General features: G+C 35.5%; 3 protein-coding genes across 3 annotated transcripts; all 3 read left to right on the forward strand.

Moving 5' to 3' along the window:
• Positions 1-236: 236 nt before the first annotated feature.
• On the forward strand, positions 237-4,231 carry LOC124820591 (ER lumen protein-retaining receptor). Its single transcript, XM_047292315.2, has 6 exons — positions 237-501; positions 1,705-1,970; positions 2,110-2,225; positions 2,815-2,888; positions 3,808-3,871; positions 3,960-4,231. The coding sequence occupies exons 1-6, from the start codon at positions 411-413 to the stop codon at positions 3,994-3,996; spliced, it is 648 nt and encodes a 215-aa protein (XP_047148271.1). The 5' UTR covers positions 237-410; the 3' UTR covers positions 3,997-4,231.
• An 18,598-nt stretch (positions 4,232-22,829) lies between these two features.
• LOC124833430 (F-box/FBD/LRR-repeat protein At5g56420-like) lies at positions 22,830-46,376 on the forward strand. The gene is made up of 4 exons (XM_088115460.1): positions 22,830-23,731; positions 34,634-34,777; positions 34,851-35,145; positions 45,854-46,376. The coding sequence occupies exons 1-3, from the start codon at positions 22,934-22,936 to the stop codon at positions 35,127-35,129; spliced, it is 1,221 nt and encodes a 406-aa protein (XP_087971586.1). The 5' UTR covers positions 22,830-22,933; the 3' UTR covers positions 35,130-35,145; positions 45,854-46,376.
• A 3,047-nt stretch (positions 46,377-49,423) lies between these two features.
• Positions 49,424-50,454, forward strand: LOC124842320 (uncharacterized). Its single transcript, XM_047318778.2, has 2 exons — positions 49,424-49,833; positions 49,941-50,454. Exons 1-2 carry the CDS (start codon positions 49,424-49,426, stop codon positions 50,452-50,454), a joined length of 924 nt encoding a protein of 307 aa, XP_047174734.2.
• The last annotated feature ends 3,877 nt before the right edge of the window (positions 50,455-54,331 follow it).

The raw sequence follows: 54,331 nt of genomic DNA on the forward strand, positions 1-54,331 counted from the left end.
TTTTTATATATATATTTTCATTTGAATGTAAAAATATAAAAGTTTAATAAAGTGAAAAGAAAATTGTTCTGCGTGAGAAAACTTGAAAGAAACAAATAAAAAGAAAAGGTGAATGATCTTAAAAGAAGCACCATTTTTCTTACATAGAGTAAAGCTAAATTAAGACATATTTAGTCATGAAGAGAGTTGAAAATATTATGAAATAAAGCTCCTGAAATAAAAATAATTAAATAAAAAGAGAGAAAGGAAGCAAGAGTAAAAGCGACTCTCACCCGAGCCATGTTCTGAAGTCTTCCCTGCTTGTATGCAACGGCCAGACACATTTTAGTCGCTCTGCGCTCCTCCGCCTGAAACCGATTGTTGCAGGACAAAGATCCGGGTCGACCCGCCGTAGATCCGATCCAACAAACATGAATATTTTCAGGTTAGCTGGGGACATGACCCATTTGGCCAGCGTCCTCGTCCTCCTCCTCAAGATCCACACCATCAAGTCCTGCGCCGGTCGGTACCCACCCTCTCTCCCATCTCAACATTCTCCCTCTCTTTGTTCTTCGCTTGATACCTAGTAGATTTGGAATAGAATAATAGCTGTTGGTCAAAGGTGCGAAATTTTTATATGGGGTTGTATGATTTTATGCTTTACTGTTATGTTTTTGTGGCATTGATTTTGGGGATGGGAATGTTCGGAATTCCTGTGGGTTGGCGAAGGAGTTTGGAGGTAAGGTTTTGAAGAGATGAGTGTAGGATTAGGAATGATGTGTGTGGAATTATGTGATTCTTGTTCTTCTCATTGTAATGCCAATTGAGGGTTATCGTTGTACCTTTGTCTTGTGGGACTTGGGCTGGTCTCTCATAATAGGCCGAATCCAGGTTCGAATCTCTCATTTGGTGTCTGATAGTATGTAGGATTGCCTTCAGAGAAGGATATCTACCTTGGGACTTGGGCTACTCCTCCCCAATGTGTGGAATTATGGTTCGAATCTTTGCCGAAAGAAATGTCGATGATTGTGTCTCGAATAGGATTGTTTCTAAAGAAATATATCCTTAGGGAAGCTAAGAAAAAAAGTCTGTGGACTTGGGCATTGCTTTCAAAGTCTCCTATTGGGATTGTTGTTGTGGTATGATAAATTTGATACAATAGTTTTCAGTTTACTGGTTCCCCTCATGTTGGGTTCTTTGGTGTTTTTTATGATTGGGGGAGTTTGTGGTGCCTTGTTTTTTGGACCATGTCTTTCTTCTCAATGTACAGAACTATTATACATATTTTATCGTGAGTAAGGAATCATCTTGCGTTTTGTCCCCCTTCTTTTAAGCTAAGTAAATGGTTGGGGATCAGTCTTAAGTATCTGTCTGTTTTCTTGCTGTTTGTGTTTCTGTTGTGCTAAATAGAAATTAATAGGCTAAACCAAAGCCTAACATGTATATAAATATCCTTTTGTGCTGCATCAATATGTGTTTTTCCCTCCTATGATTGTGTTTTGATGTAAGAGAAGATCAAAAACTAGTTTATCCATTACCAGTTGAAGGAGAAGGGAGTAAAAATGAGCAAAAGACCTATTCATTAAAGCAGTATAGACCTACATAAATGAACTGTATTTTCTCATTTTTCATATTCAGGCCATTGATTGACTGTGGTTTAGTTTTAAAAATACCTTTCATATATCTTTTTGACTCTGACTTCGAATGCATCTGATTTGTGTGCAGGTGTCTCATTGAAGACTCAAGAACTCTATGCACTTGTTTTTGCTTGTCGCTACTTAGATATCTTTACTAATTTTGTATCTCTCTATAATACTGTTATGAAGTTGATATTCTTGGGAAGCTCGTTTTCTATAGTATGGTACATGAGGTATCACAAGGTTGTTCGTAGATCGTATGACAAAGATCAAGATACCTTTCGCCATTACTTTCTTGTATTGCCCTGCTTAGTATTGGCCCTATTAATCAATGAGAAATTCACATTTAAGGAGGTTAGTATGCATCTTTCGGTATATGTTGTCTATACTATGGTAACTGTTGTGTTACTATTGACATGTTCTTAGACTGTTCTCAAGATCTGATTGTGCCACTTTTGCTTACTTTCTGAAACTACACTTAAATATGTTATAGGTGATGTGGACATTTTCCCTTTATTTGGAAGCTGTTGCTATACTTCCTCAACTAGTACTTTTACAGAGAACTAGAAATATTGACAATTTGACTGGACAATATGTGTTTCTTCTTGGGTAAGATATTGTGCTCTATCGAATTTTGAACATTATTATAAATTTCCATGAGTCCTTTGGTTCATGTTATTGCATTTGTGTTGGAAACGGAATAACAACTGTTATTTGCCTAAGGGATTTCAGCTTTTGATCATTAAAATCAACACTCTTAAATGTTGAGAGAATTGTGTAGTATTTCATCTGATGTGTGGTACAATTTCCAAAACGTGCTTCTAACTCATGTAGAGCTGATGCAGACAAAATGGAGTAACGAAAATTATGAGTTTGCAATAGTGTTCCCGGGCCAACTTTTCCATTGGCTTCTTTAGAAGCGTGCAATTAATTTTGTCTTCTACCATGACTATGAGTTAAGACTTAGAAGTTTTAATACCTGGGAGAACTAAGTTTTTACTGGTGAATGTGGTCCCACAAATCTTGTCATTTGTTTCAGTGGTTCATCTCAGCTTTATATATTTCCCTGTGATTTTCTCATGATTTGATATGTATTGAATCATTCTTTTGACTTGTTCAACTCATTTGCAATATTTATGTTTGAAGCCCTACAATCATAAGATTAATATTTATAATATTCATGTCTGGTTAAATGCAGTGCATACAGAGGACTATACATTCTCAACTGGATCTATCGCTACTTTACTGAGCCCCACTTTGTCCATTGGATAAGTATGACTCTTAATTTTGTTTTATGCTTACTACTGCTTTTTAAGTAACTACTCTTTGATATTCAGTACGGTACTATGTCCTGTGGTACCTTTTCATTGCCTAGTATTTGAAATTCTCAATACTTGAGATGCATTTGTAGCGGTGTTCTTTGATGTTCATTTCCTTGTTACAAAAAACTGTTAAACAATCTAGGTTGTGCAAGCCTTTTAAAATATTTATCAAACCATTGCTGCATGGAATCCATTACTGAAAAACTTTTACTTTGTTCATTTCTATCAAAATATTATTTCTTATGTGTGTGTGGTTTTATAAATAACAATTTTCATGAGGTAAGTTTCTGTTGCTCCACATCTTTGAAGCATTGATTTGTTGCATCCCCTTATTGCTTTTGATTTTCAAGCAGCATCTTCAATGTTTTAGATAATGTTCAATATTGATACTTCTGATTCATCATATAGGGGTATCAATCAGTACAAATTTTGGTACTGCTTATTTTTCTAAAAGGAATAGGAATTGGAAGCTTAGATTATTGGTCATTTATTTGTACCTGGGTTATAAACAAGAGGATGAAAAAGTTATGACATTTCTTTTTGCTTTTCCCCTTGTTGGACAAAAGTAATGATTGTCTTTACAAATATTAAATATTCATTACAAATAAACTTTTCGCCAGAAATTTAACATGTAAGCACAGCTATAGAAGTAGGTTTAATTGCTTGTCATGACTTGTTGCAACACAGAACATGAGAAAAACATTGTCCTAATAACACCCTATCAATTTTTAGACAAAGCAATAAGCAAGTTTCTCTCCCTCTTGCCAAACACTAAACTTTGCCCCCACAAAAGAAAGATAAAAGGGGTTACCAGAAAATTATTATATATTCTAAAAGTGTTCCTGAATCCTTTTAATGTCTTTTTGCAGCATGGATTTCTGGCCTTGTTCAAACACTGCTATATGCTGATTTCTTCTATTACTATTACCAAAGGTTAATTGACCTACTTTTCAGTTCCATTTGTTTATGTTAAATACCTTGTTTACCTGAGTTTAAAGCATTTTAAAATTGTGCCGTGCAGCTGGAAGAACAACCAAAAGCTTCATTTGCCAGCGTGAGTGTATTCTTCCGTTCTTGAAAAACAAGGGCCTATATGGACAATTAACAGTGAGAATCCACATATTTGTCTGGACAGTGGTTTCTGATTTACAATTCCCTATTTGTTCGTTCTTGCCACCTCAAAATACTTCTGTACTTATTACTAGGAAAATATTATATAGACAAAGGGCATCAAATTGTTGACTGTAATTTGCAATTTTAACTTGAAAAGGTATTTAGATCTAGATTGTGGCATATTGCATATTTTGATATTTTTCTCTTCCCTTTCTTCATTTAACTGGGTAGTAGTAATTAAGACAAATCTTTCTTGGATAAGCACTTTTCAATTTGCTTTCATGGTAGATATGGTATAGGTAATTGTGGTGGAAGCCTTGTGTTAATAATTATCTGAAATTATGGGAGAATTTGACAGTTATTTGAAACTTGGAAATCCATTATCCGGAACATTCTCTAGGGGCACACATAGAAAGACACCAGAAAAGATAGTTAAAATTGAAATGCCTCTCTTTCTTCCTTTGTACATGTCATTTAAGGATATTTTGTCAGAATAAAAGATACAGTAAATTTCTCTATTCTAATAAAATAGTTGTATAGTTATCTAATTTTTCTATTTAATGAAATACAAAGAAAAACATTAGAGGGTTGAATAGTGTTTTAAAATAGTTTTGCAGAGTAACGTCTAATAACTTGTAATAAGAATATATACAAGTGTACTTTGTTTCGACGTTGGTATTATAAGATAAATAAGAATATGTTCATACAATGACATTTTTGTAGCTTTAAGGACAAAATAATAAAGTATAATTTTTATATTGGTTAACTCAATTTGAATTACATACAGTTCTTAAGATGTTTTTATTAATCTTATTAAAGATTAAATGAGTTTAACTCATTCCTGATTCCAAATATTATTATCATTCTTGGTCTCTTAATCAACATACTAGTTTGAGTTTACTTACTCCTAGTTATAGGTATTATTGTTCCTAAGTTAACACAACTAGTTCGAGTTTAGTTCATTATAGATCTAACCTTAGACAACACATTTAGCCTAGTTTACTCATTTTTGGTAGTCATTCTTGAATCTATCCTTAGACAACATGTTTAAATCGAGTTTACACACTCCTGGTTGTAAGTATTATCTACCACTCTTAGCATCTGAGTATTCTAACCATTCCTACTTTACAAATGTTTGATTACAAGATGGAAATAACTCTTTTAGAGAAGATGTTTAATCAATACAAAACATTCCTAAATTCTTGTAATTTGCTCTTTCTCTTTCTTTTTGGTCGAAGACATCAGGTGATATATGTTTAGAGCAATACACTTGATTTTTGTTAACTCTCTAGTTTTCTCTCTTCTCTTCTTTGAGTATTTGCATTAGATGCTATAAGTACGGAGATAAACTTCATAGTAGATTTTCAACAAGGCTTTCTTTTCTTCTCGTTCGTTTTGAAAGCTTTAGACATTATGGACTTCGAGATGTTGTAGAAAGATGGATATGTGATTATGGCTCTTTTCTTCACTCTTTTCATTCTCTTCTGCCAAAGCATGCTTTCATTCACTCTTTCAAATCTTCATCATATTTCTTGTGTTGAAGAGCATCAAACAATAAGTGTACTAAGGTAAAGCAGAGTTGGTGTTTTAATGATAATTTTTGAACATACTCTTTTCTTTACTTATCCCTCTTCCTTTTTCACCTTGTCTCTCTTCTACATTTTTCAACAACAACAACTCTCTTATTCTCTTATGTTGTTCTTCTTTATATAGATTCTCTTTAGAGATGATTATTGGATGGTGAGTTGATTCCAGGAGAGCGGGTAGCCTTTAGGTGGGATATCAGTCTTTAGTCTTTTCTATAAAGGTACAGTGCTTTATTAGACCTTATAAAGGTAGAGCATAAGTCTTCAGGAGAATTTTTCTCATAATGTTCTTCACTTATTTTAACATCTTTGTCCAATGTGCGCAAATGTTTTGATTAATCTTTTTTGTATTTCTTGTTTGCATAGATAATAAGGACAAAGTATACAAGCAAAATAACACTTTACTGTACATGCATTAAATGACATTAAATGTTTTTTAACGTTTATAGATGTTAGATGCTTATGACTAAAAAGTTGTTTTAGATATAAATTTTAGTGCGCTTTTCATTAAACGATATTCTTCACAAGACACTTTCACTTATAACAATATTTTTAGATGTAAGACAATAAGCTCATTGTTTTAATGATTATCCAGAATAGATGTTTCAATCAATGAACTTGAGCACACATCTTATTGTTTTGCACATATCCCTTAAACGGTACCGTTGTAAACTGTTTTTCTTTTTAACATTTCATAAATAGAAATCCTTAAGCATATTCACATAAAGGGTTTACGTAGGCTTTTCTTATTGATTAGACGCTTTCTGTAAACTACACGTTAGGCGATATAGAATTCAGGGAAACATTATTTCATATGTTCTTATTTTGCAAGGACTTTGTATTAGTACTCTAACGATTTGCGTAGCTTCTCATATAAAACCCTAGGTTTTCATTTTGATTGAGAAAACACTAACATGCTTCAGGTCAAGTAGGCACTCTTCTTTCTGAGAAGATATTTAGTTTAATGCTTATTGTTAAATTTCAAAATCGGAGTTGCTAAATGTTAAAATAGAATGGCTCAATTTTTCACACCAAGAGGAGGTGAATTGGTGAAACTTAAAAATAAAGCCTTTTAAAATATTTTTCTTAAAAGGTGATGCCTTTAAAGCTTTCTTGAAACGCAAGGTAAAAGACTTTCTAATGCAGCGGAAACTTAATCGAATAAGTACAGAGTAAAGTTGATTAATTAGCCCTTTGAATACACAGTAAACTTGCTCTTCAAGAAATCACAAGGAGATGATCACCACGATCACTTCTTGATTCTTGGAGCTCTTTTTCTCTTTCTGCAAGATAGCACTTTCTTAAAAATATCACACAAACTGTTAGATTCACAAAAGTTATTACAGAAATCAAATTCGAGTCAATTTATAGTATAACACATTTCTGACGCATTTTAATCGACTAAGCTACTAATGCAGTCGAATATGACAATTCTCTTATAGCAGTTAGCAGTAGTCAAAGCAATTAATTGAATTTGCAATTAATGCAATCGAATGCCATTTAATGCTTGGTCAACATATTTAAAAATATGATCGTTAGACATTTATATCAAGCATTAACAAAATTTCAAAACAATAACAGACTTAGTCGAATGCAACACGCATATAATCGACTATGTAACAGTGTAAATCATAGTTTTGAAAAACTTTCTCTTTGGAAAATCTCACAACACACTTTGAAAAATGTTTGTGCAAAGATACGAGTTTTAATCGACTCACCCCATAATGAAATCGACTTAAAACTATTGTTTTGCCACACAATTAAAATTCAACATAAGTGCTTGTGGTTTTTCTCATCTAGAAACATGTGTCATGCATTCATGAATAAAATCACATATATAACAAAGTGAAATAGTGAAATGCAATGAACAACACATCAACAACACAATCATGTTCTCACATACGGATATAACATGTAAGCATAAAACATGTAACACATAATTCACATGTGTTATTAATTATGCGTTGTCATCATCAAAAACTCAGATATTACTAAGATTGTGGGTTCAGCTAAACCAGTGCCCCCCTATCAACAATCTCAACAATCTCCCCCTTTTTTTATGATGAACAACCATGATTAATTATCAACCATGTTGCACAACTCGATACAGATTATCAATCAATAACCAATCAACATAATTATCCCCCTTTGGGCATTAGCAAAAAAGGTAAGCACAATGGTATTAATATACAGATAATCAAGCATACAGAAATGCATCAGATAATCATCAAAAAACAAATAATGATGCTTCCCCTGTTAAAGATATTCACATGATATAATATATACTCTCCCCCTTAAATGTAGGCATGTGAAACATCTCAATATATATGCAATGCTCCCCTGTCATTATGCATGTTTTAATCTGAAAACACAGATGCACAATACAATATTCACAGTATATATTAGAGCATATATCAGCATATGTCAAAATTGTATCAGATCATAAACAGTACAAAAATATCAATGCAAAAATGATATAATATCATTCATCAAAAGCAATATAATCTCTTAATCATCTCAAGTCAACTATAGCAAAGAGATATATTGAAAGAAAATAGTTAATAACACATATATCAATAGTTAAAGATATCAGATATTCAAATATTGGAATCTTTAACCCCTGTTGATATACAGTCGATTTGCTCTCAGTCATAATCGACTTCATTGCTTTCCCATGAATTGATTTGCCACTTTTATCCATCCAATAAGCAACATTCCTGCAAAATCTTTCAAGATCTTTCTAGATCAAGCATTTTAGAATGAATATGATACAAGAATTAACACATGTATAAAATAAGTATGCAAATGTATGAATGTAACAGTAATCAACAGTTCATTCGCATACATGCATAGCATAATCGATTTTAATAACTTCTGATTTCATTAAAATCAACCATAGAGTACAATCAGATAAAACCAAGACAAAAATGGCATATAAAGCCATCTATTACAAAAGAAAACAAGCCAGCATAAAAACAACACATTCTAGATTGATTAAAATTTTAGATTTTCTTCTTATTTTTCTTCAAATAGGTTCTAAGAAGCATGTCACTGTTACTCTCTTCAACGACATCATCATCTTCACTTTCTTCCTCTTCCATAACAGAAGTTTCAACAGGTGGACTCCCTTCCTCACCTGAATCATCTTCATTTTCCTCTTCCTCATTTCGGTTTTGAAACAATAAATGTTCTTTCATTTCAGTCACATCATCCCTGGTCCCTTGACACATAATCTTGAGAGATCTTATTTCTTTCATAAGAGTTCTTTCAAATTCAGAACGAGCCCTATATGAAATTGAAGATGATTGTCATGCTTCTTCATCTTCTTCAGCAACTTCATTCTTGAACTACCAACCATTTGGAATATGTTGCATACCCATCTTGTGTAGAGCAGACTTGTTAATCATGCTTGTTCTGTTGTAGGAATCGCTTGACTCACCAATGCAGTCAACTCCAAAATGAACAAGAATCTTGGAAATGAACACACAATAAGGAAGCTTTGCTGATTCCAGTCTGGTTACTTTCATCATGTTGTCTGAAATAGCTGCAGGCCAGTCTACTTGGATATTTTCTTTGAGTGCTTTCAGTAGATACAAGTCTTTTGTAGTGGCTTGTGCATGGTTTCTTCCTCTAGGCATTAATATCCAGGAGATGACGAAAACAGTCAATCGGTCATCCTTTTTCATTCCACGAGTTTTGTAATGAGAGTAATCTTGAATATCCTCAGGATTTCTTAGGCTATCGTGATATATAGAGAACTTATGAAAGCCTTCTATACCCAGATGACATCTTTCTCCTCTCAGTTTGAGACTAGCTATCTTAGTCCAAATTTCATCTATGAGTTTGATGTCTATTCCTTTTAGCTTGGAGCACAGCGTTCCTTCACTAATCCTTAGATTGCAGTAAAACACTTTTACCAATTTTGGATACCAGGGATCTGCCATCTCAGCAAATTTCTTTAGCCCTTGACGTTTCAGCCAACTTTGAAATTGAAAACCTTCATTTCTAAAGAAACTGAGTTTCAGGAATTTATGCGTAGTAAGACTTCTCATTTTCTAGCTGTTTAGAAATTTTGATTGATCTTCATCATCGCTTATCCATCCTTCAAGTTGTGATGGTCGACTCATGTTTTTAGTACCCGAGGTTTTCACTCGTTTCCTTTAAGATGAATTGGACACCATTGCTATTCAGAAAAAAATATTGCTCCCAGAGTGCTAGAAGGGGAAGATTCAGATGTCTGCTGAGAAAGTGAATGACCTGATTCTGTGTTTTAGGTTTAAAAACTTAGCAAGATTAAATTTGGAGGGAACAATTAAAATCCATTTTCGCTCCAAAAAATCAACTTAATCGATTTAATCCAGAGTTTAAATTTTTCTAAAACACACGAAATATGAAACAAATATTAATAATCGGTTTTATTAAGTCAAGAGTCGTCTCATGTTTGAGAGTGTTTTTAGAAACAGAGGCATACATACTTCAAACATATTCAACTTTATACTTAATATAATCGGTTAAAACTCGAGCGAGTTGTTTGTCACAGAATACAATCACTCAATCAATCATTCAACAAACATGCATTCATCAATCAATCATACAAACAATTATTATGCATGATGCAATGAAAATACAGTAGTTACCACTTTCATGATCTCAAGAATTTTTTATTTTATCATGGTAGTTCATCCTTGAGTTGAATACTACTTCAGCAGCAACTACTACCCTACAAAACAGTTAAACATTTTTTACGCTGGTACCCATTTGAATTTGGGTCCTGTCTTATTAGTTTCAGAGAGTTGTTCCTTAGGGATCCACCTGTACTTTCCTTTTGGAACACCAACTTTTCTATAGTAATAATTTCTAACATTATGACCAATATTGTTACAATAAAAGCATGCATGAGTAACAGGTTTACTAAGATCAACAAATTTCTTTGAATTAGACCTATTACGTTGAGCCTTATAACCAATTCCTTGTCTGTAGACAGCTCTACCAGAAGCTCTTAGAACAACATCTAAATTTTATTTTCCCATTGTGAATTTTGCTAGAGTGCTAGTCAAGTAATCAATTTTTTCAATATGAACATGACATTTTTCACATTCTTTTTCAACTATCTTTGTTTCAGTTTTGACTATCTTGGCAGACTCTAAGGCATTTTTTAACTCCTTTTTCAATTTTATATTTTCCTCTACCAGATTATTTATTCTATGTTCATAATCCTTTCTGTCAAAGGTAAGTCGATTTACCTTATATTGGAGTCGCATAGCCTCTGCGTGTATTTCCTTAAACGCATCTAGCAGCATGTCATACTTTACTTCTATCGGCTCATTTTCAAATTCCTTATCACTGTCATAATCAATCCGTGCAGATCTAGCCATGAAACACATATTTGACTCTTCTTTAATGCTGTAGTCCTCATCGCTTGAAGAATCAATATCACTATTTTCCCAGGCAATGTATGCCCTCTTTTGCTTCCTTCCTTTGTCCTGTGGAAAATTTCTGCTTCCCTTTTGTTTGATCTTCAAGTCTGGACAATCTGGTTTGATGTGTCCTTCTCTTCCACACTCGTAGCATTGGACAACACTGTTTCTTGAACTTTTCTTTCCTTTTACAAGACCTGCATAGTCAGTGGTCAAATTTTTTTTTCATAAACCGATTAAACTTCCTTACCACCATGTTCATTATCTCTTTGTCATGTAGTTCTATTTCTGAGTCATCTTCAGATTCATGATTCTTCGCAACTTTTTTGCTTGTGGCTTATAGAGCAATTGATTTCTTTTCTTCAATTTCTTCTTCCTCCTTTAGCCTTCCAAGCTCCACTTCATGTTCTCTGAGTTTTCCAAATAAGGTGGCCATGTTCATGCTGGTGAAGTCTCTTGATTGAGATATGGCAGTGACTTTCGGCTATCAGCTTCTGTTGAGGCTTTTTAATATTTTGATGTTGATTTCCTCCTTGTCAATCACTTTTCCAAGAGCCATGAGGTGATTTACTATGTGTGTGAATCGCTTCTATACTTCATAGATAGTCTCTCCCACTTTCATTCTGAACAACTCATATTCCTGTATGAGAGAATTCTTTCTGCCTCTCTTCACTTCATCTGTTCCTTCATGTGACTTCAAGAACTTCCCACATCTCTTTGACCATCTTGTATTGTGATATCCTGAAAAATTCATCCATTGTTAGTGTTGATGCAATCATATTTCTAGCCTTAACATCATATTGAACTCTGTTGTTCTCATCTTGAGTCCACTCAGAAAAAATTTTCAAAACAACTTTTCCATTTAAAACATGAGTGGGCTCATATGGACCGTTTAGAGTTGCATCCCAAACTCCTTTATCCACCGATTCAAAAAAAGATTTGCATCCTTATTTTCCAAAAAGCATAATTTTCTCCAGCAAATAGTGGTGGTCTATTTGTCGAAGCACCTTCACCAAAGGTATGAGAATTGAAAGCCATTTTCCAAGATCAGTCGATTTAACAAAAATAGTAATCGCCTAGTTTTTCAAATATTTTATGAAAACCAGCTATGGTGCCAATTGTTAAAAGAGAATGGCTCAATTTCTCACACCAAGAGGGGGGATGAATTGGTGAAACTTAAAAACAAAGTCTTTTAAAATCTTTTTCTCAAAAGGTGATGCCTTTAAAGCTTTCTTGAAACGCAAGGTAAAAGACTTTCTAATGCAGTGGAAACTTAATCGAATAAGTATAGAGTAAAGTCAATTAAAAGTAAAAGAGTAGGGATCAGAAAATTCAAACACTGCTTTTTATACTGGTTCGGCCAACCTGCCTACATCCAGTGTCCTTCCAACCACGTGAAGCAAATGCACTATAATGATCTCACAGTTACACCGAGTGTGCATAATTGATCACAAGATTATAGACTCTGATCTCACAGTTACACCCAAGTGTGCAGAATTGATCAACCCTTTGAATACACAGTAAACTTGCTCTTCAAGAAATCACAAGGCGATGATCACCACGATCACTTCTTGATTCTTGGAGCTCTTTTTCTCTTTCTACAAGATAGCACTTTCTGAAAAATATCACATAAATTGTTAGATTCACAAAAGTTCTTACAGAAATCAAATTCGCATCAATTTATAGTATAACACATCTCTGACGCATTTTAATCGACTAAGCTACTAATGCAGTCAACTATAACAATTCTCTTATAGCAGTCAAAGCAATTAATTGAATTCATAATTAATGCAGTCGAATGACATTTAATGCTAGGTCAACATATTTAAAAATATGACCGTTAGACATTTATATCAAGCATTAACAGAATTTTAAAACAGTAACAGACTTATTCGAATGCAACATGCATATAATCGACTATGTAACAGTGGAAATCATAGTTTTGAAAACTTTCTCTTTGGAAAATTTCACAACACACTTTGAAAAAGGTTTGTGCAAAGACACGAGTTTTAATCGACTCACCCCATAATGAAATCAACTTAAAACTGTTGTTTTGCCACACAATTAATGTGTGATGCATTCATATATAAAATCACATATATAACACAGTAAAATAGTGAAATGCAATGAACAACACATCAAAAACACAATCATGTTCTCATATACGCATATATCATGTAAGCATAGAACATGTAACACATAATTCACATGTGTTATTAAGTATGCGTTGTCATCATCAAAAACTCAAATATTACTTAGATTGTGGGTTCAGCTAAACTAGTGCTCCCCCTATCAACAATCTCAACACTAAACAATCTAATATCTTTAGACGGTCTAAAGAAACAATAAATTTTTTATTCTAGTAAAATAGTTGTATAGTTATGTATTTTCTCTATTTAACACCATAAATGCATGTGGTAATTGAAATTTTAGAAATTTTTTGTCTCAAGATTTTTTTATTTTTGAAAACTTAACAAAACATTATCGTTTTCTTAAAATTATCTAATTCACTAATTTGTACCAAATAGCATAAGTATGTTTAATGAAACTTTAAGAGATAAATGTTTACAGAAATTGTAAACAAACTAGGAAAAAATATTACAAAAATATTTTGTAGTTGCTTACTTTCATATTGAAAATTAGGTTAAGTCTTTTACAAGCAACTATTGATTGAAAGACTCAACAAAATTACAAGATTTTATTACATATACGTTTTGATAAACTCGATATCAAATGACACTCTCAAATGATATCAGAGAAATTTAAATGCAAGAAGAGAAGGGAACACAAGAACTAACTTATTATTTTACATAAAATTATAAGAAAATGGCAAAGACTAAAGCTGTAGAAGCCTAAAACTCATATTAGATCCTTCATTGATAAGAGAAATGATGTTACGGTTGAAAAACGTTTTTTTAATCATAAAAAATTCTACCTCTAACATTCTTTCATGTAAACTTAAAATATTTCAATCTTTTTAGCATTTTGAAATCTAACATATTCTTTAATATTTGATTGTATTATAAATGATGTAAAAGACATTATATATATATATATATATATATATATATATATATATATATATAATGATGGGTGTTAGAGTTAACAATCTGGTATTCGCAAATGATAGACCACCTGGCCGATTTGACTAAGAACTTGAAATGGTCCAAAATATCGTTTTGCAAGTTTTTGTGGGGTCTTTCCGATAATTGAAGTTTGGTGATATGATTTAAGTTTGACATAAACCCACACACCCACCTTATATTGAACATCACGACGATGAGCGTTAGCCATTTATTTCATATGATCCCGAGCCTTCTATAAATTTCGACGTAAGTTAGATAAAATGGCATGCCATGAGCTAAGTAAATGACTAACAGCCTCCACTGAAGATTGAACCAATATATAACCCAACAAAGAAGGAGGAGATCGTCCACAGATAATTTCAAATGGGGTGTAACAAGTTGTCGAGTGAATAATAGTGAATAAAGTAGACAATTCTAGACTATTAGCTGGAATCACACAAAAGTATGCAGAAGAAACTAACATGGTCGACATCATAGTAACATGAAAACATTAAGCAATATGCTTCCACTTGGACAATTTTCACAAATGATGAACCGAAATTGGCAAAGAGTCATTATTAATGTCACTTATCAATTTGACCATCTGGCCTGACCAAGTAAACTACATGGTAAATTGTTCATAGTCGATTAAAACAGCATCCAAACTTTGAAGTCATTGCACTCACAACACGACCTCAGCTTCACATAGAAAATTAAATGAAAATCCACCAAAAATGGTTGATTTTGGATTAAGAGAGTAACTCGAGTGCAAACCTGAGAGCAAGTCAAGGTATGACCATTGCCAACCATTACCGATAGTGGTTTCAGAAGCTAAAAGGCAAACACAATTGTTGTGCTCGCTTATATTGAAGAAAATTATGAGAACTACCACTATTAATGAGAATGCAAACAAAATGCTCCCATATGTGTCTTGTAATGCGAAACATCTTCTAATTGAAAGGCCCTAATAATGCATTTAAATTCAACTGAGTAGAGTTAGGTAGAGTTGGAGCAATAAAATAATCTGGAGGAAGATCGAAAGATATGGTCTCCTCATCGTCATGCACGTGAAGCAAGAAAAGAGACTTGCAACGGTGACCTGGATTATATTTCTCATCAACGTTGTAACATAACCCACGGTCATGACGAGTTTGCATTTTTGAAGCTGATAGACGCTTAACTGGAATAGTTGGCGTAATTAGTGTGGGAAGGAGAGCTTGTCACTGTGTCGATGGTAGAAAACATGAAATAGCTACAGTGTGACTCCACTAAGGTTGTACCATGGAGTTAAATTTGTCCTCTTGCAGCTTGGCCAACGCTGCCACTTCCGAAAATGACCTGACTTTAAGGTAGACACCTCACGCCGAATGTCTAGACGAAAGCCAGAAATGAAACACTCAAGAAAAAACAAAGAAGGAATGTCAGTGACTCAGTTTGCAAGACCTTCAAACTCATTGAGATATTGCAAAATAGACTCAGTCTGATAAAGCTTGCATAGACGTCCCTTAACATTCTGAAAGCGAGATGGAGCAAAATGTGTTTCCAAAGACTGTAACAAGGAAGTGATTCCTCTCTAACCAATGAAACCAACTAAAAGAAAATGATCTGAAGACAATTGACTTTTAGGGTTTGGTGATAGTCGAAAAAACGACTGGTGGCAAAAATCTAGTATAACATTTTGGACCTATCAAAACAAGGACATGCCAACCGAATCCTGGGAGTTTGCTTCAGAAACGATGAGTGCGTTAAGGGTTTTTGCTTGATGGAAACAACCTTAGGAGAAAAATCACCAATGTGAGTTGTGAGACGTGACACCTGCTCTGTTAAAAGGTCTATAAAAGAAGGTTGAAAGGTCGTCATTAAAACCACCAAATGATAGGTGTTAGAGTTAACAATCTGGTATTTGAGGTACCAGGCCTCTAGGGAGAAAAGATAGAAATTTAGTGAATAATATTCTTATTTCCCAAAAGTTCATTACAATGCTTATATTCATTGCATGTACTAACGGTTTACCCATATATCACGGTAACCACGTAAAAATAATACGAAAAAAGTTTTAACAGAAAGATTTTCATAAAACAATCATAACTCTCTCTCTCTCAAAGCATGTAATCGTCCCAATTTGCGGGCCTCATAATATTTCTTTTGGGCCTAACATTAACACTTGGATTTTGTTAGCTTCAATTGACTCATTATCCTTCTGAATGCATGTTGTATCATATAAGAACTTTCTTTTTTTAAAAAAATAATAATAATTAGTTACCATTATCATTATCTTTTTGACAAGTGTATAGTTTCAGGTTGTAAAATGAAAGTTCAAGTATCATTTTCTTAGAGGATTTATGTTTGTTTGTCAAATTGTGATTATTTACTTATTTCAACGGTAATTATGATCATTGATTGATTTAATTCAAGATAAAAACATATAAATCTAGTAAATATTAAAGTTTGAAAGTGATTTGAGAAAAGCTTCATTATAGTTACATTTCATGAACCAAATTTATGTTATAATTTATAGAACATATCTCTATCTTACTCAAACATTCACCTCATAAGCATACCAGTCCCTAATTCCTTATAAGCAAGTTCTAAATCTCTAGGTCAAAACACTAATCCCTTAGCTATTTGAACATAATATTTGTATTAAGATAAGATGTCTAGATGACAAAAAGATTAAGTCTATTCCTAAAACCAATCTTCTTGGTTGTTCTATCTATGTCTAAGTTTCAACACATTTTTCAATGATTAGATACTATCAAATAGTATGATATTTCATCATACATATGAATAATAAAGATAGATCATATGAATAACGAAAGAGATTATATTGCATAAGAAAAACTACAAAGAGTATAAGTACATTGCATTCAATTCCAATGAAATGGGAGTATAGCTACTCATATGCATCTATAACACTAAAGTTGGATGGAATTGATGAAATGAATGAAGGAATTCAAAGTCTTTCTGCCCTAGAAGCGCCTTTGCTTGCATTTTGAGTCTTTTTCGCATTCCCACACCAAGAATTGCATTTTTCATTTAACTCTCCACATTTTATCCACTTCATATGATGTTGAAAATGTTTTTTCTATTGAAGTATAAAAACAAAAGTTTGAGTTTTTGCTTGATGAATGTGTGGTAGAGATACATGCTTTTGTCAAAAACTTGGATTATAAAGGGATCTTAAGTTCTTGTTTTCTTTTCTTGATTTCTTGCTTGTTTGAGTATAAATAGTAAGTAATGTTAATGGTGGTTGTTATATGTTATTGTGTTCATATTTGCCAATGTATATGTGTTCGTGTGTGTGAAGTATGATTATATGAATAATGTGTTGTAAGTGTGAACTTGGTTAAGAGTTGATCATATGATACTCTTTGGCTTCTTATGAACATTATTTGGGCTCTACTTAATGCAAGCTCCTCATGCAAGTGACCTTGAGAGGATCCCTCCTAAAGGGTAGCTCGACAAAATGAAAGGTTGTTAGGGTGTCAAAGTCAGATGATAGATGTCTCTAAACAAAAAACTCTATGAATTGTGTTGGATGTGCTTGTTTGTGAAAGGTCTTTGGAGTGTTAAAGTCAAAGGACAAATCTCTTTGGACATAGACTCTATTGATTGGTGTTTGATCTTTGGTTCACGAGTGTTAAGGTCAGAGAACAAATGTCTCTAGATTGAGACCTCTTTGGTCCAAGGCTTTGTTGTGTTTGTGAGGATTCTTAAAGTGATTGTCTTGAAGAACGAATGACTCTCTTCAAGCATGTAGCTATATATCTTGGTGTTTTATTTTGTGCGAGTGTGTAGCATGAATGTTATATATTTGATGTGTTTTAAAAATTATTGGTAGTTTCTTTTCATTATTTAAATTTTCGGACAACTATTGAGATTTGTGAAAGTGATATGTGAAAAACTTTTGCTAGAAAAGACATATTTTTTAAGTCTTCACCTCTTTTTCTTAGGAGTCTAACTTGGTGAGCTTTATGTATTTTACTTTTAACAAAGAAAATGAGTTTTGAAAAGTTATATTTTATTTTCAGCTGTCCCATTTTTTAAACATTAAATGAGTTTACTTTAAAAAATGAGATTTTTTCTGAGTGATGTTAGTTTATCTTTCCTTTTGTGTTCTGGGAGTATATGATAGTACATGAATTAAGAAAGATGTAAAATATTAAAGAAAAAATAAAGTATGAAAAATGTTTGTGCACTCTTATAATCTAATATACCATTTACTTTTCATTTTCATTATTGCTTTTGCTTACAAAATAATGATTTTCATCGAAATTCAAATAAAATAGTGGTAAAATTTATTTTTAAGGCTTAATACCCCCGATGGTCGCTATTTTGGTCAAGTGCGTTCGTTTTGGTCCCTGTTTATTTTTTTTGTTCAATGTGGTCCTAAAGAATGTAAAATCTATTCAATTTGGTCCTTTTTGCAAACACTGTTTAAATCGTTAACGACAAATAGTCCAGGTGTGCAAAACAGTGTTGAGATGGCATTTAACTGCCCACGTGGATTCCCTTCAGGCAGTGAGGTGGATTTAATCATTTTGAAATTGAAATTGTAGATATTAGGGTTTTTGTTTTCAAAATTAAATTAAGGGTGGTGAGAGTGAAAGTTCTTGCGTGGTTTGGTAGCGAAATCAGGAAGATTACGAAGAACATCAGTGACGTCCACTTGAAGCATTGATCTTTGGCAGTCAGGTATGTGTTCGTAATCTCGTAACTAAGCTTTGTGTTGCGACATTCCTCTGTAACATTTTATGCACATATCAAAATGTGAGTGTTAGATTTTTTCCGAAGTTAGAGTTTTTTGAAAAATTGTGCGAACTGTTTAGGGCATTGTTGTGTAACATATTATAATTGGTTATGTGTGGTTGATTGTTGATTGTTGGCTTATTGTTTATTGTTCCCATACGGTTTAGTAGTTATTTTAGCGTAAATAGCAGTTACTTTTTGCGTTTCCATAGTGGTCCCATGCCCATAAAGTTGATTTTGTAGGCTTGCATTTGGAATGTCTGAGGAGAGATTTAATGTTGTGGTCCACCATGGTGGGACCCTGGTAAAGGATATACCTTTTGGATATGTTGGTGGGGAAGTCACTTATTGGAGTGTGGCCCCTGACAAATGGAGTTATTTCGAAGTGGTAGATTCCATTAAGGAGTTGTGGTATATTAAAGTGTCTGAGTTATTTTATTGCATTCAAGATATTCTGTATAAGTTGAATGATGAAAGAGATGCAATGAACATGATTCACACCGCCAAGTATTTAGTGGAAGTTCACTTGTTTGTGGTCCACGGTGTGGATGACGAGCCAAAGATTATTGTTCAAAGTCAATTAAATGAAGAAGTTCATTTGTTGTGTCTTGCAAGTTTAGAGAGTGAATGTAGCCATGTAGGTGGGAATGGGGATGAGAAAGTGGAGGTGTAGGGGGAGGATGATGAAGTTGCTATGCATGTGGAGGATGAAGAAGTGGTTGTGTAGGATGATGAAGTGGCTGTGCAGGTGGAGGATGAAGTGGTTCTGCAGATGGAGGATGAAGTGGTTGTGGAGGTGGAGGATGAAGTGAATGTGGAGGTGGAGGATGAACAAGTGGCTGTGCAGGTGAAGGATGAAGTTAACGTGCAGGGGGATGATGAAGTGAACATGCAGGGGAAGGATATTGTTAAACAGAACGTTAGGGTGGAGGAGGAGGAAGTTGCTATTGAACAACACGAGCAGGCGGAGGAAGAAGTTGTGATTGAAGAATTTAGTTCAAGTGAGGATGATGATGTAGGAGTGGTGCATAGTGAAGTTCCTCATGGAGTAGTTGATGAAGAAGAAGTGGATGGGGAACAAATGAATGAAGGACTAGTTGATGTTGATGTTAATATTGATGAAGGACTAGTACATAACAACATAGAAGGCTCTGTCTCAGTAGAAGTTAGTGAAAATGAAATGAACTATGATTTAGACACACATGACAGTGCACATAAGCAGAGAAACTCAAATGACAAGGAGTTGTCTGATGATGAGTGGGACTCAGAATTATTAGACAGTCAACAAGAAAGTGGAAGTGAGGATGGAGTTGATTAAAGACAAAGTTGTGATCCATTTGGGACCTATGTTAAGCAAAAAAAATATATCAGAATACAAGTGGGAAGTGGGAACAAAGTTTAGTGATAAAAATGAGTTTATGGAGGCTGTTAGAAGTTATGCCGTCCATGCGAGGAGGAATTTGAAGTTTGTTAAGAATGACAATGGAAGGGTATGAGTGAGATGCTTGGGTGCACAAAAAAAATGTCCATGGATGACTTATTGTGGATATTTAGAAGGATGTAGAACATGTCAATTGAGAAAAATATTGGATACCCATACTTGCAGTAGGCAATTCAATATCAAAATGATGAATGCTAAGTGGTTGAGTGAGACATTGGATACCACAGTACTTGAAAATCCGAATTTGAAGGTAAATAAAATACGGTAAAAAGCTTCGAGGAAATGGAATACAAATGTCACTTGTAATGTTGCACTTGGCATAGTATCTGTTTTGAAAGACTTTGATAATTAAAAGCTGATGTCCTTTGTAATGTTTTGAAATACTTTATAATGTTTCACATATTTGGCACTGGATCTGTTATGATGTGCTCTTATGTAACTTGATGGTGTAATCATGAACTGACTTTTGATTGTGAAAATATATTGATGTACCCATGAACTTAATGTTTTCACGTACCCCTATTTTGATATTCATTTTTATCACTTCCATTTTATGCACACATCACTCATCATCATGAGGACCACATTCGTACATATTTAACTGAAATAAGGACTAATTTGAACAAATTATGTACTAAAAAACAATACATTCATTTAATACAAAACACAGTCGTCCAACCTTAACAATGGGACCACCTAACAACCTCAACCTTCAAAACACAAAAGTAAACCAGATTGGGACCACCTAAAAACACACAGAACACATCAACCTAAAAACACACACAACAAAGCTATGATCAGTACACTGAGAACACACACCACTACTACTAAGAATTGGATCCTTCTCTTCAAAGCTATCATTGTCTTCTCAATATCACAAATCTTCCTCCTTTGACTACCAATGATAACATCCCTTTCATCAACTTTTTCGTCATTGCACCACTTGAAATAGTTACAAGACATCACATTACCAGCTGCACTCTGTTATTCATCAAACTCATTGTTAATTACAAACACAAAGAAAATAGGCTTTAATTAAAAATGCTTTTATTCACATCCCCAAAAATTTCTCCCAGGATTCTTTGATGTTCTAACCATTTTTACTACTGTCAACTCACCACAATTGCAAATGAGGATCATTCCTACCCCCATTGAACCACCACCATGTGAGGAATTACAACTTTGGTGGCCGAAGCTATTGCAACAAGAAGAAGAAGATTGAGAACGAGACATTGCTCATCAACCACCAAGATTGGGAAAAAACCTTAACCCTAATTTCACTCTCCACCCTCGTCAAAATAGGGTTTCATTAAATAAATGACACTTCTTTAAGAATCCACCTCACTATGCTTGAAGGGAATCCACGTGGGCATGTTAAATGCTATCTCAACACTGTTTTGCACACCTGGACTGTTTGTCGTTAACGATTTAAATGACGTTTGCAAAAAGGATCAAATTGAACAAATTTTACATTCTTTAGGACCACACTGAATAAAAAAAATAAACAGGGACCAAAACGAACACACTTGACCAAAATAGGGACCATCACGAGTATTAAGCCTATTTTTAATTATAAAATTGATTAAGAATATTCGTATTAATTATAAATTTTATGAAGAAAATTAAGATATTAAATATTGAAGTTAGTTAGCTAAAACATAGAAGGCTTGGGATTTTTCATAATTTACATAAACAACAATAATGAACAATGTATTAAAGTTGTAAATGACAAGTTGAATCCCTCCATTTTCTTTTTTTCATAGTTTTTTGGATTGCTAGTAAATATTTTTTAATAAGATTAGAACTTATTTTATAAACTCAATGGAAAATTAAGATAAATATATGGAAATCTAACTATAAGGTTTAATATTTTTTTCTATATGTATGTAAATATATAAAAGTTATTCATGTCCACTCTCAACATTTACTCTAAATGATTGAATATTTTATTTTAAGTTTAAATAATAAAATTGTAAATATTAAAAATTAATTCAATATTTAAAAAAATCATAATTTGTACTCAGTCTTTATTATTCATCTTAGTTATTAAACTTAATGCTATTAGGGAAGTAATAACAAAGTTAAGGTAATTTATAAATCTAATCAGATAAACATGTACTCTTAATGCTCACACAACATCATTGGTATAATTGATTTTTCAGTTCAGTTAATTTTGATATATAAATTGTTTCTAAACTCTAACGCATATTAAAAACTTCTCCATAAATGAAGCTTTAGAATGCATACCAATAAAATATAAAGAGTATTATAACATGTTTACGTTTCACAGGAGTATTTGACAATAGAGTCAAAGTTCATAGTATGAACAAAATTAGTATCAGTTGAAAGAAAAACAAAACTGAAAAAATTAGAAAAAAAAAGTAAATTAAGAAAAGAGTAAAACAGAAAATAAAAAAGCAACAAATACCAGAGAAAAAGCATTGAATGAGGGTGACATGGTAAAGGGAGATTCTGGTGATAGAAAACAAAATAGGAAAGTAAAAGAAAACAGCAATATTAAGTATGCAGTGCAATATGCCAATTCTTATTTACAAAACAACAAAACTGGACAATAGCAGCTTCACACCCTTCTCTTCTTCCAATTAACCCCACCACCAGGACCCATGGTGGAATCCTCCGAATCACCGTCGAAGCGACGGCCGCCACATGCCGGTGATGACAGAATTAGTCAGCTTCCGGACGTGCTGCTTCTCCAAATCCTCTCTCTTCTTCCAACCAAACAGGCAGTGGTCACTGGCATTCTCGCGAAGCGGTGGCGGCCACTGTGGCCGGCCGTGTCGGTCCTCGACCTCGACGACGAGTCCTCTCCGGAGTCCCGCCTCGGTCCCGCGGGCTTCGCGGAGTTTGTGTACTCGGTGCTTCTACTGCACGACGCGCCGGCAATCCAGCGGTTCCGGCTCCGTTGTGCGAATCCGAACTCCTCCGCGCGCGACATCGCGACGTGGCTGTGTCATGTGGCGCGGCGGAGGGTGGAGAGCGTGGAGCTCTCGCTTTCGCTGTCGCGCTACGTGGCGCTCCCGCGGCGCCTCTTCAACTGCGACACTGTTTCAGCCATGAAGCTCAACGGCGTGTTCTTCAACGCGCTCGCCTCGTTCTCCGTGCGCTTGCCTCTGCTGAGGGCTTTGCACGTGGGGGATAGGGTTCTGTTCGGGTGCCACGATTACGTGGTGAAGCTTCTTGCTGGGTGCCCCGCGCTGGAGGACTTGGTGCTGGAATCCACTTACAACGATGCTTGCGGAGGTGTCGTTTGTGCCGAGGGCAATTTCGAGCTTAGTTTGAAACACTTGACGCGTGCGAAAATTGGGTTTTCGTGGAAGGAGAGGTGCCTGAAGTCCATGCTTCTCATTTTCCAAGCGCTTTCTCACGTTAGGTGCCTCTCGCTTTCTCCCTGTACAGTTGCGGTACGACGCTTCTCCACCCTACCCTTATTTAAGTACCATACATCATGTGTATATGGTTCAATTTGTTCCTTGAACTCAAGGTTCATACTGAGTTTAGTTGTTTCTTGCATAAGATAACAAGATGTTGCATGGAATTTGGTGTTTTTATGGGATGTGTTATGGAAATTACGAACGAGTTAACGGTACTCTTTTAAAACGGATATAGGTGGTGACTAGCGTTGTTGTTTCAATGTTTGTTGCCCGGTATTGCACTGATTTGGTACATTGTTTTGGGTGTGGTAGTGGAATGGGGGTTTTTGTGGTGGTTAATAGTGGAAATAAAAAGGACTTATGTTTCACAAGCAAAACAAATGAACTGGAAGGGAGAAAGATCCCAAGGAGGGGTATGTGTGTGCACGGACAATTGTTTTGGAGAGCGGCAGTGAACTACACCTCATCAATAGAAGGATGAGGATGTATGTAATACTAATTCGAGGGTTGGAAACGAGACAGAGCAAGGGCAAAGACGGGTTGAAGTGATGTAAAACAGTGTTACAGACCTATAGTTAGTTTCAATGAAGCAACTGTTTTCATGTGGCGCTCCTTCTAATTCTCAAATTAGTTTTAACCTAAGTCCCAAAATTGGTGCTGTTGGGGAAAAAGTTGGGTTTCAATATTAGTACAACAGGACATTTGGCTCCCTATACAATGGATAAACCCTGCTATTTAGGTGCTCCATATCTCAATAGTGAAGTCAATAAGAACCTTGGGATAACCACACCTCAAAAGGTAACTAATTTAGTTGTTGAGAGTCTGAAGTCTTATATACCTCTCACCAGAATCCCATACTTCTCATGTGTGACCCAAGTTCCGTGCATTACAATTGTGAATCCTAACTACAAACCAATCCTAGCAAAAGTTCTCTACCAATTGTGGAGCTGCTAATAGTTCCTTCACTTCTTTATGCTGCAACAGGGACCACTGTAGAAAAATATCAAACTTCATTATGTATTGGTTTTGTATGAGGCAGTTATTATAGAATAATTTGTTATTAGGTATGATGTGAAGGTTTCAGAGTAATCTAGTATTATGATTGTTATGTTTGCTCAACCTGTTAACTTGTTAAGCCAGTTAGAAATTGAGATTAATTCTTGTTGTGCTGCAAAATTCCTTATTTTATAAATACTATTCAACACTTATTCAATCAAGTGGAATACATTTCATTTAGAAAAGATATTACAGATTATTCTCTCTTTCAGTTTTCTCACACCAAATTCTATCATGGTATCTATTAAATGTATTTTCAATATGTGGGCATTGGCCCATCTTTATATAATATATTGTTCAATCTGTATATGGTATGTTTGTTTGTTGTGCTCAAACACACAAGGATTCATCCATACGAATATTCATCTTATATTCTTGCATGATATCTAGAGCCTAGTGAATCCTTGTTCTCTTGGTGGACCAATTGTCCATTGGTGCCAAATTTTTCCTAGAAATCATGTTCTGGCCTTCTCCCCTTGTTGTTACTCTCTGTTTAGCAATTTATGCAATTGTTGTTGCTGTCCACTGCTACATTTTTGAATGGTGACCTCACTGCCAGAGTCACCTTGCCCAGGTGACCAAAGAGTCGTAGTCACCAGAGCTTTGATGTGCTTGCATGTGCACCTAGAAGTTCATGCAACTTCTCTCTCTAAACACTGTCAGAAGTCACTAGTGGCGATGTGTCCAACCACCTTTTTGTTGGTTCTCACTAGTGCTGAACCTACCTTGACCACTCCTTTGATCCCGTACTGCATTGTTGGTTCCCCTCTCTTTGGGGGTGGCTTCTTCTCTTTCTCGTAGGTGTTTGATGTGAACCCCATTTGCACAAGGGTTGATTTAGGATCTTTAGAGTTAGAACTTTATAGGAAATTTGGAAAATTAGTGAGAAGGTGGATTGGACCATGGCTGAAATTCTAGGTTGGACAATATTTAAAATACGGTGTTATCTTGAGATGTAGAACTCCAATTGAAGTGATTCCAAAATGAGGTGAAAGTTCTCGTTTTGAACTTCAATTTAGGCTAAAAAACCACACAATTGGGGAGAGTAGATTGAGAGTAATGACCATGAGATAAGTCTGGGTAGAATTGAGTTTTCTGAATTCGGGTGAAGAAAGGACAAGAGGTGAATATGAAAGGTGGAAGGAAAGAATCACTCTTTCCAAGGGAGGCAACACAAAGGATGGGAAAGTCCTTTGATACAGCCAAAAGTTTTTGAATCATTCAAGAGGAGAATCACTCTCACTAAAATAAAAGAGATAAACTCTAATTTTTCTGAATAAAACTCAACTTGTTTCATTGATAAAAATGGTTTAGCCTATATAGAAGCTTTAGCCATCTGAATTACAAAGGATTCATTAATTGCAATTACATCCCACTTTAGCTAATGATCCACTTAAGCTAATAATGATCTCACTACGCAATGGCTGATTGTAACTGAAATTGTTGCAACCAAAAGTCACCCAAAAGCAAATAAACTCAGCCCACCACTTGCAAAGCTAGTTGTCCAATGACTTCTACCAATGCTAGATTTGAATTCTCAATCTTCAATTAATGTTAATGTCCCACACTCCATTGACAAGTTAGATGACAAGAATTATGAGACTTGGGGCCTCTGATATTAGGCCTAGCTTAATATTATGTTGATCATCTCACTTAGACAACAACCTGAAATGATGCATAAGATCGTCCTCAGTGATCCAAAGTTGATGTCCAAGTTTGTAGTGTTTTTAAGTCAACTATTTATCCTACCTTGAAGCAGATTTTCCCTAGGGTTTGAGGGCAAGTCCAATTACTATGCACCAATGATACTCAATACCTCTATGGTGTTTACTAGAATCTTGTGACTATCATCACCCCAGACGCCTTGATAGGCCCATGGCTAAATAATTGGAAAAGGTTTATGGTCTTCTATGCAACTTCAATGAATTATTGCTTCCTATTGCCACTCTTACCTAGGAAATCAAGCAATGCCAAACCATTATTTTGTTGATGGCCTTGTATGGGATTCCCGATCGGCATTCTTCAGTTTGTGATCAAATATTTAGGTCTCTGGTACTGCCTATGTTGAACTTTGTGTGGTTCACCTTGTTACGTGTGTCGTGCTAGTTATCACTTGACATACCTACTTCTAACCCCTTGGTGACTCCTCTGCCTGGGTATCTTAATGTGATGGATGCAATTGCTCTCCCAAACCAGTGAGAGGTCGTCCCTAGTGTTATAGTTATCAAAAACTTGGTGGCACCATTGACTGATGTTACGCCCTATGTGGTTGCCCTACTCAGTTGGCTACTTTTGCTTAGGTTGCCCCTATTCAACCGAATTCTGGTGCCCCTTCATCTAATAGTTTTGAACCTTTGGCCTCTTAAACGATTTCTTCCTAAAATGTTATGAGGAATGTTAGGCCTCTAATTCACTGCTTTTGTTGCACAAACAAACACCTCCTTTGTTGGTCTCATTCACTATGTCTCTCTTAGTTCTTCGGTCCTTAAGTTTGGTGCCACCAGGGAGTAAGTCTCTTATTTGTTAACAAGTCTCTTTCCACTTCTAGTCTTTCAACCTTTGTCACTATGGCCAATGGCCCTTGTGCCACCTCTTGTGATGTTGGTATTGTCCATCTTCTTCCTTTTCTCTCCCTTGACAATGTTCTCTATGTCCTTGGGTCTCTGTTTGATTTTTTATCCCTTAGTCGTCTCACTTGTTCTCTTGATTGTCTTATTTCTTTTAACAAGATTTTGTTTTCTTACAAGATCAAAGTTTGGAAAGGATGATCGACACTAGGTGTGAGACTCATGATTATGGCCTTTATCTCTACCACAAAAATCTGGTAATGTTGGCTTGGGGGTAGATTTCGGGTGTCTCATCCCTCCACATTTAGGCCATCCTATCCTTACCAAGATTTAACACCTTGTACAATGTTTGTGTAAGTTGTTTACTTTGTTGTGAGTGATCTCAATTAGGAAAATATAGTCGTAGTTTGTTTACTAAGACTATCCCCAAACAAGCTTCGTCTTCTTTTGCTTCAGTTCAATTAGATATTTGGGAACTGGATCGTGTTAGGTGTAGTGCAAGATTTCAATATTTTGTAATTTGTTGATGATGATTATTCTTGATGAATTTGATTGTTTTTTTTATGAAAAATCGTTGAGTTGTTTTTCATATTTCAACCCTTTTATAAAGAAGTTAAAAATCAATTTGGTCTTTCTAATTGTACTTTTTGATGTGATAATGCTCGTGAGTACCTTTTCCATCCCTTTCAGATTTTCTTGTCCTTCCATGGTATTTTTCATTTGACTTCATTGCTCTTATAAGTAGTAATTATCATGGCATATTACAGATAAAATAATACCTTTGTCATCATTTTTAGAAGAAGACCTTAACAAAACTCAGATACTTACTAGGAATTGAGTTAGCACAATCCTAACAATGGAATTGTAACTTACCGGTAGAAGTATGATTTGAATATTTTAGAGGAGACTAAGCTATTGAATTTCAAGCCCCTTGACACACCTATTGTTCCCAATGTTAACCTTCTACCAAGCCAAGGGTAGCCACATTCAAATCAATGGGAAATAGGAGACTAGTTGGAAATCTGAATTATCTTTGCGTTGCCATCTCTTTTTTAGTCAATGTGATAAGTCAGTCTCTCTTTTATTTCAACAATTGGCAAAATTCATTCCCTTCTCTCGATCCTCACCATATGATTCTCTGTAAATTTCAATCTCTGCCAGCCCAACAATTACCTTCTCTCACTACACTCTATTCTTGTCAAACTCCACTGGAAGAACATCTTATAGTCACTACAACAAGTTGACTCAGTCATTGGAGGGCATAAACTTCAACTTTCTAATTCGATTTTAGCTTGCATTGCTGGAATTTTTGGCTCCTATCCAGCTTGTTTGGAATGAAATTCATAGCCATTTTCATGTGCTCATGCATCAAAGTCCACTCAGTTCTACTTAAGAGATTCAAATGATTAAGAAATGAGCAAGTTTGTCTCAGAATTCCAGTGCACAGACCCCTGGTAGAACTCATTTTTTGCCATTGGGGGTCCAGTATACTATGTTGTTGCAATAATTTTGAGGCTATTTTGTTGGCCTTTCTTGACACTCTTAGTGACTAAAATGGAGTGACTTCTCCTTGCACTCGACCCAAGTTTTAAAAGGAACATGGTGCTCTTCAGGAACTGTTGTCTGTTAATATTGCACATTTTGATGTTCAACCTTCATCCTTAGTTCAGCTATGTTTTTACCATGCACCATCTCATTCTGGTGTTCAGCTGTTTGTGACTAACCAGTCTAGAAATTCCTATGGCCTTCCTCGGGTTGACCCTAATAATAGCAGTTAATTTTGAGGAGTGGTGGTGGTAGCTTGTAATGGAAGAGCTTGTAGCTGAGGTTGATGTCACTTTGGTGGTTGTAGCTCAATCCAATGTCTGATGTGCCACAAATCAGGTCATGGTGCCACTAAGTTTTCACTGAAGCACAATGTGGCTTTAACTTCTCTGAATATTCCTATGAGCTCAACACATGTGCTAATAGTATGTTTTCCCGCTCGCTCCTTTGCTACTCCCATGGCCTCATCAATTTATGCCTTGATCCTTCATTGGAAGCTGCCACATGAAATCAGATTCATCATTGTGCTGACACACGCTCCTATGGTTAACTCCATCCCTTGGGCTCTGGCTCTAACTACTGGTTTTGTGACATATTTCTCTTGGGCCTGGTACGTGAACTTGGGTCCCATGCACCATGTTACTTTAGATCCATGGAGCCTTCTTCTGAATACCTGAGTCACAGATTATATTGTGTTGAGAAAAGTTTGTCCTTTTTACTAGTTGGTTCCACATCATTCCAATCTTCCTACTATCCAACACATCACTCTCTAAAAAAATAACATTTGGTTCCTGAGATAACTAAAAGTTGTCATTGTCACAATTTGCTCAAGATAGTCATGTAATCCTTTGAGTTTCTCCCTTACTACATTGGTACCGGACTGGAATTAAGGAGGGCAATAAAATTCAAGATTGTGTCTTCCTTTCTTATTCTAGTATAAGTTCTATCAGTCTCCTTAACATTTTTTGCTATATAATGATACAGCTTCCCCTATTCGTTGTAGCTGTCAGTCTCTTGTCCTCACACTCACTACACCTGACATTACCAGCTCATTGTAAACACTGTACATGTACCATTTGCCATTGCAGATATCCTCATCACAAGCATTTGCGAAAAATCTTTCAACTGTGTAAAAGTTCATTACCAAATAAAAGTGTCTGATCTCTGTACATGTTGAGTATAAGATCTTTGCATTCCCTCTTTATCTACTACAACTTGTTACACTAATGTGCTGGAAGATATGGTCATTGATGTTTGGGGGCAATCCCGTAGTTGAATAATCAGTTATTCTTGTTAGTTATCGACCATTGTTGGTTCTCATTCAAGGTTCACATGGTTGTATCCTATAGAGCTACTAATCAGATGCACTTTTCCTAAAGTTTAAGTCTATGACAGATCTGCAAAATGGGAAATCTCTGAAGTCAGTTCAAATTGATCAGAGGCAAGTGGAGAGTGCAGACACTTCACCCATTGGCTTTCTTGGCTGGGTATCACCTGTAGACTTATCTCCATACCCATCACCAGAATGGTCAATTGAAACAGATTTCACATTTTTAATGCCTAACTAACATTATGTTTTAGGATTATGCTGTCCCAGCAGCCACCTTTCTTATCAAACAGAGTCTTGCAGCATCCTTGGGCAATCAAATTCCATTTAGAATGCTTACAACTCAGATTCCGGATTTCAATTCACCAGTGCTCGTTATCCTTTCTTGTTAACTTTTCAAGTCCTTCAAATTTGAACTCAGATGAAAGGGCCGCATATTTATTAGGTACTCCTTGGTTCATAAAGGCTAGAAGTACAAATGTCTTGAGCATGAAGGAAGGATTATTTTTTTTTTCCAAAAATGTTGTTAGTCGAGGAATTGTCTGTGATATTATTGCTGGCATAGAAATCTTCTTGCCTATAAGTATGTTTAATTTTTTCCAATTTATATTGTAGAAAAACGGAATGACGGGAAATCTTGAATCTGCCTACTAATCGTATTGATAGGGATTTCTACTATGGAGCGAAATCAGGACATAAGAATTAGAGTAATACTTGTTATTTGTTGTAAACGGTAAATCTTCAGGTAGAGAATTTTCTACTATTTTTTAAGCTGAATAAATTCATAAATGCATAAGTGATTTCAGTTAAATATTATTTTGTTATGGTATCAGTTCCTCCTTTTGGCATAAATGGGTTTTCAATTTCTTGGTTCTTGGCCATGCTATTTTCTGTGTTTTTAAGCTCCTGGACCTCTGTTCTTTATCCTTCGAGGCTCTTTTTTTGTCCTCTGTAAGGGTGATTAGATTTCTCATTATTTTCTATGGCAATTAATAATTTGTTGTTGATTTTAACTGGAAAAACTGTGCAGCCTGAGAGTTGTAGTTTAAGCTGTTTGTGAAAGGGAATGAATGTGGGTTCATGGGTGATATGAATTGGTGAGCGATCATTTTGGTGGTGTTCATATCGCAAAATTAATTCCATGAAGCAGATCTGACCTGAGTTGCAAGAATTATGATATGGAGAAGCATAGCACAATTCTTGTGTAGGATCTGTTTGGCCTCAAAAGGAGTTGCTAGACCCTGTCACTCCTCCAAAGGCCATCGTGCCTGGCTGGAGTGGTGCTTTCATGCCATACTACAGTTCTAAAATTTGTTCTGCTCTTGGTTGTGTAGGCATCTAGTGGGTCAGAAAAAAATAGATGATCCAAATCACAACCAGAACTGACCTAACCCTAAATTGCAACTTACAGTATTTTTGTTTGTTTTTAACTTTAGCATGTTAGGGTGATTAGGGGATTCAACTTGAAGCATTTGGTCTTGCTAGCTCAAATCAAATTCCCAGGAATTTGAGTGAAAGGAAGCACCACCTGAAATTAGATCTAGAAATGATAGGTATGAAAAGAATTTGGTGTATGAAAAGCTGGTTGCGTGCCATCCCTGAACTGATACATATCCAAGAGACCAACCCAACTCCCGTACATTTGATCAGATGAAAAATTCTAATATTCTAGGTTATGATTTTCAGCCTCTCAAATTGAAACAGTAATCCCTGTAGTTAAGGATAATCATGACCTCCCTATTGCCTTCAGAATTGCACCCAAAAGCCACTAGGTCATCAAATTATCTATCATTTCAAACAAATTCACCAACCCATATTTCCTTTATTGCAAACTGTTGGAAGTCACATATCGATTAGAGATAAGGTCAATTTATAGTATATATGTTACGTACCTGAGTACGTAAACTATCCAAATACAACCTTTCACACTCTCTCACACGTAATAGAACAATAAACGAATAACAATGGATGAATGAATCTCTAACTTTATTTATACTAATTATTTCCCGCCCATCTCTTATTAAATATTTCTCTAGAATATATTTAATATAAATATCCCTATATTTAATATTTAATATAAATATTCCTATATTTAATATTTAATTATAAATATCCCTATATTTAATATTTAATATAAATATCCCTATATTTAATATAAATATCTCTCCGTATATTATCCTAGCATATATCCTTAATTATAAATATCTTATATTGAATATTTCCCTAAATATATATTTATTTACTCTAATTAACTTATACTATATTTATTTACTCTAATTAACTTATACTAAATATTCTCTCTGCTCATATACTTTTCAACCCTTATTATTACCCCTACCTTAGATCGTAACAATATAAGTGGGTGCAAACCTCACCTTAGAAGCTGGTTTTGTGGGGTTGAGTTAGGCTTAAAGTCCACTTCTTAACACAAACCTTGACACTACCCAATTTCCATTAATGCTTCTGGTTTTGTGGGGTTGAGTTAGGTTTAAAGTCCACTTCTTAACATAAACCTTGACACTACCCAATTTCCATTAATGTTTTTGAGCCATTGTCAAATAAAAATTGGAAGGAGGCCATGGATATAGAAATCAAGGTATTGGAGAAGAATAAATCATGTTTGTCAATTATCTGAAGAAAAGACTCTATTGGTTCTGAATGGATTTCCTCAGTAAAATATAAAGCAAATTGGTCAATTTAGAGGTACAAAGCAAGTCTAGTTGCTAAGGTTTTGCATAAACTAATGGGATCTATCGTAAACTTGTGAGTACTCCTATTGATTGAGCCATAACTTGGGTAGAGTAGATGATGGTGTAATGACAAATAATAAGATGTATTAACATTTGTTGGAAATTAGTTTGCCTAACACTAGATTGGATATTGCATTTGTAAGTTTGGTTAGTCAGTTAATGCATAACTTAAGAGGTGGCCATTTATACTAAAAGAAATTGCAGTATCTCAAGGGAAATCCTGGAAGAGTAATTTTATTTGAAAGGAACGGTAATGCAACTCTTAGGGCTTATACTGATGCTTATTATGTAGGGTCAGCCATTGACTTCAGAATCAGTACAAGGACTATACTTTCTTAAATGCAATCTTGTAATTTAGAGTGTTAAAAAGTTTAATATAGGGCTTGTTCTATTGTTTAAGATATGGCACAAGGTATTTGTGTATTTCTTGGCTTCAGATTATTTTTAAAGATTAAATGGGATGAATTTATGATTCTATTGTGATAATAAGTCAATAATTATCTTTTCTGAGATTCCAGTTCAACATATGGTAAAACTAATCACATTGAGGTGGTTTGACATTTTATCGAAGATTAACATCTAAATTGGGGATATACAATGCCCCCTATTCATCTGCTTGAGGTGGTAGTGTTGGAAATTGAATCATTAATATTCAATTAGAATATGTTCAATGTATATAGGATATGGGGTTATCTAATTTTTCCTGTAAATTGTATTGTATTTATTATTTATTAATAATGTAGTCCACATGCTTATAATTTGGAGCATACGGTTGGGTGAACTCTTGATAGGAATGACTTTTAGAGAGGCAGGGGTTAAAGAACTCAACTCACCAGCCTAGAACCAGTCCAAAATGAGTTTATAATAGGTTGGGGCGGATCATCCCGTAGGGCATTTTTGGTTAAAAAACCCAAAAAAGTAGAAAATATGTTCATTTTGTATAGATATATTAAATATTATATAAGATTCTATGTAAGTATTATGTGCTACAAGTTGTGAAGGTAATTATTGAATATAGTAAAACTAAGTATATGATTAATTTCCCTTGTATAGAAAATATACATAGGGTAATGTATTTATCATAATGAAAATGTGGACTAAGCTCAAGTTTAAATAAATATGTAAAAATAACATACTTATCTTTCTAATATTCCTATTAGATAGATAATATAATAATCTAATTGGAATATATAATTATAGAATTTGATATAATTTGGATTGGTCAATCAATTGGAAGATTCCCTAAAAGAATGATACTTCTTAGAATTAGCTTTCACTAACATAGGGACTATGTTTTCCTAATTAACATAAAATGCAATATATCTACCAGTAATAAATGGGATTTTGAAGTAGCAATAACAAACAACATTGATGTTTATTTGTTTTGTTTAGAAGTTTTCTATTTCCATTGTCCCATTTTTTTTCTATTATTTTGGTGACCATGGCAGATTGACGATGGTGAAGTTGGTCCGTATTGTCATCTGTAAATCTCACTCGGGCAATTTAAGAAAAATTCTCATACTATTAAAAACGATGCCTTCTATTGTTTTCCGTGCTCTTGTTACTTCAGTTTAATTTTGATTTTAATTTTCTTACTGAATGTAATGATTCCCTGTGTAGGTTTCAGTTTTTTTAAACTTTTTTTATTTATTTTTTAATATTTTTTTCTCGTAACTTTTGTATGCAGTGTTTGAAGCACGCTTCTGCCATTGATATTCCGGTGTTTGACAAATTAACCCAGCTGGAAATTTCATTTGGAAGCTATTCATGGGATTTGTTAGCAAACTTGCTTCAACGTTCCCACAAGCTGGAAGTTCTTATCATCAACAAGGTTTGCTGAATTGAAAAGCGAATTCTATTTTATAATTTTAACTTCTAATTGAGAACATTCGGTGTTATTGCAGGAACCACAAAAATATGGGAAGGGACAAGAGTCAAGGTGGAGCCATCCACTCCTCGTTCCTGAATGCCTTTTACATCTCAAAACGTTTTGCCTCAGAGAATATCAAGGATTGGAAACCGAGCTGGATTTTGTAGGGTATATTATGCAAAATGCTAGAGTGTTAGAGACAATGACTATCTACTTATCAAGCTCCTTAAGTTCCGAGGAAAAACTCCAAATCCGCAGGCATTTGTCTATACTTCAAAGGAACTTTGAAACCTGTCAAATTGTATTCAATTGAATCATATTCTTGAAAGGTATGTTTTTGGTGGGCTTATGTTGGGAATCTTTGCTCAATTACTTTTCTCTTAGTTGCTTTCTGTTTTATTTCTTTGTTTAGGAGGTCCCTTATATATGTGTACATTTGTTGATGTGAATACATACATTCATTATTTTCTTACCATTTGGGTGCAATTGTGTGAGTGTGTGTTGTGAGACAGTTAGGTTTCACTTGAGATCTAAAACTGAGAAAAATAGTTCTGAAGGGCTTATTAGACCCTTCTCAATTCTCTTATTTATATAGATAAAACTGATACAATAGATGGATGGAAGATGAAGAGATTGTCCTAGACTGCTAGGAACAATCATTATAGATAACCCAACACACAACTACCTACTTTAGGCCCTGCTATACTAATCATAGGTAGCTTTATAATTATTCTAACACTCCCCCTCAAGCTGGAGCATACAAATTGTATGTACCAAGCTTGGAACAAATAAACTCAATCCGAGGTCCCCTTAACGACTTAGTCAACACATCTGCGAGTTGGTCATTTGATCCAACAAACTCAGTACAAATTTCTTTTGACAATAATTTTTCCCGAACAAAATGACAATCAATTTCTATATGTTTGGTTCTCTCGTGAAACACTGGATTTGATGCAATGTGAAGAGCAGCTTGGTTATCACAATACATCTTCATACTCTGGATGTCACAGAAGTTAAGCTCCTGAAGGAACTGTTTTACCCATATAAGTTCACATGTTAATGAAGCCATTGCCCTATATTCAGCCTCAGCTGTTGATCGAGCCACTACATTTTGTTTCTTACTTTTCCATGAGATAATGTTTCCTCCAAGGAAAACACAATATCCAGTAGTAGATCGTCTATCAATAGGAGAACCTGCCCAATCAGCATCACAATATCCTGATACCTGAAGACTTCCTTTTTCTTCATATAAGAGCCCTTGCCCGGGAGCCTTTTTCACATACCTTAGAATGTGAATGATAGCATTCCAATGGCCAACACATGGAGCTTGCATAAACTGGCTAACCACTCCAACTGCAAAAGATAGATCCGGCCTTGTAATAGTGAGATAGATTAGTTTTCCAACTAGCCTCCTATATCTCTCCGGGTCGGGGAATAATTCACCTTCTTCTGTTGTTAATTTTTGATTTGGATCCATAGGGCTATCAACAGGTCTACAATCAATCATGCCTGTTTCTTGCAAAATATCCAGAGCATACTTCCTTTGGGAGATTACAACTCCATCTTTTGACTGAGCTACTTCAATGCCTAGGAAGTATTTGAGGCTCCCAAGATCCTTGGTTTGGAAATGTCTACACAAGTACTCCTTCAACTGAGATATTCCAGCAGTATCATTTCCTGTAATAACTATATCATCAACATATACTATCAAGTAAACACATTTCCCGGGAGACGAATGATAATAAAAGACTGAATGATCTGCTTCACTGCGTTTTAGCCCAAATTTTTGAACAATGGAGCTAAACTTTCCAAACCAAGCACGTGGTGATTGCTTGAGCCCATATAGAGATCGGTTCAATTTACAAACCATACCAGACTCCCCCTGAGCAACAAACCCTGGAGGTTGCTCCATATAAACTTCTTCCTCAAGATCACCATGGAGAAAGGCATTTTTGATATCCAACTGATGAAGTGGCCAATGACGAATGGCTGCCATTGCAAAGAACAATCGAATGGTAGTCATCTTTGCCACGGGAGAAAAGGTGTCACAATAATCAAGACCATAAACCTGAGTGTACCCTTTTGCAACCAGCCGGGCTTTGAGCCTATCAATGTTACCATTAGGGCCGACTTTAATTGCATATACCCATCGACAACCAACAGCCTTTTTGCCCGGGGGAAGTGGCACAAGCTCCCAAGTGTGACTGTGGTCAAGAGCCTGCATTTCTTCAATCATGGCTTGTCGCCATCCAGGATGATCAAGTGCTTCTTTCACATTTTTAGGAATAACCACAGGAGATACTGAGGATAAAAGGGAATAAAAGGAGGAAGACACTCTGTGATAACTAAGAAAATTATAAATGGGATGAGGGTTTCGAGTGGAACGAGTACCTTTTCTGAGAGCAATGGGCCAAGCAGAATCATCTTCACCAGGAGACGTGACAGGAGATGGTGACGGAGAAGAATCTGAAGGAGGAGATCCACCATTTTCTGGAAGAGGATTACTCACCGGGGTACTGTGTCGAAGGATATCAGTATGTGGAGAGGAAGGTTCAGGAGGACCTTGGGCATGACTTGGATTGACTGAGGCATTGGAGATATTAGACTCAACCACTGGAAGAGGAAGGACCTGGTGGAGGATATGAACATCTTGAACAGAGGGAGAGAAGAAAGGTGTCTGTTCAAAGAAGGTAACATTGGCAGACATGTAGTACTTTTTGGTTTCAGGAGAGTAACACCGGTACCCTTTTTGAAGCTGAGAATAGCCCAAAAAGACACATTTGATCGCACGAGCAGAGAGCTTGTCAAGCCCCGGAGACATGTCGTGAACAAAACAAACACAACCAAAGACTCGAGGAGAGGTGTGAAAGAGAGGATCATTGGGAAAGAGAATGGAGAAAGGAACTTTATGATTGAGAGAGGAGGAGGGCATCCTATTAATAAGAAAACATGCAGTTAAGATGGCATCGCCCCAGTGATGAACAGGAATATTAGCACCAAGCAAAAGGGTACGAGCCGTTTCAACCAAGTGCCTATTTTTTCTTTCGGCTATACCATTTTGCTGGGGTGTATGAGGACAAGTGGATTGATGCAAAATACCATGGGAGCTAAGAAGTGAAGAAAAATTTGATGAGAAATACTCTTTAGCATTATCACTTCTTAAGACTTTAATTACGTGACCAAATTGGTTCTTGATTTCATTCAAAAAGGATGTGAAAATGGGTAACAATTCAGAGCGATCTTTCATTAGATAAACCCAAGTACATCTAGAATACTCATCAATAAAAGTAACAAAATACCTAAAACCAAAAGAAGAGACGCGACTAGGTCCCCAGACATCAGAATGAATAATAGAGAAACTAGAAGTACACATTGATTGAGACCTTTTTGGAAAGACAGATCTAACATGTTTTCCTAGTTGACAGGACTCACATTCTAAAGTCTGAAGACCACTAAGTTCAGGACACATCTTTTTTAACTTTGACAAGTGAGGATGGCCAAACCGATCATGTAACACTTTAGGGGGAAGAGCTGCGACACAAGATACCCGTGGACGAGATCCAAAATGGTATAAACCTCCAGCTTCATATCCTTCTCCAATCTGTCTCCCCGAGCCACGCTCCTGTATAACAAAAGATTTTGAATCGAAAGTTATTGAACAATGTAACATTTTGGTTAACTGACTTAAGGAAATTAAATTGAATGGACAGTTAGGGACAAAAAGAACAGATTTCAGAGTTAGAGAGGGAGACAGGGAGACATGACCGACTCCCTTTGAACAAGTTTTAGAGCCATTTGCAAGGGTAATGAAATGGGGTTTTTCTTGGAGGGAAAGGGTTGAGAACAATGAGGTATTACCAGAAATGTGATCAGAAGCACTCGAGTCAATTACCCATGAATTTAGACCTTCCATGGATTGAGAAATGCAAGCTGTGGACGTACTTGGAGACTGAGATGATTGCGCCAAACTGTTAGACTTTAATCGCAGATACTCTTGATACTCTTCCTCAGTGAACTTGGAGTTGGAAGTGGAAGTTTCAGCCTTAGAGATATTGGCGGTTTTTGAAGGAAAGCCATGCAAGGAGTAGCAGTTTTCTTGGGTGTGACCCACCCTCTTACAGTAAGAGCACTGTGGCCGTCCTCGACCTCCACGTCCTCCTCCTCTAGTGCCACGTCCTCCTCTTCCTCGCGTGGCAACCATGACAGATGGTTCCATTGTTTCATGAGCTTCCTGAGACTGAGACACGGGAACACGAAGAAGACGTGTGGTCAAGGCTTCCAAGGAAGGGACCTCATGACTTGTCAGAAGTTGATCTCTGATGTGACTCAAATCTGGATGCAAAGCACGGAGGATCATCACCATATAATACTTGTCAAGCTTCTTTTTGATATCTTCCGAAGATTCCACTTCCAAGAACATTCTCAATTCTTACACAGCTGCTTGGGCTTCAGTCATGAATGAGACCATATCATGGTCTGTCATTTTGAGACAGGCGAGCTTGTTTGCGGTATCATAGAGACGTTGAATATCATTAGCATAAATGCTTTGAGCTTTCTTCCAAAAAGTGTGACATGTCTTGAAGGCTCTAAGAGATATCAAAAGCCGGGGTTCCACAGATTGCCACAATAGGGCACACAATTGGAAATCAGCTTGTTTCCATTGTTCAGCTTTGTCAGAAGGGACTTGGCTTCCATCCTGCTCGAGGTGGTCATAATGTCCTTGACCAAGGAACCACATTTCTACAGCAGCAGACCAACATAGATAATTCTTTCCATTTAGCTTTTCGGAAGTGATTGAGGGACTTCCAGAGAAAGAAAGAGCACTTCCAGACGCCATTCTTTGATAAAAAGAGGAGAAGGAACCAGAAAAACCGTGAAGGACCAGAAAAAACCGTGAAGAACCAGAAAACCCTAGGGGGTTTCTTAGGGTTTTCTTAAAGGGGAGCTTCTGGACACGCCAAAGTAATATTTTGAGGGGCAGAACGGACAGAGGAGCAGAGGGCGACAGCTATGGAGGTGGCGCGGCGACTTTCCGGTGAGCAGAGGGCGGCGCGTGGACAGCACGCGCCTGTTCGCAGTGCACAAAGAGGCGGCGCGTGGCGGAGCGTGGAGGAGAATCAGGCGAACCCACCGGTGGGGTTGGCTGTCGCGTGAAGAGGCCAACCAGATCCAGTGGTCGCCGGACCGAACAGTGACGGCGGCCGGCGGCGGACGGTGGCGAACGGCGGCGAACGGCGGCGAACGGCGGTGGACGGCAGCGGACAGATGCGAGGTGGCGGACAACCAAGTTGAAGAACTACAAAATGTAGTTGACAGCTGCAGATAGTGGCGAGACAGCCGCGGACAACGGCGAACGACATCGGACAGATGCAAACAGCAGTGACAGTGCTGGTGGACAACCCAGGACAGAAACCAGAGCAGGATGAACCTGCTCTGATACCAACTTGAGATCTAAAACTGAGAAAAATAGTTCTGAAGGGCTTATTAGACCCTTCTCAATTCTCTTATTTATATAGATAAAACTGATACAATAGATGGATGGAAGATGAAGAGATTGTCCTAGACTGCTAGGAACAATCATTATAGATAACCCAACACACAACTACCTACTTTAGGCCCTGCTATACTAATCATAGGTAGACTTAATAATTATTCTAACAGTTTCATACCCAGAAACCTAACAAATTGGTCCGACCCACCGGATCATCAAGGGAGCGCTGTCGGATCATCAAGGGAGCGCCGTCAGATCATCAAGGGAGCACCGTCAGATCATCAAGGGAGCGCTGCCGGATTACCCTTAGGAGAGGACGGTCGGATCAAAGCTTGCGGATCAAGAAGTGATCAAGAAGGGGTGGAAGCATGGAAGGAAGAGACAATTCCTTGGAGAGAAGGACCAACGAACAAAAGATGAGCAGGACAAAACCAAAAATGAGCATGGTAGAATGGAGAAGAAATATGCAAGAAATGCGATAGGAAACTAGAGAACTCTTGCAAGCTCTTGGAGGAAGGGTGTGGAACCAGGAAAAAGGATTGGAAGGCAGTCTAGGGTCTATGGATGAAGATCAACATTCTGTTAACGAGAATCAAAGAAGGAGAAGAGAGAGCTCGGAGGAGGAACTAGATGAAGACCAAGGAGACGCCCAACCTAATTGGGTAAAAAGGGTAGAACTACCCACTTTCGAAGGGTTTGATCCTATGGGGTGGATTGCTAGGGCGGAGAAAGTTTTTGAGACCCAGGAGGTGATAGAGGAAGAAAAAGTGCATGTGGCATACATTAGCATGGAGGGAAATGTTGGGTATTGGGTTCAGGCCTAGAAGGCTAAAGCTAAGAATCGTTCTTAGGAAGGACAGAAGGAAGCTATGGTGGTGCGAGTTGGAGGAAGGAACAGGGGTACAATCTTTGAAAGGTTGACGACCATTAAGCAGTCGGGGACCGCAGAAAAATACGTCCAAGATCCGAATAGGAGAGGATTGCCAGACCGAACGGAAGAGGACTGTGTCGGATCCGAACATGAGAGGACTGCGAGGACTGCCAGATCCGAACATGAGAGGACTGCCGAAACCGAATGGGAGAGGACTGTTGGATCCAAACGGGAGAGAACAACCGGATCCGAACAGGAGAGGACTGCCAGATCCGCACGGAAGAGGATTGCTGGATCCGAATGGGAGAGTATCGTCGGATGTGAACGAGAGAGGATTGCCGGATCCGAACGTGAGAGGACGGTCGAAACTGAACGTGAGACGACAGATGGAACCAAACGGGAGAAGACCGCCGAATGTGAACGTGAGAGGACTGCCAGATCTGAACAGAGAGGGCTACCGGATATCCTTAGGAGAGGAGTGCTGGATCATTGGGAGAGAAGCGTGATGGAAGGAAGAATTAAGGCTTTGGAGGGAAGGGTGGATGGAAGAATCAATGCCCGGGAGAGAAGGATGGATTCTGTGAAGAGGTGGGCCAACGAACAGAAAGGGGGGCTTGGAGTTCTTGATACACCTGTAGGGGGAGAGAGCTATTTGAAGCATTGAAAGACATCGAAGACCATTTTCTCAGGGCTTATGATTCTGGAAAAGATGTGACCAGAACGCTGGAAGCTAATAGAATCTAGGAAGAACGGAAGTCTTTGGAGGAGGATTTGCCACCACCCAAGCCTGCAGACCTGAATTGGAGGGCAATAGCCAGTAGGTTCCCTTCATATGATAATACGATGATGAAGAGGAGCCAAGAGATCAAGCTTCCCGGTTCCAACCTTGAGGACAAGGTTGTTCTGTAGCGGGATGTAATGATAGGATATAGGGTGATAGGATATAATGGGTTTAGGATAGAAGGAAGAGGAAGTGAGAGGACAATTAGGAGGGAAGAGTTATTTGACAGTTAGTTAGTTAGTGGGAAGGGGAGGAGAAACTTTATAAATAGGGAATGGGTTCTGTACAGGGAGAGGATTGATTTTTGTATTCGTTTGAGTAGAGACAGGACGTTGGCCTGTGGAGGGGGGTTAGGCTCCCAGTTAGCTTGCCATATGTGTACATTTGTTGATGTGAATACATACATTCATTCTTTTCTTATCATTTGGATGCAATTAAAAGTGTTTGCTATGAGACAGTTAGGTTTCATACCCAGAAACCTAACAATATCACTTGAACTATGTATGTAGGGAATAAAGAATTATATGATTATTAACTATTAAGAAGGGAATTTTAAGTCTAATTTTATCTTATAAAATTAGCTTGTAAGATTAGGTTTGCCTAATTTATATACTCTAAATTGGTCTTATCTCTAGTCAACATGAGATTTCCAACAATAACACTCAAACAACCTACATTCTTATAACTGTTATTTGTAACAATCAAACTCTCTAAAATAAGGGAACAAAAATATGTTGAAAGAGAAACAAGATTCTAAAAGTATTTTTCTTTCAATTACTATGGAGATATGGGGGATATTTTTATCCTAATAGTCCTCAATTTACAAACTATCCTTCAAATTGGTAAATAAATATACATCATTCTTAGTTTGCCTATAAGATCTTAAAATTTGTCTTGAGAAAGCCCTTAGTGAAAATGTCCTCCATCTAAAGTCCTCTATGAACATGGATTGTAACCATAAGACCTTATTCAAAGTTTATCTTTGGTGAAGCACACACTAATTTTAACATGTTTGGTTTTGTTGGAAACCTTCATTGATAAGAGAGAAAACCAATTTATAATATATGAGTGGATGCAAATCTTACCTTACAAGTCAGGTTTGTAAGGTTGAATTATGCTTAAAGTCAACTTCTTAACATGGTATTATAGTCATGGTTAGAGTCTATCTTAGCAAAATTTGTTAATTGTTGGATCTATTGTTTCACTTGCTATCAGGTTGTCATCGAATCACCTATTAATGCTTAGTTTTACGCTCGAAATGTATATGGTTTGGCGTGAGGGAATGTGTTGGAAATCCCACATTGACTAAAGATAAAACTAATTTATAATATATAACTTCATCTTACAAACTATTGTAAGGTTGTGTTAGACTTAAAATCCACTTCTTTACAGGTCCTTTCATGTTCTTGTTATCGCATTATAATAAAGGTCAAAATACAAATAAAAAATAATAATAAAATAACTAAAGATAAAAGATAAAGATAAGATATCTAATAATCTAATATATCTAACAATAACAAATGGGTTGTTCTGTTAAGGAATTTTTTGTCCTTGTACAAATGATTTAACCTTTTCATAACATGATATCAGAGTGCCTTGCAATGAACCCAGTGTCTCGAGTTCGAAACTCATGGAGGAACGTGCTCCTACCAAGGAGGAGTTCCAATTTCACCAGGCTGCCATTTGTTAAGAAATTTTGTGTCCTTGCATGAACGGGTTACCTTTTCGTAACATGTCCTCTATTCATCTTAACATATGAATTGAAAAACACAGAAAATGAGGTCATATGATCAGTTGCTTCTAAAACAATAATTCAAACACCCTGAGATATAAAATCAATTGTACTGGGTTTACCTGCGAGGTTCCTTTGTTGTCTCCCATGCAATCTAGGACTTTATCTCTTCCATAAAGTTTAAAACATGTTTCCTAAGTATGCCTAGATCTTTTATGGAATACAACATTCTCCATGGTTGCCTTTTGCAGGGGACTTCCTTCCAATGTTTGATCCCTTTAATACCCTCTTTCGTATTGCTGTGGCAAAGTTCGTATTGAAGATTCTGCCATTAAGCATGATAACCTCCCGAATTTCTTCTCCCCTTTCATTAAAAGGTACTTCTAATAGTGGAGGCAATTTTTCTTTCCCTAATATTTGTACCATATTTGGTACATATTCATGGTTCAAGCCATGTAACAATTTAAAGATTCTTTCTCTTTACACGGCTTCAACATGGGTGTCTGCATCTGTTTTGTATATTTTCAATTTCTGATACTGATCTAGTTCGATCTACAACCCATTCAAAATCCTTCTTCAAAGAAAAATGTTATCTAAGTCATTCTATATCTCTTTAGCATACTAATAAAACATGTAGTTTCAACTTATCTCAGTAACCATGAAATGTCACATTCAAGTCATGATTCGAGAGTCTTTATTATCCCAAATTTCAAAATTAGCTTGGTCCTCTACCATCGATGTGGTTTGATCCTCCAAATGTACTAGCTCCACTGCAAATAATTTCGGCCATTAAACAATTAGACACCCACCACATTTGGAAGATCATTAGGATCCAAAGATAGATTTGACCTCAAACTGTTGGTCTTATGAGCCGAAGTTGGGAGTTTGCCATTGTTGTGATTGCCTATACACCTTTTTGTCCCACCATTGACCTCAAAGGTTTGTAGTGCACAACGACAGTGATAGTGGCAGCAGAAACTAAGCTTTCAAAATTAAGAGTCGTGATACTAATCTGAATTATGTAAGGAAATACACATAATTTACATTTTATTGATAACAACCACATAATTTTCATTCTCACCAACTCTATTTGTAATAATCAACTTCTTCAAAATAAGGAAATAAAAATATACTAAAATGATAGGAAATTTTTTAAGATATTGTTAATATTGAGGATACTTTCATCCTAATAATCAACCTTATATAAATAGGACCCTTGTGTTAGTATTCGTATCACCATTACACCTTATCAGTATATAATACTGCTATAGTATTCTTTCTCCTTTCCTCTTCTACATGAAACGTTTAGTTCCAACAACTAAACCTTTGTTGATCCTAAGATGATAATAGGTCGAATTGGAATAGATACTTTCTACTCATTATCCAATCCGTAACAAAATAATTCATCAGTTACCTATTGTGTTACTTATTGGATACTTATTTAAAAATATTCGTGAGTATTTTAAAAGCGTTGATATCCATAAATACTTCCTAATATTTAAGAAAAAATATTTTATAAATTTTTAAAATAAAATATAAATAAAATTATAAAATAATATATATGATATAATATAAATTATAATTAAATTTAATTTAATAAAATATAAATTAATTTTAATTTTAATTAAATTTAACTTAATAAAATATAAATTAAATTTTAATCTTAATTTTAATTTTAATACTTGCGGTACAGATAGTATTATATCACACCCTATCTGACAGATATTAAAATATTTGTAGATAATAAATATGTGCATATACTATTTATTCCTCACAGATTTTATCAATAAATACCTATAGATATGAATACTTTTGTCAACTATTAATGAGTTTTTTTTAATTATGAATATTGTTGGAAGTTACCCCATTGATGAAATGAATATACAACAAAGCTGGTTATACCTGTAGTGGAAATACGGATTTTATCAATAAATACCTATGGATATGAATGTTTTTGTCAACTATTAATGATTTTTTTTAATTATGAATATTGTTGGAAGTTACCCATTGATGAAATGAATATACAACAAAGCTGGTTATACCTGTAGTGGAAATACGGATTATTTTTAGGTTGCCTCTGCGTACTGCAGTTTTCTTTTCATTTTGATATATTCAAATTGTTTATTAAAATTAACTATTCTGTTCTTATTAATGTTTTTCAGAACAGGAAAGTTCCTCAGTTTCAAGCGCAGCAATTTGTAATCATTGAAGTATGACGTAGCCTATTTTGATTGGAGAGCATTTTTGTTTCAGGGTCTTTCATTTTGTTGTTAGTAATGCTTTACAGTGTATTAGTATCTTTCCCTTGTTATTGTGAATACTTCTAATTTGTCTAATATGACCGAAACCTGGCCGACTGAGGCTCGTTATCAGCTGTAACTTGAATACCTGTCCCACCTGGGGAATTCATCCTGACATGTTGCTTTGAGAGAAAAATCTATAACTGACATTTTTATTTTGCATACTTCAAAGTTCGGAGCAGCTTTCTCTCGATAAATTGTGACCGCTCTTCAGGATCTTGTATAACGTCTACAACAACATTTGTAAGCTGTTTTGTGCTGTTTAGTTTCTGACATTTGCTTAATATAGTAATGGCAATGAATATACCTGAATTTTCTTATTGTTCAAAAGTTATCTTTAAACTTATTTAATTTGTATATTGTTAAATACGTATTTCCATTGGCATTAGTCTCTATTTATGTTGACTGTTTTGGAATGGGTCGGTTGAGTATGGTCAATGTCCATATAGTTGTCCTGCGTTGTTTGTAATTAGATGATATTTTCAAAAGATATTCTAATATTAAAATCAGTAAGTGTCTAATTAGAAAGAATATTAAATGCAGTGATAAGATTACTAAGTACAGTTATGTATGTGTGTGGATGATTATACTTTAAATTTTTATTTATAGTTGTTATAAATTTTTAATTTTGTTTTTGGTTTAATCATAGTTTAATTATATCTTAATTAATATTAATATTAGTAGGTTGATTTATGATTATTGTTGGCTAAGTATTAATATGACTTTTATTTTGTAATCTATAAATCTTGTCATTTGATGAGGATGATCAATTAAGACTGATCAACCAAAAGGTGATCGACTAAAAATAATCAATTGGAAGGTTATCATTCCAAGGTGAGATCTGTTTAGTCTGTTCATCAATCAGCCTGACTTATTAACTACTAAAAGGGAATTTAGCATACATTAACCAATAAATTAAGGGATGCTTGAAATCAAGATGTGATATACTATTCGGCTTCTGTTTCTACACTCATAATGTTTAAAATGATTATTCTATTCTTTTGTGGTCCGGATTTGTTTTAATGTGTTTTGGAAAATGAATTCGGAATGACAGGGTATTGGGATATAGGGCACGAAGTAATAGCCTTTATTTTAAGGTTTAATTGCTTGCATTGTCCCTAGTTTGGCTGCAACGTGTTAAAGTAGTCCATCCTTTTAAAAAAATTTCAATTACGTACAAACTTGGTTTAAAAGTGTCAATTTCGTCCAAACGTATGTAAAATTTGCTTCAATCAAGTCCCTTCCGTTAAATTCACCAAACGGACGTTAATTTTTTAGTTCTCTCTCCTCTGCTCCTCTGTTTCTCTGCTCTGCTCCTCTGGACATTCTCTGCTTCTGCACAGAGTAATAATTAGGAAACCATAATGTAGTTTTCTCAAAATAATCAAGAAATATTACGCCAAATAAATCGAAAAAAAGAAACATATGTCGCAACATTTTAAATGGTGTCAATATAATTTATTTTATAATTAAACTGAAAATAGTTTTTATATTACACAAATATTTTTAATCAATTAAACTTTTTAAAAAATAAATAAACTTATATATATATATATATATATATATATATCAAATTTTAATTGAGAAAAAAATCTCTAATCATAAAAAAAGGACATACTTTCAGCATATAGTTATTTTAATAATTTTTATTTTTAATATTAATTTAAATTTTCATAATCAAAGGATCGAATTAATCTTGCCGAGCTGATACTGTGTATCGAGTTATTTTAATTCGGTGCATCTTCTTATTTTCGTTTTTTTTTTTTCATTTTTATGATATATATTCTCTTTGCATTTATTTTATTTTGTACTCAACCACTTCAAAATTAAAAAATAATAGTGGAAAAAGTGCACTGAACACCTTAATAATTCTTAATTTTAATTATAAAAAATAATATAGAATTATTGAAAATTAAGATTTTGAGTCATAAAATTTGAAAATAATAAAGAAAATTCATGTTAAAAGTTTATAATAATAGAAAAATTAAAATGATTCGAAAATAATTAAAGATTTTGAGTCACAACGTACCACTTTTAAAGAAAAAATTCTTTCACTATATTTAAATCTCACAATTAATGAACCTATACTTTAAGTTTGTTGGATAGCTTTTACTAAACATATTTTTTATTTATTTCAAACAACTACCTTCTAACAAAATTTAGAAAAGGGACAGAATTCCTTAAGAGGTGGATTTGGGATTCCTAAAATGTAGTTATGAATCTATTTTGATATTGGTAATAAATATTAAAAATCTCGTAACTCTTTAAGTAGCTTCCAACCCAAAACAAGGTTATGAGATCAGATCCTGAATCAAAATTTAGGAGCTAAACCTTAAAATAAATGAAACATGTAGAAAATGAGTTAAGAATGGAAACAAAGTCCACAATCATTACTCTGTGCAGAAGCAGAGAATGTCCAGAGGAGCAGAGCAGAGAAGTAGAGGAGCAGAGGAGAGAGAACTAAAAAATTAACGTCCGTTTTGGTGAATTTAACGGAAGGGACTTGATTGAAGCAAATTTTACATACGTTTGGACGAAATTGACACTTTTAAACCAAGTTTTGTACGTAATTGAAATTTTTTTAAAAGGATGGACTACTTTGACACGTTGCAGCCAAACTAGGGACAATGCAAGCAATTAAACCTTATTTTAATGATGTCACTTTCTTCTGTCAGTTTTCTTGCTTTCTAGTGTTTTCTCTACTGCATTGCAAGTTTGTACTTCATTGTTACAAGTACAAGAATTTAAGTGTTACTTCCTCCACGGGTTTGCTCCTTGTATTTTTCTATCTTTTTTTATTCCTAAAACTGATTTTCTTTAAATATTTTTTTTATTTTCACCTATTTTAACCTAATATTATTGATGTTTGTTATTTCAGTTAAGTTTCAGTTAAGATTACTACTTTGTATTAGTAATCAGTACTGTTGATGTTTGTTATTTCAGTTAAGTTTCAGTTAAGTTTCAGTTAAGTTTCAGTTAAGATTACTACTTTGCATTAGTAATCGGTTAGGTTAGTTGTTTTCTCTTTTTTTTCCTTTTTCCCTAACATATTTAAAGTTAGGGTTTTTCTCCTTTCTGATTATAACATACAGTATTTTACATCATTACAAAGAATAAAAAAAAGTTTATGTTTTTCTTATCTTTTGATGAAGCCTTTGTGCAGATCTTCTTTGCTTCTTCTCCCAACAGCCATGGTTGTATGCTCCCAATGAGCTATGCATCTCTTTTCTCTATAACTTCTAGAAGAGCCTCGATCTCTTTCTCTCTCTTTCGCATGGATGAAGACTGCCTCTTTGGCAGAAGTCTTCTCAAGAGATATTTTATCTCTTATGAGTCCTTAACAAAGTGGGTTTTTGTTTTAAAGGCTATTGGACCTTATTATACAATATGGTATCAGAAGTACAACACATTTATTGATCGTTTCTTGACAAGATGGACACCCCAGATCCCACCACTCAACCTTCAAGCCTGTTTTATCTTCATCTTGGAGAAAATCCAGGTACTACTCTTATTTCCCAAATTCTCAATGAAACTAACTACTCATCTTGGAGCAGGAATTTGAAAAGGGCTCTTCTCTCCAAAAACAAGATCAAATTCATTGATGGCAGTATCAAGAAGTCACCAAGAATTGATCCTTTGTTTGATGCTTGGGAAAGATGTGACACCATGGTTTTATCTTGGATCATCAAGACCCTTTCACCCCAGATTACAGATAGTGTCATCTATGTTGACAATGCAAAGATTTGTGGGAAGAAATTAAAGAAATATTTTCTAAAGGAGACTATTTTAAGATTTCAGATTTATTATAGGATATACATTTCATTAAACAGGGAGAGTGAAATGTTAGCCAATATTTCACTGACTTGAAAATTCTATGGGAAGAATTAGAATTCCTTAGACTCATACCCTACTGCAGTTGCCAAATTCCTTGTACTTGTGATATGTCCAGAGTTACTCTCAAGTATAGAGAAGTGGAGCACGTCATATGCTTCCGGAAGGGTTTAAATGACACTTACCAAACTGTTAGAACCCAAATCCTCTTGATGGAGCCTCTGCCCAACATCAACAAAGTTTTTTCTCTCCTCATGCAGCAAGAACATAAGGAAAGACCACATCCTAGAGTTGTTCCTCAAACTGAGACCTTTAAGATCCTGGCTAGCACTACTAACAAAGCCACTTGGAAGCCTCAAGGACGTGGCACTAGCTCACGTGGCCAAGGTAGAGGAAGAGGGAGAAATCCCAATTATGGGAAACAATGTTCCCGTTGTCACAAGATGAATCATACAGTTGATGAGTGTTATTTCAAACATGGTTACCTACCATGGTACAAGAAAATTGACAACAACAACACTCAAGACATGGAAGGACAAAATGAGTGGAGTTTTGCTAATGTCTGCAATGATGATTTTACCTCTACCCAGACACAGAATGTTCAACAGGGACATAACAATAATCCTATGTAATCTTTTACCCTTGAACAAATGTAGAAACTATTAAAAATGATAGAAGGTATTGACAATTCCTCACACAATGTTAGCCAAGTGCAAAGAAACACTCTTGGAGACAACCCAGGTAATTTTTCATGGATTATAGACACTAGGGCCACTGATCACGTGACCTATGAAAGAAAACATTTTATTACCTTTCATAAAATTAAACCCATATCTTTTAGGCTTCCAAACAACTCTATAGTTACTGCCCAACATGTTGGAACCATTCAGTTTTCAAAGAACTTCATGATCTTTAATGTTCTCTATATTCCAGAATTTTCTTTTAACTTAATATTTGTTCAAAGTCTAACTAGGGACTTGAATTGCACTTTAACATTTTCTTCTAAGACTTGTCAGATACAAGACAACTCTACATTGAAGATGATTGAGCATGCTAATGTTTACAAAGGCCTTTACTATCTACAATCTTTCCCTCTTTTTAGTCAGGAATATGTTTCTAAATTTGTATTTTCTTGTAAACAAGCTAATGATAATTTGTGGCATTACAAACTGGGTCACCCTGGCCACAAAATCATAGAAAAAATTTGTAAGAATTTTCCTTATGTTCAAATGCCATCCAAAACTGTTTGTGACATTTGTCATTATGCTAAACAACATTAACTTCCTTTTTCTAAAAGCATTACTGCTTCTACTAACTGTTTTAAATTGATACATTATGATATATGGGGTCCTATCTCTCTCCCTTCTATTCATGGGCATAAGTACTTTCTTACAATTGTTGATTATTACAGTAGACACACTTGGGCTTTCTTGATGCACAATAAAGGTCAAACTAGGGAACTTTTGCAGAATTTTATTCTAAAGATTAAAAATCAATTTGGAAAAATTGTTAAGTATTAGATCTGACAATGGTCCTGAATTTACTTGTGTTGCTATGTATGATTCCTATGGTATTGAACATAAAAAAAGGTGTGTTGAGACTCCCCAACAAAATTCTATTGTTGAACGTAAACACTAACATATTCTAGATAAAACTCGTAGTCTCCTTTTTCAATCTAATATACCTACTCCTATTGGTCTTATGCTATATCTCATGCCATTTATGTGATAAATAAATTACCCACATCCGCTCTAAATGGTAAGACTCCTTATGATTTAATATATGACAATCCTCCCACCTATGTGAATTTAAAAACCTTTAGCTACCTATGTTTTGCTTCCACTTTAGAGCACAACAGACATAAACTCGATTCTAGAGCCGGGAAAGGTGTTTTCTTAGGTTATAAAAATGGTGTTAAAGGATATGTTATACTGGATGTTAGTACTAGGGAGATATTTTTAAGCAAAAATGTTATTTTTTATGAAAATATTTTCCCCTACAAGGATGCACAAGGTAATGAGACCAACCATGATGAGAAAGAGATTGACAATATTTTACCTAATGTTTTTTGGTATGGTCAAAACTGTGATGAAGTTCAAAATTTTTGGGAGAATGGAGGTACGGAACAGAGGTATGATAACAATGAAGACACTATCATTGACATTGGTATTGATCACACTAATGATATAGAAGATCACAATTCCAGAAAATCTACTAGAGTTAAAAGGGTCCCTAGATATCTAAATGACTACATACACCAGGTTAATCATTCCTCATCTAGTTATCTTCACGCAAAAAATAGCTCCAAGCCTCCCTATCCTATTTTCAATGTTTTGTCTTATAACTTTTTATCGAAAAAACACCTAAAATACACTTTGGCCATATCTGCCAAAAATGAGCCCAAATCCTATAATGAGGCAAAAGACAACAACGAATGGGTCACTGCCATGCAAAGAGAACTAAAAGTCTTACACGACAATGACACTTGGTACTTAACTTCTTCCTAGAAAAAATTCCATTGGTTGCAAATGGGTGTACAAGATCAAGCACAAAGTTGATGCACCATAGAGAGGTAAAGCTCGTTTAGTTGCTAAGGGTTATACACAACAAGAAGGTATAGACTTTTTGGACACTTTTTCCCCTATGGCTAAACTAACCACTGTCAAAGTCCTTCTTACTATTGTTGCCTCAAGAAATTGGCATCTACATCAAGTGGATGTTGATAACACCTTTCTGCATGGAGACCTAAATGAAGAGGTATATAGGGAGCCACCACCAGGACTGAACATTCATACAAAAGGTCAGGTTTGTAGGCTAACTAAATCCTTATATGGGCTGAAGCAGGCCAACAGACAATGGTTTGATAAACTATCATCCTTTCTTCTCTATGTTTACATTCAATCTAAATCTGATCATTCTCTTTTTATTTAGAAAATATCCACAAATTTCACTACTCTCCTTATGTATGTAAATGATATTATTCTGGCAGGAGACTCTATCACTGAAATAGAACACATTAAAGGTGTTCTTCACCATGCCTTTCAAATCAAAAACCTAGGGGAGCTGAAATACTTTTTAGGCTTTGAAGTAGCCAGATCTAAGAAGGGGATACACCTATGTTAGAGGAAATATGCACTGGACATTCTTGAAGAGACATGAATGCTAGGATGCAAGCCCTGCACTACCCCCTTTCTAAGTGACACTAGCTCCTTGTATAAGATAGAGAATTACTTGGCCAATCCCAACTCCTATCGCAGACTTATAGGGAAGTTGCTTTATCTCACTAATACTAGACCTGATCTATGTTTTCCTGTTAATCTTCTCAGTCAATTTGTTCAAGCTCCTACTGATTATCACTATCGGGCTTTGCAGCATATGCTAAGATACACTAAATCCAGCCCTTCACAAGGCCTTTTCTTTGCTGCTAATTCCCATATCCAAATAAAGGCATTTAGTGACTCGGAGTAGGAAACTTGTCCTAACACTAGGAGATCCAATATTGGATTTTGTATCTTCCTTGGATCCTCTCTTATATCATGGAAGACTAAGAAACAAAATACTATGTCCAGGTCTTCTACCGAAGTAGCCGTGACCTTGTTGCCACAGTTTGTGAGATTTAATGGATCCACTATCTCCTACAAGATCTTAGTGTTGAGACCACTACTACTGCTGCGCTTTATTGTCACAATAAGTCTACTAGACATATTGCTCACAATCAAAGCTTTCACGAAAGAACTAAACACATTGAACTCTACTGTCATGTTGTTCTCGAGAAGATTCAAGCGAATCTCCTTCGTTTCCTACCTATTCGCTCCAACGAGCAACTCGCTAACATCTTCACAAAGCTCCCTCACCGCGTGCGCTTCCAGTTTATCGTTCCTAAGCTTGGATTGATCAACATACGCAATCCAGCTTAAAGGGAGGATGTTGATGTTTGTTATTTCAGTTAAGTTTCAATTAGGATTACTACTTTATAGTAGTAATCGGTTAGGTTAGTTGTTTTCCCTTTTTTTCCTAACCTATTTAAGGTTAGGGTTTTCCCTATTTCTGATTGTAACATACAATATTCTACATCATTATAAGAATAAAGAAAGTTTGTGTTTTTCTTACCTTTTGATGAAGCCCTTGTGCATATCTTCTTTTCTTCTTCTCCCAACAGCCATGGCTTATGCTCCCAATGAGCTCTGCATCTCTTCTCTCTCTAACTTCCAGAAGAGCCTCGAGTTCTTTCTCTCTCTTTCACATGGACGAAGACTGCCTCTCTGACAGAAGTCTTCTCAAGAGATATTTTATCTCTTACGAGCCCTCAACGAAGTGGGTTTTTGTTTTAAAGGCTATTGGGCCTTATTATACAATAAAAACCCTAATCTAATCCTAATCCTATTAGGCCTTTCCCTCTCTTCTTCTTCTTCTCTTAATCATAGTTATCAAACTCGCAAGTTAACTCATTAACTCGAACGAGTTTGCGTTCCTAGTTCTGGCTTCCAAGTTAACTTAGAAGCAAACTCA

This window comes from Vigna umbellata, chromosome 5, assembly GCF_029865625.1.
Source record: "Vigna umbellata cultivar VRB3 chromosome 5, Vumbellata_1.0, whole genome shotgun sequence".
NCBI classification, from domain to species: Eukaryota; Viridiplantae; Streptophyta; class Magnoliopsida; order Fabales; family Fabaceae; genus Vigna; species Vigna umbellata.

Bases quoted from the DNA above. Each gene is read 5' to 3' on its own strand.
- LOC124842320 (XM_047318778.2), top strand. From the start codon at position 49,424: ATGGACACCCCAGATCCCACCACTCAACCTTCAAGCCTGTTTTATCTT. The intron at 49,834-49,940 runs GTTAGCCAATAT...TGATATGTCCAG, and splicing joins TTAAACAGGGAGAGTGAAAT to AGTTACTCTCAAGTATAGAG.
- LOC124833430 (XM_088115460.1), top strand. From the start codon at position 22,934: ATGGTGGAATCCTCCGAATCACCGTCGAAGCGACGGCCGCCACATGCC. The intron at 23,732-34,633 runs GTACGACGCTTC...TTTTGTATGCAG, and splicing joins TTTCTCCCTGTACAGTTGCG to TGTTTGAAGCACGCTTCTGC. The intron at 34,778-34,850 runs GTTTGCTGAATT...GTGTTATTGCAG, and splicing joins AAGTTCTTATCATCAACAAG to GAACCACAAAAATATGGGAA.
- LOC124820591 (XM_047292315.2), top strand. From the start codon at position 411: ATGAATATTTTCAGGTTAGCTGGGGACATGACCCATTTGGCCAGCGTC. The intron at 2,226-2,814 runs GTAAGATATTGT...GGTTAAATGCAG, and splicing joins CAATATGTGTTTCTTCTTGG to TGCATACAGAGGACTATACA. The intron at 2,889-3,807 runs GTATGACTCTTA...GTCTTTTTGCAG, and splicing joins CCACTTTGTCCATTGGATAA to CATGGATTTCTGGCCTTGTT.